The 72089-nt window shown below is 36.0% G+C and overlaps 2 protein-coding genes across 3 annotated transcripts; one reads left to right on the plus strand and one right to left on the minus strand.

Moving 5' to 3' along the window:
* The first annotated feature begins 6862 nt into the window (after positions 1 to 6862).
* On the plus strand, positions 6863 to 39025 carry LOC113232173 (fatty acyl-CoA reductase wat-like). The gene is made up of 11 exons (XM_026466810.1): positions 6863 to 7032; positions 15344 to 15434; positions 16393 to 16515; positions 19348 to 19472; positions 20951 to 21109; positions 24085 to 24194; positions 26305 to 26372; positions 28102 to 28285; positions 29666 to 29846; positions 34382 to 34608; positions 38898 to 39025. The coding sequence occupies exons 1-11, from the start codon at positions 6863 to 6865 to the stop codon at positions 39023 to 39025; spliced, it is 1566 nt and encodes a 521-aa protein (XP_026322595.1).
* A 4787-nt stretch (positions 39026 to 43812) lies between these two features.
* LOC113232229 (DNA-binding protein Ets97D-like) lies at positions 43813 to 64355 on the minus strand. 2 transcript variants are annotated; one of them, XM_026466885.1, is made up of 11 exons: positions 64157 to 64345; positions 61690 to 61785; positions 61302 to 61423; positions 56525 to 56675; positions 53120 to 53282; positions 52431 to 52556; positions 51567 to 51640; positions 49925 to 50016; positions 47184 to 47325; positions 44926 to 45079; positions 43813 to 44315 (listed from the first exon to the last, which is right to left on the minus strand). In XM_026466885.1, the coding sequence occupies exons 1-11, from the start codon at positions 64302 to 64304 to the stop codon at positions 44210 to 44212; spliced, it is 1374 nt and encodes a 457-aa protein (XP_026322670.1). In that variant the 5' UTR covers positions 64305 to 64345; the 3' UTR covers positions 43813 to 44209. The 2 variants fall into 2 exon arrangements, with proteins under 2 accessions (XP_026322670.1, XP_026322671.1); XM_026466886.1 differs by lacking the exons at positions 49925 to 50016; positions 51567 to 51640 and having other exon boundaries at positions 47184 to 47266; positions 52449 to 52556; positions 64157 to 64355.
* Between the last annotated feature and the right edge of the window lie 7734 nt (positions 64356 to 72089).

The raw sequence follows: 72089 nt of genomic DNA on the forward strand, positions 1-72089 counted from the left end.
GGCAAATTTTGTATATCAACCGGAATCTTGTTATAGAAGCGTATACATTGCCCCTTGATGATGATTTTTTGACTTTGTGAAGACGACTATCAAGAAAAGCTAGTTTATTTTTATTCCTCGTATTAATGTTATGTCTGTCACTATTTTTCATAAAGAAATTACTATTCCTTTTAACATAAATTACATTTTCATAAATGTACTGTGAGGCTAGTGTAAGAATGTTAATTTCCTTAAACTTATCTCATAAAAAATTGATCAAAGCGCGCGCTATTGGCTATCTAAATTAGATCTGATTGAGACAACCAATAGCGCGCGCTTATTCCAATTTTATCGCGCGTGTCGCGACTAACATGGGTAGCCATACTACGAGGGCAGTAGTGGTTAAAATTAAATAAACCAGGTTCCATTATGATTCTAATTAACCACCCTCAGAAGTTGAATATTTTCTTCAACTTCGAAAGGTATCGCTACAGAGGTACCCCATTACATACACACAAAAAATCGAATTGAAAACCTACTCCTTATATACGCTTTTCATACAAAACTGAGGATTTAGTGCATTGTTATTTCTTCGGTCGTAGCATGTTACACAATTCTCTTTTTAATGTTACAGAAGAATGGATCCAGCTTTACCTCTTGAGGTGACACACACACAATAAAACTCCTTTTTTCGGTCCAAAAGTCGGTAAAAAATAAACAAATATTCTTTATTCACTTATTGTACAGAAAAAACAAAAACACCTTTAGTAACAAGGAAAAGACAAAAAAAGGCTTATTTCTAACAGAAATATCTTCCTGCAGACCTAAATACAGGAGACAATAATTACAATAACGGGTGTACGTGCATAACAAAACAAAATTATGAAAATAAAAACAACAACTTGGACAAGTACATTTTTTGTACTATAATACAGAAAAATTCAAAGAAATATAAATATTATAGAGAAGGTGATCAGACGTGGAACTTCAAAAGAGATCTCTTCCAGCCAACCCAAGGCAGTGAGAACAAGAGTCATACGCGGGGAACAGTGTGCAAAGAACTTATTATTATATTCTTTAAGGGCCAATGACGTTAAAAATAACTCCACGTAATTCCACTGTCACTTAACCCATATAGCCTTCTACTTGATTCTCACTAAGAGACAGCATAAAATGCAAAAGTTCGCTAGCGCACGGACGTCGTTCTATTTTACTGTATTGGACGTTCTGATAATTTACACTACTTTGTTATCCGTGAAGTGAATAAGTGTAAGCCGATATCAAATAACGAAGGTAATATATTCTTTTAGTAAAGCTTTTTAGCCCATCCGTGGTAGTTCTGTGTATCGTTTAAGTTCTCGGTTTTCTCTCAGAGAAAAGTTTAAGGAGACCGGTGTCATGACTGTGGCGTCACGCATCAAGAAAGAATATAATATCCATAATATCGCACTAATATTACAATAGTGTTTTAACTCAAAAAAATGTGAAATTCAAGATTATGTCATTTCTGAACGTAAAATTTCCTTCTCTACATGTCATTAAAAACGTTTTGTTCAGGACAAAACAGTCATTACTCAAAAATATAAAATTACTTGTCACTTATTTTTAAATATACTTCTATTTGGCACGAAATTGTTCAGATATCTAATAAATTTTATCCTATACATAAATCATAATAATGTTTCACGGGAACCGAGTAATTAGTTTTTCAGCTATACTGAATAAATTCGCATTTTGAGTTAATACACTATTGTATTAGCAGTGCGATATATAACCTTAAAATGAAGCCCAAACTCATGGTACCATGATTTCAATTTAAGTAAGGTACAATCTTTTATGGGGAATTTATTTAAGATTATCATTTCTTAAGTTTAAAACTTACATTAAAAGTACTTTAATTGAAAGGTCATATTACAACATTTAAGAGTATGTGTTAGATAAAGAATTGTCCAAGTGCATTTAAGTTTATTTGAAAATAGCAATCCATAGCTCGTTCTTCTCAGGGATGTTAGCGTAATGAACGGGGAGTAGCTTAAAAAATAACGTTTTCAAGTGCAGGTTTTAACTTTGACAGCATTGACTTACAAATAAATGGACGACGGGTCTAATACAAAAACTACAAAAAAAATGTCCCAAGTCAACCTATTTAAACGTAGTGACATGTCAAGGAATATGAAAAAGCTAAAACGTTGAATTTAAATTGTAATGTCATCGCAGTACTGTCTAATTTTGCTTGCTTCGCTGTCAGTCGAAAAAACGAAGACTAGAGCGTAAATGACGCTCTGTATACTGTATCTGTATAAGTTCGGACACTTTTTAGCGCGGACCCGACGTCCATATAATTGTAAGTCAATATTTGACAGTAAAAGTTTTTACTGTAAAATTATATATTATAACTAAGTATGTTAGTACGGGGTTATTCAGATCTGAAAAAACTACAGGCTTTACTATGTGCGGCTGCCCCATGACAAAACCTAGTATTGGTTTTGGTCAAAATTTTACAGGAAAGCTCAAAAACATAAGTCGAGATCGCCCTTAAAGTTTAAAGTGAAAAAAGTATTCCTAATACAGATATCTTTTAATTATGTCTTACAGTATTGTAACCATGTTTTTATTGACGTGTAGAGAATATAATTTTACATTCAGTAACGATAATATCGCACTGCTATTACAATAGTGTTAAAACTCGAAATACGTGAAATTCAAGATTATACCATTGTTGAACGTAAAATTTGATTATTTACACGTCACAAAAACCGTCGTTTGAATATTGTAAAAAACAACCAAATATATCTACTTAACTCACGGTGAGACACGCTTTATGTGACCTAGTTCTGGCCAAAATTGTCCTTATTCGAAAATATGAAACTATTTTTTTTAAATATATATAATTGGCAAGTAGGAAATAACTTATACATAAATTTAGACAGATCTTTCTCGGGAAGCGAGTAATTAGTTTTTCGTCGATTCTGAGATATGTTATTCCCTTACTAACTTTAAATATTTATGTACATAAGTAAAGTTACTGTAGCAGCCACAAACAAAACACAATATATATAGATAGATAAAACGTTTATTGTCTTGCATCACACACACAACAATATAATAGAGTAAATTGATTAAGAGACACAGAAATCAAAATTAAAACGAAAAAAAGCATAAAAACATAATACTAACCTAATTATCAACAGCTGTGTGTGTGTGCTAAAGCAAGCCAAATAGGTCGTGGCTCAGTGCAAAATTTGCTCACGAGCAAGGCACTGATTTTCAGCCACCACCTTCGAGGGTAGCGCGTTGCGGTGCATCAAAAACAAAAACATTGTGAGGTGAATGTAGCGTGCATATGTTAGTATCACGTGAGAATTATGTGCATTATAAAATATAAAAAAAAAATAGTAACTGTAAAAAAGAATAAAATGAAAATTTGAAAAAATATTAATACAAATTCATAATTGGTATAATTAAAATAAAATAATAATAATAATCAGTACTTAATATCGATGAAAGCCATTGTAACATAAAATGATGATAATAAATGTCCAAGAAGCAAGGGGACTTCATTCTAGAAGCCTCCGCTATGTAAACCGTTTAGGAAAACCCAGTTTTTGCCTATCAAATATAAATTCCCTCAAATGTTTTATAAACGTAAACTTAGTTTTAAGGAGTCTAGTACTTGGTTTAGTTATTGCATTAGAAAATTTGGAATAAAATTTAATTTTGCTGACTAATTAAATTAATAATTGTAACTTTTTCATTGAAAAATAAACCGACTTCATAAGTTTGTTTATGGGCTTTCTTCGATTTCCTTGGGATCCTCTCATCAAATTCTGACTTCTTGGTGGTTACGGACTCCTTTGTACATTTTCTATTTTCTTTTCTCGTTGTCATTGTGACGGTGCTTGGTTGATTACATGTATTATATCATTGACTTACAGTTATATGGACGTCGGGTCCGCGCTAAAAAGTGTCCGCACTTGTAAGGCGCTAAAATCGTATACTGAGCGCCAAACTCAGCTTTAGTCTTCATTTGTTCGACTGACAGCGCGATACTGCGATGACATTACAATTTAAATTTCGAATAGGTTTACTTAATACAGTATCCACAGACAGAAGATTCTATACAGTATGTAAGCCAAATGTAGTTCATACTTCTTTTGCATATAGATTTTATCACTTTAGAAGTGGGAGATTGTACAATTCCATAAATAAAAAACTAAACATTGTAAAATTCTGTAAAAATGAATGTAAAAATAAAATTATAAAATGGCTCAAGCAACAAAATTATGAAAAAACTGAAAAACTTCTAGAAATTATAATATAACTTTTTATAAATTGAAAATAAACTAGAAAAAAATTTACTCATTTTAAACGTCCCGCGCGGTTGTTGGATCTCACAAAGACACACACTGAAACACACACACACACATACCATCCACACACACTTACACACACGCACACACACATTTATATTACATATTTTATACTCGTATATATTTATACATACTTTTAACTCAAAACACTCTCACTTACACACTTCCTCTACTATACACGCCTATAACATACATATTTTTTTCCAATTATATTTATTTTCCAAGTAGTTAGCTCATAAGTCCTAATGTCCGTGGTGGGGGGCCTGGAAGCTATATGACAGGTTTCGACCTAGTTTAGATTCCAGCTCCCTCACAAACTATAATTAAATTACATTAGTTTAGTTATTACTATTATTGTCATACCTATAGTTTGTGATGAGAAATAAACGTTTACTTTACTTTACTTTACTTTACTTTACTTGGGACATGTTTTTCGTGGTTTTTGTATTAGACCCGTCGTCCATTTATTTGTAAGTCAATGTATTATATCAAGTGAAAAGTCGATCGAGTCAATATTTTATTTGCGAATTTTCAAAATCGGTGCACAATTGATGGAGAAATTGGTGAATACACGGACATGCGTATGAAATTTGAGGATTTCCTTCGATTTTCATGGAATCCCCTCGTCAGACTCTGACTTGGTGACAATGGTACCACCACGAGAATGCACCCTTTCAAACAAAAAAGAATTTTCAAAATCGGTCCATAATTGACGGGCGGATGTTTTCAGTATCACTAGAGTTCCACTATCTAATTGCCGACTCAAATATCTAAGGCACTTTAACTACTTTAAAACTTATAAAGTGTACTTGCTTTGTTTTGAATTGGTTAATTGGTGTCTTGAACATTTATGGCTGGTCACGAACCAGACTAGGAGTGCTACTAGGTTTTTAAAATTAAGAAATCTCTGATAAATTGTAGAATTCTGATGCAACTACCACCGGCATTACAGCGGAAGCTTACTATTATGGAAGGGTTAAAAGTTAATTTTCTTTTTACACACTACTTATAGGGGTGCGTGTATATAAAAATTTGATTTTTTCTTACTAATCGAATTCAGAGCGCTTGCGCAGTACGTCCGATTCGTTCTTGGTTATAGAATCCAAAGAGTTCAGGGGTAATATTAGTAAATAAATATGGCTGTTTTTTTTAAATAAAATAAATGAATTGGACGTATCGAGATTTAAAGAAGAAGCAGAAGTCTTAGATTCTGCAAGCAACTGTTTCTTCAAACTTGTTGTTGATGATGATGTTATTAAAAAAACCACAACGTAAGCGACACCACTTGTTTCGTTGATTAATAATAAACTAAATGACAAAAAACTTGTTGTATAGTAATTTTAATCGCAATTATTACCTAGAAAGCCTCAAAAATCTTTTGATAGAGATAACAAAAATATTGTAAGCACCAAAAAAGGCTTAACATCCATTTTTTATAAAAATTTAGTTGTTACACAGTCGGTTACGAAATTCATTACTATCCGCTCACGCGATGCGCTCATCCAACCGCAAAATGGCGGCTATTTGGTTTCGCAAATTAGAAAAGGATTCAGTTTAAATACAAGTTTTTAAAAATAAAAATTATTATTCTGCATTGCTAAATAAATACCCTCCGTACTAGAACAAAAACATCTCAAATAAAATGCAGTAATACCCCGCAAATCCTGCACTTAAAAAGCGCTAATGAAATTTTTGGTGTACTTGGGTAAATATGATAATATTCCGTTTGAGTGGTTCTAATGTTTACCACGAAATTACTCCTTAAAGTATAGTTTATAAACATTTATATTCAGGGTATACTTAAAAAACGCAACTTACTGTATGTTTTCAATAAATAAACACCGACATCACCAGCCCAAACAATAACACACACGATTGTCGAGACGTATTTTTGAAGTTGTTTTTTTTTTAAATGACAGACCCAGACATTAAAAACTTTATGGTTTGCTAGAGTAGTTAACGAAGTAGCAATTAGTATTAGTTCTTTTACCTTTTATAACTTCGATATCCGATAAATCGGTATAAAATCATCACCGGCACCTCTAGGTGTGGTATGCTTCCAGACACGCATGAATCGCGTGAGCGGATAAATATTAAAATTCAATTTAGTATCACATTTATAAGTAAAAATATATGAAAAAATCTGTAAAATTTGTTAGTTTGTCACTCACAGTCAAGTTTAGTAAGTTAATATAATCAAGTAACGGGACGAACAAGTCGTGTACCTGATTGTGAGCTACACGCCCGTCCATGATCTTTTGAATCCTTGTCTATAACAGTCGCTGTGCCACTCAGAGTTTTAAACCTGGCCCTGCCACAGCGCCTGTCCTTACCCGTCAAAACCGGAACGCAGTAACTAACATTACTGCTTGGCGGTAGAAACACGTAAGGTGGCAGTACTTCCCTGGACAAACTCTTTCACAATAAGCTCTACTGAATTAATTTACTGTTACCATTGAACTTTGCAAGGCCTAGGAGGTAAAACAATTGGTTTTTTTTAATCTTACAGAAGAATGGATCCAGCTTTAGCTCTTGAGGTTGCAGCGTTGTCGAAGCAGCGTGCAATTATCGACGCCATCGAAAAAGGGGGCTCCGGAGTGCAGCAATTCTACAATGGCGCGGTGGTGTTCGTGACTGGCGGCTCCGGGTTTTTAGGGAAACAGCTTATTGAAAAATTACTTAGGTAAGTTAAAGAACGCTTTCCTACTTAATGCACAGGGCGAACTAGTCATTCGCCTCGTGGTATGCGACACGCATGTCCAAAGCAGCTCCTGTTCTACTCTTCTGAGGTGAACTGTGCCCGATGCCCAGAATTGACTGGTTGCAGTTCAGTCACAACGTCAATTTTAATTGAGACCTCTGTTTTAGAGGTGGTAGGTCATGCCATAGGCTACTACGCCTTTACTTTAAAATATGTATATTTATTAATATAATTATATAAAAATATTATACAACTTCACTCTGATCCCAAAGTAAGTAGCTAAAGAACTTATGTTACGGAAACAATATACCAGAGACAATATAGAAAAATTAGTATTCTACACTGACCCGGCCGGGAATCGAACCCGGGACCTCAAAGATAACATGAAAACCGGTATGCAAGCCACTCGACCACCGAGGCCGTCAAACACATTAAAAAGAATTAACAATAAAATTGATACTTACTGCTTCATGATATGAAAATATCTGTATTTGTTTCTTTTTCGAGGAAGGCAACTTAAAAACATTTTGATTGCAGTATTACTTACTTATAAAAATAAAATAACGTCAATTTAGTTTATTGCTTCATATAAAATTGGCAAAGATCTTAAATAACAAGGTCCTTATTATAATTATTATTGAAAGGGCAGAGGACACCTATTTAATAAAGAAAAACAATTCTCAAAAACTTCAAACAAAACTTAAACATCCTAGCTCTTAACTAATAACACTTAAGTAATATGGGGATATATATATTATATATTTAATCCATATCATTTATATTTTTAATCTTTTAATCTTACATACTAAATTTTATTTTATTTTTCTTAGTACCTACCAACCTGGTGATGACAAGCGCTTTTTTTCCACTCTTCCCTACCACACCATCACTGGTTGGGGTAAGTGGAATTTCTTTTCCACTTATCCCTATCAATAAAATTTGACGTGTACAGTTTCGACAAAAATATCTTAATAAATCATTGAAGATGATGGCTTAGTATATATAGCTTGTTCTGCAAAATATTGTCCTTTAAATTATTTGTTTTGGTTACAATTTTATGTTTTTAATTTTTTAATTTTATGTATTGATATTTAATTTTATTTTGTAATTGCATATGGATTTGTTGGGTCCGAAATTGGATTAATATTTATCTTCGAAAAATTCGTTCAGTCTCTGCATTTAAAAGTACTTTCCTTTCGAATGTACTACGTTTCAGTTTAAAGGCGCCCTTTAGTTTTACAACCGGAATTTCCTTATAGAACCCAAGGTTCCCAGACCTCTGGCATTTTGAAACGACATTCGATACGCATTGACGTCATTACGTCACAGTCGTTCATAAACATTGCATATGTGATTGTATGAACAACTATACACGCTGCTGAGCACGGGTTTTTCTTCTTATAATGAATAATTCAACAAAGCGTAAGAAAAAGAAACGGGTACTCAACTGTGGACTTTGGATTGTTGTAAGCGATAGAGAGCTATTTCAAATCTTATTTCTCAAAATTGATTCTTGTCAAAGTCAAAGTCAAAGATTATTTATTCCATAGGTAAAATAAATTTACACTTGAAAACGTCACATTTAAGCTACATTTAAGCTACTGCTCGTTCACTACGCTGACCTCCCCGAGAAGAACGAGCAAGAAACTCTAGGGATTGCTCTTTTCAAATAAACTTAAATGCTATGGAATACACTTTGAATCAAGTTTGTGTGGATTCTGGAGCCATGTCGTCTTTCCATACATCTTTATCTAACACGTAGTCTTCAATTTTGTAATATGATTTTTCGATCAAAATATTTTTAATGCAGTTTTTAAACTTAGGAAATGATAAACTTAATATATGCTCCGGAATCTTATTGTAAAAATGTATACAGTTCCCCATAAAAGAGTTGTTTACCTTGGTTAAACGAAATCGTGGTACCATGAGTTTGGACTTAGCTCTAAGGTTAATATTATGGATATCTTCTTTCTTATTGAAATTATGTAAATTTTTACGGGCATATAAAATATTTGAGTAAATGTACTGTGATGCCACAGTCATGATATCAGTCTCCTTAAACTTTTCTCTGAGAGATACCCGAGAGTCTAGACGGTACACACACATAAACACTTGGCCCTGTAGATATAAGGACTGTATTAACCCAATGCATCGCCTGCGGCACAGTGAAAATGATGTCCTGAAGATGATTGTCTCCAGATTTAATTGTCCTATCCACACGCATTAGATGAAGGTAGTCATAAAAATTGTATAATAATTTAATTTTATTCCTAGTCCCAAGAAATAGGAGACATCAAATTTCTCATAAGCATGACTTGTTTCATGTAACTGCCTCCGTGGCCGAATGGTTGTCATGCTAGACGACCTCGCAGAGGTCCCGGGTTCGATTCCCGGGCCGGGATAAATATTTGTATCGCCTATATTTTTTTCTCTCTCGTGAGTTTGGGTGTAATTTGTGGTCGTTGAGTGTGCAAAAACAAAATTCCAGTACGCATTCATAAGGCAAATTCCGCTGAGAATAATGTGTAAACTATAGGGGTTGTTCTTTTTCTTTGTATATATAGTACGTATTATTTTTATTAATTTCTGACGGATGCACTTTTGAAATATCGATGCCTTACTTTCTGGAACTCAACGTGAGTGCGAATGCCGATTATGCGAATGACGATAGTGCGAAGACGGTTGCGCGAAAGCTTAAATGCGCGACAGTTCATTTGCGCGATAACATGACAACGATGACGATAACACGAAGACAGATTTGACTCCCATGGCTGCAATTCTTTGCAAAGCAAAGCTTTCATAATAAACTATACATTGTATTAGACCCGTCGTCCATTTATTTGTAAGTCAATGAAACTATACATTTATTTTTGTAAAAGTTTATTAGGGTGTACTTGCAACAATTAACTTGCCTTCCAGCTGCCACAAATCTGTCTTCGTGCTATCGTCATTTGCGCAAATGAACTATTGCGCAACTGAGCATACGCGCAAATGAACTATCACGCATTTACTCTTTCGCGCAACCGTATTCGCACTATCGTCATTTGCGTAATCGGCATTCACATATCGTCATTCGCGTAGTACACCCATCTTATAAAGAGTGACTATTGTAACTTTAAGAATGGGTAAAAGCCAGGTTGTGAATATGAAGGAAATATGATATGAAATCAATTCAATTCAATTCAATTCATTTATTCATTCGTTATTACAGGTACATGATATAGATGGTAATAATAAGAATGAAACTATTTTTCCGGATTTAAATCGCGTATATTTGTTTTTTCAAACAAACCGACGTTTCGGGCCCTTTACAGGTCCCATGGTCACGGTTGACCGTCAGTATACGCGATTTAAATCCGGAAAAATAGTTTCATTCCTATGTATAACAATCGCGAAAACCTAAGAACTCGATATGGTAATAATAATTTTATGGAATCTCTGCAATAAGCCAAAGTGGCATACGAAGTCAATGAAATAAAAATGTAATGTCAAAATAAAAATAAAAGAAAAATGGATACAATGTCAAAAAACTTAATAACTAAATGGTACCCAACTGTCAGCCTTTACCTATTCTAAGAAACTGTCATTAAAATATTCTTCTATGCTATAGTAACACTTGTCAATTAATAATTGTTTTAATACATGCTTGAATTGCATTCCACTAAGATTTTTTATTGCGTCTGGAATTTTATTAAATATTTTGGGTGCCATGTCAACAACGCTATTTTTGTATAGGGCCGTTTTACATATATTTCTTCGGACAAATAAGTACGCTTGTGAACTTACTTTTTCTGGAAATTCACTTCGTCTTAACAAAAATAGATGCCTCAAAGATGTACAGACATGGGAAGGTTAATAATTTTAGGTCACGGAAAAATGATCGGCAACTGTCAGTGTATTTAATGTTGCATATGGCTCTGACACATCGCTTTTGGGCTCTAAATATAGTTTCTCTGTAGGTAGAGTTACCGCAGAAAATCACACCATACCTAAGGATAGATCCAACAAAGTCGTGGTAAGCCATTACCACAGTTCGGCGGTCCGCAGTTTTCGACAATTTGTAGAGTGCATAGCTAAGCGTGTATAGTTTTGCACAGACCTGTTGCGAGTGAGTTTTAAACGACATGTCCCTATCTACAGTAATACCTAAAAACTTTGTTACATTTACTTTTTCTATAACATTGTCACCACATTTAACTTTTAGGTCAGGTAGAGTCATTCTCTGATTAAAAAACATAATTTTAGTTTTATTTATGTTGACTTTTAAGTTGTTATTATTCATCCACGCAGCCAGATGGTCAAGAGTAGAGTTTATCTCGTTTAGATAATAATTGTGGTCACCGTTAGTGTTTTCAATAATCAGTCTGCAAATTTGTATATACAATCCATTTTTTGCATTCCAGTAACTTTGTGTTTTAAGATACGTGTTTGAGAAAGTAAGCCGACGAAATGATGCCATGTGATTTAGGTATGAATTTACATAAATCAAATACTAAATAAACAACACAAAGCCAGGAAGATTTAATACGCATATTTTGCCATATTTTAAAAAAATTTAAATCGTACAACAGGAGACTTGAGCATTTCAAAATAACGTCTCTCTCGAAGCGCAGAGAACTTTTAGATATGGTTTTCCTATATAAGATTGTTCGCTATAAGGTTGACTGTCCACAATTGCTTGGTAATTTAAATTTTAAGATTCCTGCCAGACTTCCGAGATCTCATGTAAGGCTTTTTCACCCGCCTCGTCGTAGAACGGTACTGGGTTGTAACTCCCCTGTAGCTCGCATGTCTAATCTATATAATGACTGTTCCAAACATGCCGATATATTTATTGACTCGCGGCTAGGTTTTAGAAACAATATTCTTACTTTTCTTGGTTCGACCAGATAACATGGTTGAGTATTTGTTGCGTTTTGTATTCTGCTTAAAAATATATATATCTTTTTAAGTTAGTTTCTTGGTCTTAGAATTGTTAAAACTGTTTTTGTTATTTTTTGTTTCCTCTTCTTTTTCCTTTTAATTTATACACACATGTTTATTTTTGCTTGAGGTGCTCGCCTATAAATGGTTACGCAATTAGATTAGTTTGTGAAATGTATTACTTACTCTTGATTTATTGTAGTAACTGTTGGTGTGCCTAATAAATAAATAAATAAATAAATAAAATACAATTATGGCGCTGATAGAGCTACAAAAAAACAATGTGAAGTATGAACAATATCTATAAGACTCATTACGTGTTTTTTGTAGCAGAAAACCGTATGGTGGCCTTGAATTACTCGCGAGATAGATGCAATATCATTGAGACTGGCGTAAACACATTGAAGGGTAATAACAACATAACATATTGTAATTTCCCTATAGTAGTTGCCCAGGTTGCTCTTATTGCGTAACAAATATACTTGTAATCAATATAAAAATTATTATAAGCTGGTGTCCAAACACTGATGCATCGAAAATAGTTATCTTGCGTCATCTGGTTTTACTCTTCAATAACGTGGATAAGAAAAAACTTTATAAAGTTGACTGAACTCACAGATAGTGCTAAGGCAAATAAGTAAAAAAAAACAAAGATCTGCAACAAGCACTATGAAAAATTCGTAGGTTCCGTTGTTTCGTTCCGTGGCTTAGCGTCAGGTTTGGCTAGAAGACACTGGTACAAATCCAGCCGGATAGAAGGATTTTTTTATTGGTGTTCGATCTTTCTATTAATAATTGTAACAAACTGTACTCTACCCATTCCATGTAGAATAAATGTCAACAAACAAAAACATATGATTTTTAGGGTTATCATTTCAGACTCTCTCACCGTTACCACAATTTCAAAATTTTCCTACGAAATTCGACTAGATTATGGATGATACTAAATCTTGAAGCCTTGTTTATAAGGAATATTGTTTAACAGAAGTTGCAAATCACGTAAAAATGATATAAAAATGACCAGTAATTAATTATTTGTAAAACTGTGTCATCCCTAGTAACTTTTTGATTTGAAGGTAGAGATTGCAAACATTCGAGTTCTGGTGGTAATTCAAGTACAGAATCGGAAATTGTTGCTGTATGATGTAATATGTAGTAAATTAATATCAATTATTATTATATAAAATGAAATATTAATAGGATACAAACACTTATCATACGTATCAATAGGTATTTTGTAAACTTTATAATAATTGGTTAGGTAACTATTACTTCTATATAACCCAATCACCTACTTACCTATTTAAATTCAAATTACGGGAGGTCGTGGGCAGAGCGAACCTTTATAATGAGCATTGAAACAAATGTTCTTTTCCTATGCCATCCTTGGTTGCCTATTAACGTTTTGTTATTAAAAATTCTACATCGAATTTGGCTAGAGTATAGTAGAGAAATTTCACAAAAATAATTGAATATCATGGTGAAAGATCGCGTGACATTGAATAAAAAAACCATTGACTTATAATTATATGCACTCGGTTTTCTTGTAATGATGCATGTAACGTCTTCATCATGTATCTATGATGGATACCCACCTTTAGGGTGGCAAACTAGGCGATGAATCCGGTTTCGCGCATTTTCCGGTAACCGATTTTAATAAAACCTGGCAAATAGATGTAATTCCTCGAACTTTTGAGACCGGTTTTTTTATGCAATCAATACCGGACTGCGTTTGGCATTACCCATACATCTCTATAACAAAATTCATTTAAAATTTTTTTCAGCGGTTTGGAAATAAAAAAGCAAGGGACAAAGTTAGCATTTATAAAATTAGTTTGGATTTGTTAAAAAAAGGGTATCGATGGATTTTTTAAAGTTTTTTTTATTGACTTACAATTATATGGACGTCGGGTCCGCGCTAAAAAGTGTCCGAACTTATAGGGCGTTAAAATCGTATACAGAGCGTCATTCACGCTTTAGTCTTCGTTTGTTCGACTGACAGTGAAGCAAGCAGAATTAGACAGTACTGCGATGACATTACAATTTAAATTCAACGTTTTAGCTTTTTCATATTCCTTTACATGTCACTACGTTTAAATAGGTTGACTTGGGACATTTTTTTCGTGGTTTTTGTATTAGACCCGTCGTCCATTTATTTGTAAGTCAATGATTGCATGTCATAAAATTGGCAATACGTACTGACTGACATCAATGTCATTTAATACCTTCTAGACGTGCGTACACAATAAATGATTTGTTTGATGGATTGATTGACCTAGGAGAATAACATAGGCCCATTTTTATCACAAAAATAAATCTTAAAGGTCGTGAAATTGGGGATGAAATTCATATGAAGCACCTTTTGCTTCTCAAGTAAGAGATCTGAAAGTTCATAGCTTTTGCAAAGAAAATTGTTTCAATGTGATCTGTAAAAAGTAAATGTTTCAGTGTTTTTGACCAACTACCCCTCATAGTATTGTAGGGGTAGATCACTTGACGTACTCCCTAGAGTTTCTTACTAATTCTTCTCAGGGGAATCTGCCTTACGAATGAGCAGTAGAGTTTAATCAGTATAATAATTTCAAGTGTAATTTGCTTACATATGAAATAAAGATTATTTGGCTTCATTGACTTACAAATAAATGGACGATGGGTCTAATACAAAAACCACGAAAAAAATGTCCCAAGTCAACCTATTTAAACGTAGTGACATGTAAAGGAATATGAAAAAGCTAAAACGTTGAATTTAAATTGTAATGTCATCGCAGTACTGTCTAATTTTGCTTGCTTCGCTGTCAGTCGAACAAACGAAGACTAAATCGTGAATTACGCTCTGTATACGATTTTAACGCCCTATAAGTTCGGACACTTTTTAGCGCGGACCCGACGTCCATATAATTGTAAGTCAATGTTTGGCTTTGACTCATTTTACGCAAACGAAGTCGTGGGCAACAGCTAGTAGAGAATAATTATTATTTGGGTTCGATTACATGTCTGAATATAGGAATATCATAATTTCTAGCAGCAGAAGTCCTTGTAAAAGAGTCATTCAGGGAAGTATTGCCACCTTTGTTTTGAAGAGTTCTGGTGAAATTACGAGCTCTTTGGACTTTTCATCTTAGTCCGTGGGGCACCTCAGATCTTTGCGATTTAAAGCTTTGAGTGGCACTGCATCTGTTTAAGGACAGGCGTGTCGCTTATCGTCAGGCGCACGACGTATTCGTCCAGTCACTTAGTTTAATTTTTTTTTTAATTATACCAAGGGTACGTGGGTACACTTCACGGTTCACGCGCCTAGTGTGTCGCAGTCCTTGCCCAGCAATAGACCTATATGAGTTGTAACTGATGACCATATATTTTGCATTTTCAGATCATGCGACGTGAAGAAAATCTTTGTCCTCCTACGGGAAAAGAAAGGGAAAACTATGGAGGCACGTCTAGAGGAATTCCTAGAAGATCCGGTTGGTATTAAACAACAAAAATACTTGAATGTAAAAAAGGCAGAGTGCAGAAAAACTTCGTTGATAAAATAATTTAAATCTAAGCGGGCGCCATTGACAATTTCGTAAATCTGAAACTAGCATAACACATTTAGTTGTTATTTTGATTGGTGTACAGACTTTGCTCTAGTATGTGTTAGGTTTTTATAGAAATTTTCAAGTTTGAGATCAGATATGTATTTGATTCATCGAGTATATAACCAGAAATAGATACGAAATATCCTTTAATTTGTTTGAAAACTATTCTGCCAATCATTACGGTGACAACAACGCTCCGATTGGCCAGTCCGAATTCGAAACAATTGACGGGTGTCGTCAATTGTTTCACTTCAAACCGACCAGTTTTACTTGAGTTTTGTTATAATGGACAGAAATTGAAAAATTACATATTTAATATTTAAAATTACCAATGAAATTCGATTCCGTTTGTTTTGTAATTAGGTGTTTTGGTGTTTTTCCCACACCACCGAATGGAACAGCCTACCATCGTACCTCCCGCTAAAGGAGTAGAGTCCATCCCCACATCTTAGATGCCTGGCATTATAAGTCCACGCGGGCATCTCGTTCGTTCCATCCTCGAACCTGCAAGATGTAAGATGATCTTCCTCCTGAAGTATTTCCTATGCGCTGTGACATGGGGTTCTTCAAAAAGCGTGTTTACGGGTCTCTCAAAGGCTGGCGACGCATAGGCAGCTCATCTGATGTTGCAAACGTCCATGGGCGACGATGACCACCTCCAATCAAGTGGCTCGTCTGCTCGTTTGCCTCTTTCTTTACACAAAAAAAACATAATTAGGTCTTGAAATCTTGTAACTATTACTTAGGCAACTTAGCACTTTAAGAAATGTCATTCAGCTCCCATTGTTTATAATAGGTACTTACTTATGTTTTCTAAGGAAGTGATTTTTTTTTATTTCAGGTATTCGAATTACTCTGTAAAAAGAAGCCGTCTTTCTCCAACAAGCTGCATGCCATAGCTGGAGACATTATGGAGTTGAAACTTGGCATATCTGAAGACGATTGGTCCATTATCACTAAAGAGGTTTGGCATATACTTAAACTTTTTCTTATAGTATCGATAACGTACACTTGTAATGCTTGCCATTGTGAAAGAAATTGCCAATTGGCGTATGGTACTCGCCAATTGCTCCTCAGGGTTAGACCTTTTAAAACAATATTACTTTAACCTTACATTGACTTTTCGTACTATGACGCGCTTAAAATAAACTTATTATAATGTTAAAACTATGATGTTTTATTGGCAGCTTGGTGACTATTCATTCACTTAGTTCGTACTAAGACGCGACTTTGACATTAAAGTAATATTGTTCTTAAGTCAAATTTAGCAATCTTAAAATAATTACATGGATGCAATGGAAACAATATTACTTTCAGTTTTATTGTCTTAATATTGATTTGTGATGAGTAAAAGTTAAGTTGAACTTATTTATTTACGTATATCTCTTCAATATTTTGTTTATATTTTATTTAATAGCACATAGGAAATAATTTCTCGTTAGTTAAAAATACGCGATATTTATTTCGCAAAATTATGACAGCGCCATCTATATGCTCCTTGGCGACAATAACAGTGGACACTAGACTATAATTCCGAATTTACAACGTGACTATCAAGACTCGGCTTGTATTATTTATTTGTCTTCACGACAATGCGGAAAAATAATTGAAAAGAACGTAATTTTAATATACTTCATTATTACGTACTTTTCTGTTTTGAGCAGTTACAATTTTCTGAATGTAAATAACATTATATTACGATAGGACTATTCGGAACATCAAAAACGAAAGAGATGGCATTATCCTATTTTTAGTAAGGAATAGACGATATTGGGAAATCAATCAAGCTATAATACAATACTTGGTTGATAGGTTTGTCATATGACGAATATTAATATTATAATAAGCTTACTATAAGCTTACATTGAAATAAGATTGTTTTTGACCTACTGTCGTACACCCCAAGAGATCCAACTTGAAATATGCTCTTCATCATCATTAACCCATTTATACATCTCACTGCTTGGAGTGAGTCTTCTCTCAAGCGAGAATTTAGGCCATTATCCGTCACGCTAACCCAATGCGGTGAAAGGGTTGTAACCCTAATTAGCCGTGAACAGGTTCACGGCAATGAAATGGGAAACTTACGGTCCACAAAATTTAAAAAAGACTGTAACAATACAAAGGTAAATGTGAAAAAACAGGTATAACAGTATAAAACACTCCCTACACGTTATTATTAAGGCACTTACCCCTAAATAAGCCGAGAAATTGAATTACAGAAATAGATACAGTAAGGGTGTAGACTTATAAATTACATGATTAGCTTATTAACAGCTCTGACTGTTGTGGCGGTCGAGCTGGGAGTGACCGTGGTACAAAAACAAGATGGAACAATTCAAATTTAAAATTTAAATACGTGTAAAATAAAAAATGATAGGATACAAGCGGAGAGAGGCGATACAAACAGGTGAGATGACGGTGAAAGGAGGTCACACCGTCACAGCGGGTTGTGGACTTCACGCGGTTTTCCGACGGTTGTGAACCTTCTTTGACCATCATGATGTTTTTTTTTTCATCGAAAAGCTAATAATAAAGTACAATAGTTATTTGTTCTGCAAGGCAGCAAAGTTGTTATTTGACGCGAGTGTTTGTTCTGAAACCTGAGCAAGCGAAGGTAGCTAAGATAGAACTACGAGCGAAGTGAGTGTCTCAAAAACAGATTCCAGAGCGTAGCGAGGGTTTCAAGACACGAGACGCAAAACAACTTTGCTGCCGAGCGAAACACACAAGTTTTCACCTCACTATAGCGAGGAAAATGGTAGATGAAAGAAAAACAGTTGAACTATAAAACATCAGATTTTTTAATGAAAAGAAGAAGTTTATCTTCGGATGCGTTCCGAATTTACACCTCATCAATTGTATTACTTTTATTTTGTGTCATTAAGTGATTATTGAAATTATTTTAGTTCTTCGACGAATTAAATAAATGTAATAAACACAATCAGTTAAGAAAGTCAATTTAATGTCTACAATAAGAATAAAATATACCAACGGATTTATATTACACAAACATGACAAATCGCGTAGTGGAACGTGTCATTAACTTTTTTTTGTCATCGAAAGAAAATGTTAGGTGTACCCTTAGACTATATTTTTTTCCATCCTCAAGTTAGAGTTTCAAAAACCTTTTCCACGCTAGATTTTCAATGAGAAAGATCCGTTTCCGAGCTTGTGAGGTGAAAATAAATTTCACACATAAATTCCAAGAAAATCAGAGGTACGAACAAAATATGCTCACTATTTTGGAATTATCATCCTTGGGGTAGGCGGAGATTATCAATCACCACTTTGCAAACAAACAAGTCGTGCGCCTGAAAGCAGTTGCTCTCAGACTTTTAAATCGCAAAGATCTGAGGGGCACTGCCACTGCGCACGTCTCCCTGAGATATAAGTCGACAAGTTCCATGTGCTTGTAATTTCACCAGCAACCTTACCTTCAAAACCGGAACACAGTAAGGCTGACATTACTGCTTGGCGGCAGAAATAGGTAAGGTGGCAGTCTTTCACAAGGAGCTCTAGGTACCCCTACTAAAACTACCTTTTTTGCTCATTACCAATTTTTGTTCAATCTATCCTCTGTGATCTTTTCTATTCTTCTCAACACAGCCCTTTCAAGAACATTCTTGATAGAATCTGAGAACATTCTTCGCGGCCGTCCTCTTTCAATATTGCATTTCACGTTGGCTCTAATATCTCTTGCCACTCAAAACTGAATCGCAAAGGTCTGAGGGGTACTGCCGCTGCACCCATCATTCTGACAAGTTCTATGATCATGGTAGAAGTATAATTTCAGATAAACGTGATTCTGCACATAGCAGCTACAACAAGGTTCGATGAGAGCCTGAAGGTGGCTACTATCACAAACGTACGAGGAACCAGAGAGGCTTTGAACCTTGGGAAGAGTTGCCAGAACCTTAAGTAAGCACAGTAATAATACGCACGCCTAGAGCATATAACCAGAAATAGAGACGAAATATCATTTAACATGTTTGAAAACTATTCTGCCAAATCATTACAGTGACAACTGCGCTCCGATTGGCCAGCCCGAATTCGAAACAATTGACGGGTGTCGTCAATTTTGAATGAAATGTGATTCCGTTTGTTTTGTAATTAGATGTTTTGCTATTTTTCCCACACCACCGAATGGAACAGCCCCCCATGGTTAGAGATATTATATTTGTTACAAAAACAGTACAGAGTGCTGAAAAAACCGACCTCAAAAGTCATTCATCCCCTAGTTGCCACCCTCATTGGTGGTATATTTTCTTCAAATTTAAATGGAACCAGAAAAGATGAAAGAATCATGAAAATCGGTTCACAATGCCGGAGTTATCGCGTAACATACATACTAAAAAAATCTAGTCGAATTGGAAATACATCTCTCTACCTTTACCTTTTATTGAACTCGGCTTTAATAAATACGAAATATTTTTGGAATATACGGATACGTACACACAGGTCAGTTGTTGGCGCTATACTATTTCAGCTTTCTAATTTGTGATTTCAGTGCCTACGAGAGTTGATATTTAAAAGTGATTTAAGACCCTTACTTCGTCTCTATTTCCGGTTATATACTCGATGTAAGCACGTAATAGGAAATATTGAAGTTTTTAATAATATTAGCCCTTTGTCACTTTATAATAACGTCGAAAATCAATTGAAAATAGAATTCTCTGTCAAGATAAAATTGTTTTCGCAAACAAATGGTTATTTATTTACACCTGTATTTATCACGAATTATCTATGTATGTTATCACCTGCGTCACAAGATGACATGTAAAACATTGTGCACGCACATGCACTCACAAAAATACACGCGACAATCTTTCTCATGCCCGCTTCCCACGGTCCGTGTATTCAAAAGCGCTGATGTGAACGGGCGAGCTCGCGTCACGGGCGAGTCCGGGTAGCCGCGGGTCGACACGTGTGTCGGCGCGTATTCGGGTATGTGTCGAGTGCTTGACCCACGGGTCACGGCGCTTTTAGAGGATTCGCTTTATGGGCGACCAGAACAAGTATACGAGAAAGTTCTATAGAGTGCACAAAACTGTCGCTCCGCGCGTCATCGTTTCAACCAAATTGTTTAAAGCAAATAGTTATTAATTTGCATTATTATTAATACATATTTAAAGATTATTACACCAAAAATAATAAACAATATTAGTTAGTAAAAAAAATCTACTCTACTTCTCCCCACCTTCGAAGACTCACCAAATTTCGTGGGTGTATTTTAACGGTTTAAGCGATTTGACGCTTCTCGCGCCGCGTCTTTGAAGTTACCTACCCGGGGCGGACCCGAACAGGCGGCCACGGGTGAGCACGGGCAACCCTCTGAATCACGAGCCTATTATCGTGTATATTTCGTAAATTACTCAACACTATTGTTAACTTTACAGATCGTTCGTTCACGTGTCAACAGCATACTCTCATGCGACTGTTAGTCGCGTCAGACGCGAAGTCGCAGACGACTTTTATGACGTCCCTGTGCCGCCAAATGTTTTGATCGAGATGGTTGAACACATCGATGAGGGCAGACTGAATGATGCTACTAACAAGTGCGTACCTATTTCATGCCACACTACAGAACTGTAAAAAATCTTTACTTTTTACTTATGTAGAACTATATTACACAGTATGACAATAATAATCTTCCATACAGTAGCGCAACGCCTTTGATGCGACCACCGCCCTTATAGGTACTTGCGCTATCATACGCAGATATACGTAAGAGACACGGTGACGTTTAGCAGCGATGCAAACGCGCGAATGCATCGAAACAAACGCGCGATTGCATCGCTACACTTGGGATTTACAGGTTATATTGATGCAATCACGCGTTTGTATCGATCCAATCGCGCGTTTGCATCAATACAGTCGCGCGTCGATGCAATCTCCTATAAATCGCAAGCGTAGCGGTGCAATTGCCGTGTGTAACCACTCTAAGGGTTGTCACAAAATGGAAAAAAATGTGATTATTTAATAATAATACGTAATACGTTATAATTAACGTAATCGTTTATTAACAATAATTTATTGCTTATAAATGCACTATCATTATTAAATGTTACTTACTAGTAATAAAGATTATAACAAGTGTTGTACTGCGAAATATTTACGTGACACTTTAGTTATAGATGTTTTTCAGTTATCTATTGTTAAATTTAAGTACGTAGTGTATTTGCATTCGGATGAAGAATTTAATCGTAAAGAAATGGGGAAACATGACATGGCTGTGATTTAAATTCTGCTTTATTTAGTAAGTTATGTAATTTATCTATAATATTGTTTTTAATATTGCCTCGTGTCCTAAGTAATAGGTACGAGATTTTAAGACCAAATTATGTAATGGTTGCATACAATACTTTTTGTACGAGTAAATTAACCTCTTACGACCCCCTCAGGGAACAACCCCACCGCGTACGTAGGACCCGTCGGCCAAGGGAAGTCCTCAACGACTCTGACGACCCTATCACTCTCGCCACTTTGAAGGCCAACCAGATCGCTAGTCAGTCCCGTCCCTCACGCACCAACCGTCCTCGCCGGCGAGGACGTCGAGCCCCTCATTTCAGCACGTACAGTGGTAGATTCTCTCCTACAGCACGTCCTTCTGGCGGAAGTCTCCAGTAGCGCCCTGAGCCGAGGTCCGTGCCCACTTGGGCGCCCTCAGGCCCGCTACTTAGCTTTAAGTTTATTTTAGGGGTTATGAGCCTTCAGCTCGCCCTTTTTCTCCGGTGGCGCAGTAAAGGCCATCAGCGGCCAACTGCAAAATATCCGTCAAAAAAAAAAAAGAAAAAAAAAGAGTAAATTAAAATAATGGAACACAACCAATGTTCAATGTATATTTTGTTAACAATCCATAAAAACAACTCAAACGAAGGCCAAACAAACACTGTAAAACAAAGACTAAAGAGATAGAATAGAAGAAGCCAAGTACCGCGAAGGCTTAGGTTTTGACCTAAAACGCCCGGTTGCAAGACCTTTAAGCCAATTCAACCAATTAGGAGGCGAGCGTTTGACAAGAGCGTCATATCGACGCCTAACTTTCTCAAGCTCGTATCTTATAATTATTCAGGATACGGGAAAACTTTCTATTTATTTGAAATTTCTTATCAAGTGTGTTAATTAAGATGCATTACTTTAAGAGGGAGCAGAGGAAAAATTCCTAATCTTCGATTTGGTTTTAGAGGGGTATATCCACTTTAAAGTTGAAAATAAAATATTGTATGAGTAACTACACGATATATTCAAGCATAGACACTAATCAGAAACATAAAACAATAAAGTTTCCTCGATAGATAAAAATCACGAAATGACCTCTAATTTTCACATTTTTTTGATTCATCCTCGAAATGCTGCAGGTTATTAGGACAAAAATTAGATAATTAATTGTATTTATGCATGATCGAGAACTGTCACCACGGATTTTTTTTAATCCCTTTAATTTTAGAGTTATTCCGCTAAAACGAATTTGGTACTTTTAATGCGCAAAATTCAACATCTCCTGTCGCATGTCACGCGAACTTCAAGCATATATTTGTTTCACAAATTTGGGCGGAGCCAACGTTAAAACCTTTTTGGCATGCTCCCTCTTAAGAATAGGTAGCCAGTATGTGAATATGAAGGAAATATGATATGAAATCATCCTGCAAATTTGTATATACAATCCATTTTTTGCATTTCAAAAACTTTGTGCTTTAAGATACGAGTTTGAGAAAGTAAGGCGACGATATTTGATATTTTAATTAGCAAAAGCACGACTTTCTTTTTTTGAAAATCATTATAATTCTGTGTACAGATTAGTAGAGTTATGTATAATTTTTCAGCTCAGCAGCGCGTACCGTAGACAATAGAATTTTGGTTCAGAACTACAAAGAGCGCTTTTGTGATACGGTTTATAAAATTATAAATGGCATATTGAAGTATACGCAGAAATTTTTTTATTAAACGCACACGGTAACCCTCAGCGCTCGATCTGGCAAACTAAGCTTGTTTGCAGGATGCGGCTCCCGCCGCTCGACTCCCCTCGAGTACTCCGCCATTGTTCTGAGCAAGTAGATTCGTTGCGAAATTGTATGATTTGTAAAACAGTGTTAATACCTTAGAATAATAACGTGTAGAATGATAGTTTCATATCAAATGAACTGTCACAAGTGAGGCAAAAATCAAATTCATGTAGGCTAGTTTTAGTAGTAGGTTAATTTTCGGTTTTAGTGAATATTTATATAAAAATACAAGTTGAAACGCGTTACTTCCTTGTGGAATGTGATGTTAGTATCTATTTTATGTTTGTCTGACGTATTTTTACACTCATTTACCGCACATTTCGTCATTTTTAGCTAAAATTCTTGATCTGTTCGCGGTGCAAGTTGACCTTGAGTACTGAAGCCCCGCCCGCTCGTGTAGGCCCATTGGGCGCGCTTCAATTTGCCTCACTTAGCGTGTGCGGACTAGGGTTCTATGCGTTATTATTCTAAGGTTAATACCTTGTGTGATATTACTTCATACAAATCCATTTGCATCCTATTAATAGGTTCATCGGAGACTGGCCGAATACCTACTGTTTCACAAAAGCCGTGGCTGAAGAGGCAGTGAGGACCATGAGCGACGGGTTACCCGTCTGCATTGTTAGACCTGCTATAGGTAAGAATAACCACTGAAGAACTCACATTATCTTCAATGTGAAGAACCACAATTAGATCTATTCTCCTGGTAGTATATTGTCTCCTAGTAAATGCTATCTAGGCATTGACTTACATTTATATGGACGTCGGGTGCACGCTAAAAAGTATCCGAACTTATAGAGCGTTAAAATCGTATACAGAGCGTCATTCACGCTTTAGTCTTCGTTTGTTCGACTGACAGCGAAGCAAGCAAAATTAGACAGTACTGCGATGACATTACAATTTAAATTCAACGTTTTAGCTTTTTCATATTCCTTTACATGTCACTACGTTTAAATAGGTTGACTTGGGACATTTCTTTCGTGGTTTTTGTATTAGACCCGTCGTCCATTTATTTATAAGTCAATGTATCTAGATATTTATTAGACTAGATTTTAGGAAGTGAGGTGTGGGAGGTCGACTCTCGCGTCCCGCAATCCGCGCGCTGAAAATTAATATCAATAAAATAAGAAGAGGCAGGCGTCCGATGGCGACTGACGGGCAGCGGGCAGCGCGACGTGTCGATAAACCGCTAGGCAATTTGCAAATGTTGGGATAAAAGTGAATGTAATAACTATAGGGCTTTAGTTGAAAAACAAAATTTAGTAGGTTCTCTGCAGTACTTAAAGAGAAAATATTCCCATATAAAATTATGTACAAAGTTAGATATTTTATTTAAACTATTTTTCCGGATTCAAATCGCGTGTATTTGTTTTTTCAAACAAACCGACGTTTCGGGCCCTTTACAGGTCCCATGGTCGTGGTTGACTGAGGTAGTACAGTCTTCAACCAGTTATGTCTAATATTATGCAAACCACCCTATTTTTCATTATACTGACAAAAATTATTAATTAAATACCTTTAGATAGATAGATAGATAGATAAACACTTTATTTACTGATATAACACAAATACAGATTAAGCATAAAAGAAAAAACAAAACATGATTGTCATAGCAGTGAAACGGCGCTGACTCAGCATATGCCAAAGTTTCCTAAGGCGCTGGTTTTCAGTCAGAACCAACGAGAGGGATTAAGTTATTTGAAAGCAAAAATATAACGACTACGAGTAAAGTTATACATTGACAATAATAATATACATAGTACAGTGTAAATAGTGCATTTAAAATAACCTGTTTGACATGTAAGTGCATGAGCAAATGTGAATATAATTACAGCTGCCAGGTGTAAGTTATGACTGTAAAGAGGATTTAATGTTGTGTAATGTAATTAGTATTATAATATAATTATACATATAATAAGAATAGATCAAAGCAACAACAAAATTCGATTCTAGACAGACTACGTTAAAGAATAAAAACAGACTACACAGATTTTTGAAGTGAGAGTAGGTGTTGCCAGTACAGTGCTTTGAATTTGGGTTTGGATGTCTCGTTGCGTATAGGTGGTGGAATATTATTCCAGCACTTTGAGGCCGAGTATTTGAAACTACCTCGAAAAGCTGCAGTTCTATGTTGTGGTACCATAAGAACACATGATCGGACAGATCGCTCTCTGTAGCGTACATTAACACTAGATGACCACTTTACGCTACATTACGTTTAATCTTTAATTACGTTTAATAAATTTAATGTTTCTTTGTAAAATTAAAAATAAGGTATTTAATTAATAACATTAGTAACTATAGTGAAAAAATAGGGTGGTTTGCATTAATATTAGACATAACTGGTTGATGACTGTACCACCTCAGTCAACCGTGACCATGGGACCTGTAAAGAGCCAGAAACGTCAGTTTGTTTGAAAAAACAAATACACGCGATTTAAATTCGGAAAAATAGTTCCATTTCCTATGTGTAACAATCGCGAAAACCTAAGAACTCGATAGATATTTTATTCTTAAATACTTCATTTTAGATTTTTACTTTAGCCTATTTTCAGGAGTTTATATGATCGGATAAAGCACATCCTATCGTGTACCGAAGTAGCACATTCTATATCTTTAGGTGTATCGTATATTATTTGTAAGATCGTTATTTATCAGTAAATACCTAAACCATTTGATTTTCCAAAACAGTTTTTCCCGTTTCTCCTCCGGTGGCTGGCCTTAAATGTGTTTATTTATTGTTTCAGTCGTCGGGGCATATCGAGAGCCTTCGCCTGGTTGGATTGACATGAGCTGCGCGTACGGCCCTAGTGGGGTAAGCTTCATCAAATCACTAAATAGCGACAACAACTATCTGGTCGCAAATTAGGGAATTCCCCATATCAAAGTAAATTTCGACGCTCTGGTAATGTAAAACGTATAAAGGCATGTTCCCATTGTGTCGTGACGAAAGATAGTCGTGCAGTTTAAAGTGTCGCGGCTTGTATATTTAAATGAAGTTGTTCACATATATCGATAACTGTCATTCACGACTTTTTGTCGTTACGACGACAATCTGTCGCGACAATGGGGAGAGTTAGAACCACAGTGGTCTGACGATAAATAAAACCTTACGACAGGTGGTCGCGACCACTATTGTCGTCACGTTTTATTTATCTACTCTCCCCTATCGTACCCCGCGCCCTCGTCTCCCTTTGCACTAGCTTTGGGTCGTAACCAGAAATGGGCAAGTGCCTGGGATTTTAACCCGGCGCTTTGTTAACGCCGGGTTTAAATCGGGATAAAATCCTTACAGTCATATTAGGCATTAGGCAAGCCCTGTATTGCGGGTGCCATGGACACAACATAAACAACCACAAATTACATTCAAACTCACGAGATAAATAAATATAGGCCATACAAATATTTCTCCCGCCTCGGGAATCGAACCCGGGACCTCTGCGTCCAGGATGGTAACCGTGCGGCTACAGAGGCAGTTAAAATTATACATATTATTACAAAATTTTCTCTCATCACTTTTCACTTCATCTACAAACGTTTGACATAATTCTAATGCCATACTTCTTTTTAATAACATTGGATGTACACAAAACTTTCTTTTCCTCGTTTGCTTCTTCTCATGCCTTTTTAGAAAGTAATACATTGTTATAATTTCATCTGTTCAACCTCATCCCCCCTTCCCCGTTCCTGCTCAGAAGCACGCGTGCTGGCCTTCGTAGTCACCGTTTCACTACCTGCCGCATTCCATCGCGTACTAAAAGGTTCGGTGGCTCCTTTCTCTGCCGCACGGTTGACAAATGGAACTCCCTTCCGGCACATGTCTTCCCTCCCTCTTATGATATGGGGTCCTTCAAACGAGGCGTGAAGAGGCATATTGTAGGCAGGCAGGGTGGAGGCGGCTAGTGCAGTGAGGATTCCATCGCTGCACTAGGTTCCTTCGCGTTTGGATACCACTTTCCACTTAACATCAGCTGGAGTGGAGTCATTTGCCTGTCATGTATAAAAAAAAAAAAATCTTCATCCATTTCACACGGGAGCGAACACATACTACTGGCTTCCAAAAGAACATAGAAGCGACTGCAGTGCATGAAACAACTTCGTCGTGCAAACGACAAGGCGGCTGCCGTGAAACGATAACTTGTCGTCACGACCTAGTGGGAACAGCTAAACACGACAGTCGTCCACCGATAAATCAAACGTTACGACATAATACGAACGCGCCCTTAAATGTAGTTGTTCACAGATAGAACATCATGAATAACTGTTGTTCACAACTTTTTTGACGTTACTACAACAGACTGTCTGACAATGACAATGGGAAGAGCTAGAACGACAGTCGTCTGACGGTAAATAAAACGTCACCAATAAAATGTGACGACAGATAATCGCATCTGTCGGCATCAGATTCCAATAAAACTTGGCAAATAGATGTAATTCCAATTTTAAAGTCCTTTTTTTTAAGTAATAAAGTCGGTTTTTCTTTTGAGAAAGTTTGAACGCTATGACGATCGTGAAGCGGACTGTATTTAAAATTTATTCCACAGCTGATTCTAGGCGTTGGCTTGGGCTTACTGCACACAAACTTTGCTGATCCGAAGATTCAGGTGGATCTGGTGCCAGCGGACCTGGTGAACAACGCTATTCTCGTAGCTGCGCATCAAACGGCGCACGCTAATGGAGAAAAGAAGATTTACACTGTTTGTAGTGCTAGGAACAGTATTACTTGGGGTAAATACCACCGGTGTTTGTTGTTAACCGACTTCAAAAAAAAGAGGAGGTTCCCACTTCGACTGTGTTTTTTTGTATGTATGTTACGCGATAACTAACATTTCACACTGCTATTACAATAGTGTTGTAACTCAAAATATGTGAAATTGAAGTTATACTATTGCTGAACGTAAAATTTGATTATAAATATAAAACTGCTGTTAAAATATTGTAAGAAACAATTAAAATAAATCTATTTAACTCAAAATGAGACAAACTTTTTGCGAACTAGTTCTGGATAAAACAGTCTTAATACATAAGTTTCTAAAAAATATTAAGGAAAAATTCCTAATCTTCGATTTAATTTTAGAGGGGTATATCCACTTTAAAGTTAAAAATAAAATGTTGTATGAGTAACTACACGATATATTCAAGCATAGACATTAATCAGAAACATAAAACAATAAAGTTTCCTCCATAGATAAAAATCACGAAATGACTTCTAATTTTCACATTTTTTCGATTCATCCTCGAAATGCTAGTTATTAATGGTTATTAGGACAAAAATTAGATAATTAATTATATTTATGCATGATCGAGAACTGTCACTACGGATTTTTTTAAACCCTTTAGTTTTAGAGTTATTCCGCTAAAACGAATTTGGTACTTTTCATGCGCAAAATTCAACATCTCCTGTCACATGTCACGCGAACTTCAGGCATATATTTGTTTCACAAATTTGGGCGGAGCCAACGTCAAAACTTTTTTGGCATGCTCCCTCTTAAGTTATTTTTTCCTTTTACTTGTCAAGTAGGGAATTGTTTAGATGTCTGTAATAAATACATAAATTTTAATAATATTTCGCTGGAAGTGAGCAATTCGTTTTTCATCGATTCTGAAAAAATAGACTTTTTGAGTTAATACACTATCGTATTGACAGTGCGATTTGTGGACCGATTTTGGTGATTCTTTTTTTGTTGGAAAGAGGATACCTCAGAAGCGGTCCCATTTAAATTTGAATAAATATTCCACCTCTAGGAATGGCAAACTAGGAGATGAACCCAGTTTCGCGCACTTTCCGGCAACCGACTTTAATAAAACGTGGCAAATAGATATCGTAGCAGTAGAGCTCTGCATTACTACGTTCTGGTTTTGAAGGGTAAGGGTGCTGGTGAAATTATAGGCACATGGGACTTTTCAAGCTATGTCTCAGGGCGATGTGCGCAGTGGCAGTGCCCCTTCGATCTTTGCGATTTAAAGCTCTGAGTGGCAACTGTTATAAATAAGAATAAGAAATAGGTTGGTGACAGTACTTCCCTGGACGATCACTTTTACAAGGAGTTCTACTGCTACATGAAATAATCCTTCTATAGCGGCTTCACGATCTATTTCTTTTTTCAGGTGCAATCGGCGATATCTACCGTAATGAAGCCCGCAGTCTTTCCTCTCCAAAAGCAGTATGGTACTGCTACGGCATAGACGTACCTAACAAATGGTTGTTCACTATAATGTTCTGGCTGTTGCATTACATACCAGCTTATGTGATTGACGGGGTCTGTTTATGCATTGGTCAGAATCGCAGGTAGGTGACTGTTTACAGCTCATGGTCAGCGCCCGAAGTCTGCTAATTTTTAATCACCCCAGCTGTGTGGATAGAGTGTCAATAATAATAATAATAATAATAATAATAATAATAATACTTTATTTCGGACAGTTATCCATAGTTTGTTAGTAAAGAACTTAGGAATAAGGTTAGTATGCTATTCAAATGCTAAAATTACAATAAAATAAGATAATGTGAAACAAATAAAAAATGAAAAACAAAATAATTATACAAATCAAATCCAAATAATCTCAGTACAGAGTACTAAAAAAACCGACCTCAAAAGTACGTGGAATTAAGTTTCATTGAAATATCCCCTAGTTCGCCACTATACAGGACTTGACCCTGGAGATAATAAAAATAGGTTCTCACTACGACACTACTCAAAGTATATCGAGAGAAAAACGTCTTGAATTGGAGAAATAGCAAAATCAACTAAATAATTGCTAAAAGTTATTGCTCCTAAATTTAAGTTAGGCGCTATTTATAAAAGTGAATCTTCATGCATGAACAGCCACCCTTTGAGATGGATGATTTTCTTCAAAATGAAATGGGACCACTATGGAAATACCCCCTTTACAACAAAAAAAGAATCATGAAAATCGGTTCACAAATACCGGAGTTATCGCGTAACATACCTACATACAAAAAAGAAAAAAAAAACAAAAAAAAACAGTCGAATTGAGAACCTCCTCCTTTTTTGAAGTCGGTTAAAAATAAACCACGAATACAACATTAAATATAAAATTACAAAATTGAAAATTATAAAATTGAAAATTATAAAATAATAATAATCCATTTATTTCAGACATATTCATCCATAATATTTGTTTTTAAAGAAAAATACTTAAGCTAGTGTTAGGTTTAAAATAATAAAATAAAACAAAATTATAGGTATTAAGATGGGATCATAACGTACCCAGCCAATGTTAGGACAACTGGCTGCGCATTGGCAACAGTGTGCAGGGCGCATCCACCGCCCCAGCATTGGGGACTCCCATCTTTCCACTAATGAGCTCAGGATGCTGTTCGTACTGAGACGCATGCGACGGCGTAGCGACGCACTACGCTTTTGCATGATAGCGTAGAAATCGGCTACATGACTGAGAAACCTCAGCAAACATGGTTGAAGCGTTAAAGAAAGGTGGAAGTCGGATCATCATTATTGTACTGGATGCGCAGTGCTCCGTATGTCCGCCGTGTGTAACTGACCCATAGGCTGCACGTGTAAAAATACTGACAATACCTATGCTTTAAAAAGCGTTATCATCTGTACATCGTGCAAACCTGCGAGCCAACATATTGCAACGGACAGCCAGCGCCCTGGCATTCCACATCGGCCTTATCGCAAAGGTCCTCGGTGACCTAATGACTGGATACTGTACGTTTGATATTTTGCTAAACGTTAAGAGTTAGTGGATTGTCATTGCCGAGTCTAGCCATTATAGTACTATCCAATTGCTATTGCATTTTTTTGATATTCCGCATTTCAATGGCGGGCAACGGCACGTCGTTTACATAGTCTGTAATTATTATTTAAATATATATGATTTGAAGACTAAATTGCTGATTAAATTATTCTTATTAATAATAAAGACCGATTTAAAGAAATTAAAAATACATTTTATTTTCCTTAAGAGCCAGTCAACCCTTTGATTGAACCAGTAGGTACAATCTTTTAAGTCTAATGATGGCAACTGAGTGGTCCATTAAAGTGACGGTGGTATAAAGAAGGCAACCGTCACATGTTTTTATTTTTCTGTTTTGTAGAGCAATGCTTAATAATGCTTAGTAAAAAGAAGCCTGTAGCGATATCTACAAGTACGTAGGGTGCACTATAAGTTTCCGGAACTGGTCACTTACATAAACAATATTTAAAAAGTAATTACAACATTTGAAAATGGGACTCTGGCTATAGAATACAGTTTGTTTCATCTGACTGTCACTTGTTTTTACATTGTGGTGTCATTTTAGAAATTGGTTGTCTACATCACCATGGATTTAACCCGTGAAAATTTTCGTAGTATGATTTTCTACGACTTTAAGTGCAATTTAACAGCTCAGCGGAGCTTCGCTCGACTTCGAAACTGCTTTTGGCGATGAAGCACCATGCAAGACGACTGTTTATAGCTGGTTTGCAGAATTCAACAGCGGTCGTGTGAATTTCAGTGACGAATTTCGTGATGGTCGCCCGTCCACTGCTGTGAACAGCAAAAACATCGATGCTATGCGCCGTATGATCAAAACTGACAGGCATGTGACATACCATGAGATTCGGGCATCTTTAGACATAGGCATGAGTCAAATTAAATCAATACTACACAAACATTTGGGTGTGAAAAAGCTGCGCTCTCGGTGGATCCCGCACAATTTGATAGAGGCTCAAACAACGGATCTTGTCACTTGGTGCAATGCCATGTGTAAGCATGGCATTTCATTTCAACGAAGGGGCGTCAAATTTGGTGTGGGACATAGTAACAGATGACGACACATGGATTTATAGTTACGATCCCAAAACAAAGCAGCAATCAAGCGTTTGGGTCTTTCGAAATGAGCCGAAACCAACCAAAGTGGCGCGCGTGCAAAATGCCTCTAAGCGGATAATTGCTTCTTTTTTTAACAAAACTGACAAGTGGCTACTGTTGCTTTGGAGAATCGTTGTACCATCAATAGTGATTGGTACACGACCATTTGTTTGTCGGAAGTTATTGAGAAATTCCGTAAAAATAACCGTAAACGCCGTATCATCTTGCACCACGATAAAGCCAGTTCTCACACGGACAGACAGACAAAATGAATTTTTGAAGGTGAACAACGTTGACCTTATGAGCCATCCCGCGTACAGTCCCTTCCTGGTAACTTGTGACTTTTATGAATTTCCAAAAATTAAGAACCAGTTACGCGGTCAACGATTTTCATCTCCTGAAGAGGCTGTCGAAGAGTATGAAAAATATGTTTTAGAGATTGTCACGGAGGAGTGGCATAAATGTTTTCAAAATTGGTTCATTCGTATGAAAAAGTGCATTAACGCTAACGGAGAATATTTTGAGAAACAATAAATTCAATTCTGACCATTTATAGTATTTTTTCTTATTCATTCCGGAAACTTATTGTGCGCCCCACGTACTTGAATTCAAGACCTTTTTAAACTTCGAATATTTTTCTGTTTACATTGTGTGATTTAAAATTTAGGCCTGTTCAAAATTAAGTGGTCCAATAGTAGCAACCTTACCCTAATATCTCTAACAATGGGGGGCTGTTCCATTCAGTGTTGCGGGAAAAACAGCAAAATATCTAATTACAAAACAAACGGAATCACATTTTATCGGTAATTAAAAAATATGTAATTTTGCAATTAAACGACGACACCCGTCAATTGTTTCGAATTCGGGCTGGCCAATCGGAGCGCAGTTGTCACTGTAATGATTTGGCAGAATAGTTTTCAAACAAATTAAATGACATTTCGTCTCTATATCTAATATATACTCGGATGGATGAAATGAATGAATCAATTCTATTCCACTGACACTTTGTTTAGACTCAACCGCCATTGCAACTAGATTTTAGCAGAATAACAAATATTGTTATAATTGCACATACCTAACCTCAGTGGAGTCACAATGGAGTTACAATTACTTCTGGTCTCAGGAAAATTAGCAGAATCGGGGCTCTGAATGGCCAGACTGAAATTATTCTAAATGTTTATTTTTCAAAATAATGGCTGCTTGTAATGAATCAAACACACACGGACGCATGCGCGCACACACACAGCCACACACGCACACATATACGTCTCACGGCTACGTAGCGTTGGGTAATTTTTTGAAAAATTTCAAACAGTAGAAAACGTAAAAAAATGGAAAAAAAAGACATTTCACCTCACTAGCTCGGAAGGTTTTTGAAATTCGAACTTGATGGGCTACGGTGCACCTAACATTTTCTTTCGATTAAAAAAAAAACATAAATAATACGTTCAACTACGCGATTTGCCGTACATTGTTTATGTAACATAAATCCGTTGGTATATTCTGTTCTTACTATTGTTGACATTAAATCAACAACGACAACTAATTTTGTTTATTAAAACAGATTTGTAATAGTTATCTACCATTTTCCTCGCTATAGTGACGTGAGAAGTTGTAAGTATGTTTCGCTCGGCAGCAAAGTTGTTTTGCGTCTCGTGCCTTGAAACCCTCGCTATGCTCTGGAATCTATTATTAAACCACTCGCTACCCTTTGCTTGCTCAGGTTTCAGTACGAGCACTCGCGTCAAAGAACAACATTGCAGCCTTGCATAACAAATAACTATTATCTTCGGGACTTAATCGTGTATAAAAACATATTTTAATTACCTCGACGTTTCGGACATATTGGAACGTCCAAGGTCTCGAAGGGGCTCAAGTATGACGATGACGTCCGATCGAAAAGCGAGTCGTGAATAATTGGCAACCCTGCAAATGTTATTTTTACCATCTTCAAAAAATGCGAACTAAAGTTAACATTTATTTTTACAGATTCGTAAAACTCTACACAAAAGCGTACAAGATGTTTGATTTTTTCTCATATTTTACAACACACGAATGGCGTTTCAAGGATGGGAACACACAAGAGATGATTCAAAGATCATCAGAGAGTGATCGCGCTATATTTAACTGCGATATAACCAGTTTACACTGGAAAGAATATATTTTGATATGGTCAATGGGCTTGCGAAAGTATATCGTAAAGGACGGTTTAACAGGTTAGTAAATGTATCGCTGTTTTTTAAAAATAATGTGGAGCAGGGTCTCTTACCTACCTAACTTAACAAATGCATTTTATAAAAATTGGTATACAATATCGTTACCTTGGATGAACAAATATTTTGTATGCCCGTAAAAAATATACACAATTTCATTAAGAATGAAGATATCTATAATATTAACCTTGGAACTAAGTCCAAACTCATGGTACCACGATTTCGTTTAACTAAGGTAAACCATTCGTTTATGGGGAACTGTATACGTTTTTACAATAAGATTCCGGAGCACATATTAAGATTATCATTTCCTAAGTTTAAAACTTACATTAAAAGTATTTTAATCGAAAAGTCATATTACAAAATTGCAAAGTATGTTTTAGATAAAAACGTATGGAAAGACAACACGAGTCTAGATTACACACAATTATGATTCAAAAGTGTATTCCGTAGCATTTAAGTTTATTTGAAAAGAGCAATCCCTAGAGTTTCTTGCTCGTTCTTGTCAAGGAGGTCAGTGTAGTGAACGTGCAGTAGCTTAAAAAATGACGTTTTCAAGTGTAAAAATTTTACATATGGCATAAATTATTACGACTTTGACTTTCACTAACAGGAAGTCAACTCGAAAACTTGGACTCTATATTTTAAAATGCAATCCTATTGAAAAAATTGAGCTCTTTCTAATGAATTAGGTATTCTAATAATTCGACGTGAAATGACGCGGGAGGCAGGACATCTCTGAACTTTTGGTGAAATTACAGGCACATGGGACTTGTCAACTTAGGTCTCAGGGTGACGGGCGCAGTGGCAGCGCCCCTCAGATCTTTGTGATATAAAACTCTGAGTGGCACTGCAACTGTTATGGACAGGCGTGTAGCTTACCATCAGGCGCACGACTTGTTCGTTTTGTCACTTGATTTTATCTAAAAAAAAAAAGAACTTTTTGCACATTTTGACCCCAAACATTGAGCAACACAGTCGTATTCAGTATTATACACGAAGCTGTAGTTGTCAAGACGTCGTCGTTCGTTGAACAGGATATTCTTACTTAAGTGTATTTTAAAAATATTTATTTCTAAAACAAAAACGATTATTCCAAGGTAATAACCTTTTTCGGGATATTTTTTTCATTGAATGGTAATCTATAGTATAGAGTAATTTTATGAGATACTACGTTCCTCAAAGTTTTATCGAATTGAATATTATTCCTTCTTTCGTTTAAGTATTAAGCAGGAATAGTTTAGTTAAAACCCTGAATCACAAATATTTCATGTTCAAAAGCATTGACTTACAATTATATGGACGTCGGGTCCGCGCTAAAAAGTGTCCGAACTTATAGGGTGTTAAAATCGTATACAGAGCGTCGTTCACGCTTTAGTCTTCGTTTGTTCGACTGACAGCGAAGCAAGCAGAATTAGACAGTACTGCGATGACATTACAATTTAAATCTAACGTTTTAGCTTTTTCATATTCCTTGACATGTCACTACGTTTAAATAGGTTGACTTGGGACATTTTTTTCGTGGTTTTTGTATTAGACCCGTCGTCCATTTATTTGTAAGTCAATGTTCAAAAGGGTAATATTATAGACCTCTGTGAACAATTTCAGGGTTTTGTCAAAACAATGAAACTGAGTAAGAATAAGAGGTATTTCAAAATACTGTTAAATGTTAATGCTTTAAATACATATAGGTGAGGACAGCCTCTGGTTACAAAGATGATTTATTACTGCCTGGTTATACAAATGAGGGAATACATATACTAATTGCTTACACGTATATAATATACGAGCCCTATACCCCACCTACGGTGGGGTCGAGCTCGGCCTGCGGCGCGTGGTTGCTTTCAGATTACGGGGTGTGCTTATGCTCTTCGGTGGCACAGTGATTAGTATACTATGGGCGCTTGATGAGGAGGTTCCAGAATCTTATTTAAGCCAATTTATGAAAAAAACATTTTTAAGTTGGTCCTGGTCAGGGTATTCCGGGAATTGCCTTCAGAATTATCGTTACTCTTGTGCTCATAGTATAGGAAATTACTAGTTTGAGACCAGAAATTTGAAGTGATTGTCTGGCATTTTTTTCCTAAATACTTCTCGTTTTGGCATAGCTTCCAATAAAAAAGAATCTAACAGAGAGACGGTCGAGATACAATAACGCTATAAGTTGTATAAAGATACTATTCCCACTCCATCGGGAAGTATGCCTTACATTTTGAACAATTGTGAACCTAGTCCCCGTATACTACCTACGTAAGGTGGCGTACGGACGGTTCGCCCTCGGCCTACAGCCTCGGCACTTATGACTTTAAACAAATTAACATAGCTCTTTAATGGCGGCCATATTGATAAATGGCAAAAAGTAAATGTTGACTGCAAATTATAATTAAACACCCGTAGAGGTCCCCACATGCCGATTTTCAGCTGAAATAGAGCAAATTACTATGTGCCGCCAAAAAGTTTGTATGGCAGCCATATTGAAAAATGGCGAAAAATAAATTTTGACCGCAAATTATTATTAAACACCCATAGACTCCCCCACATGCCGATTTTCAATCGAATTGGAGCAAATTTTCATCTCCGGCTAAAAACCACTTCTATGGCAGCCATATTGAAAAATGGCGAAAAACCAATTTTGATCACAAATTATTATCAAGCACTCCTAGAGACTGCCAATTTTCAGTCGAATCAGAGCAAATCTCTGTCGGCAGCTATTTTTAACGAAAAAACACATGGCAGCCATATTCAAAAATGGCGAAAAGAAATTTTTGAAATTATGATTAAGGACTCCTAAAGACCCTCGCATGCCAATTTTCAGCCGGATCGAAGCAAGTTTTTCTTCAGCCGCCATTTTGACATCGCCATCTTGAATTTTTTTAACCCAGGCAGTTGATCAGTGTTACCCTCTATGACATTCCTTCGAGGACCTCCTACTTATCTCTAATAGTTTCCGTGATAGGAGGCTTTGAAATTTGTATGGCGGCCATCTTGTTTATTTTAATTACTAACATTTTTTACTTCCCGCGGAAATTGACCAGGGTGTATCTCATAAAAATGCACAAAAATCCCCCCATGTATTATAGTTTTTGCAGGCCGTTGATCACTCGTTTACATTGTCCACATTCAGGTCTTCTCATATTTGATTCTTTGCCTTGTAGCCTATCCACGTACAACAGTATAAATATCTTTCTTCCACCATATCGGGAAGTATGCGTTCTATTTGTCTCAGTGAGTCTAAACTTGTAGCTTTATATATACATATAATGTAATGCTACATCACCCTTGGTGATTTGAAAAAAAAGAAACAAATTACATTTTTTTTACAGTTCGTTATATGATTTTATTATTATACCTGCCTAAATACTTGTTCGATTAAACACAACAATCTTTAAAAAAATGCATGAGCTTCGATATAAGATAATAATATACTTATGAAATAAAATGTTTCGTATGATTTTTATGTACAATATCTTCCTTACCGCTTTTCAATATTTCACAACCTAAAATCTTCTGTAACATATATAAATCTAACACTAAATAAGGTCCAAAATAAATGTTTTTCGTTTTATCTGTCATGGGTTTCTTTAAGAGTATATAAGAATCTTTATCGTAATATACAGGCTTAGCGTTGCTGTCATATTTCTGAGACGAGACGTTTTGAGACGAGTCCAGGACTACAAAAAGGTTAAGAAACCCTGATGTAGAGCATTTTGGGCACCTTGCCGCGGGGACACAATTTTAGTCGTATAATTTAATTCTAGTTTTACTTTCTAGTATTTTTATGCTTTTCTTGTACTTGTGTCAGTCCACCGTCCCGGTAGCCGCCTACATAATCGTAAAACTTTCTCGCTTCCTAATTGTAAGACGAATCTTGTTCAACACTGTCCACTTTATCGTATGTGCTCCTCAATGATGTCAGATTTGATTTTGACATATTCTTTGGTTCTGAGGCCTCAGCTAGGAACTCAATTAGAAATTGCCTTAAAAGCTAAGTGCACTATGTGTTTTTGTTATCCTGTTTTCTTCAGAGACAAGTGTATAATCACTGTAATTTAATTAATATTATTATTTAAGTATTTATTTTCTCAATTCGCATGTTGTGTTCACGTCTAGTAGGATACATTCTTCTTGTAACATAATATTAACCGAACACTTTTATCTAAAATTTGAATTGTATCCAGTTTTGTGAACCGGAAAAAAAAAACTAATTGTCTAATAAATAACCTCAGGCTAAGACGTTGGATAATTTATAACACAAACTACATTCTAAAAAAAACTGTTTTTTCACTTTACAGGTACAGACTACGCTGTGAAGAAACAACATTTCTTCTTCGTTTTAAATTTGATAGTTACAGCGTTATATGCATATTTCTGGTGGAGTTTATTTTCTTTTATTAACTCCGCTGTTAGATATGTCCTTTAAAGGGGTAATGGTTAAGTTTAAATTACATACATTGCTGTGCAACAGGATGGAAGCGCATTGTGTTAACGAAATCCTACGTAACATAAAAACATTATGTGTATAAATGCAATACGGTATATTGGTAGATGTGAGAATTCTTGTGTAACATACAAACTATAGCCGTCATAATGTAAGAGGCCCTATTTGGCTGCTAAGGAAGACGATAGTATGTAACTTAATCAACGAAACGGTATACAAACAATTATTAACTTAGATATTGGGTTTAAGAAAAAAATAATTTATTTTAGTGAAGCATTATTTTATTAATTTTAGAACATATTTCAAGTGTCATTTTCGCATGAATTTCTAAATAAAATGCAATTCTGAGTTAGTCCGAAACGTGTTAAAAATAGTTGCGTCCTCAATCTGCTTTTTTTAATAATAGTGTTGTAACCAGCCGAATTTCACCGAGACGATTCAATTTTCTTTAAAAAAAAATTCTCCCGGCCCGGGAATCGAACCTGGGACCTCTGCGTGACAGTCCGGCATGGTAACCGTTCGGCCACGGAGGCAGTTGTCAGATGTCCTTGTGAACTTTGTTGAATATAACTACACTATAATAACAACCACTGTTTGTCATTGTGATCATTTTTATAATATTTACCTAGGTACTTATTATTTACTTTAGTCTATATCGCTTAAATAAATATTAATTGTTCTGAACTGTAGAACTGAAAACCAATGACCTTAAAGATAATCTAAACGGTCACAGACTCATAAAAATGCGAATTGATGAGAATGAGAGTCATTTAATATGGTTACCGATATGTTTAGTTCACATCCCTATTTATGTTGCAATAACAAGTGTCCAAAGATGCCTCTTATTTTGCGAAGACTAGTGGTAGCTGCGGTAATTCTCGAAAATTCTTCGGAAGGCGCGTGACCTGTTTTTTGGCTCATATCTAATTTGTACGTCATATCATTGAAATAAAGTTGATTACGTAATGGTTAGAAAATTCGATTGCTTTCCCTTCCGCATCAGAGTAAATTAAGCTTTATGCGGGAAATGATCAAACGTCACTTTGACAGATCACGTGACTGGCGATGAGACCGTTTTGCTCATTGAATTACAAATAAATGGACGACGGGTCTAATACAAAAACCACGCAAAAAAATGTTCCAAGTCAACCTATTTAAACGTAGTGCCATGTAAAGGAATATGAAAAAGCTAAAACGTTGAATTTAAATTGTAATGTCATCGCAGTACTGTCTAATTCTGCTTGCTTCGCTGTCAGTTGAACAAACGAAGACTAAAGCGTGAATGACGCTCTGTATAGGATTTTAACGCCCTATAAGTTCGGACACTTTTTAGCGCGGACCCGACGTCCATATAATTGTAAGTCAATGCTTTTGCTAATGAAACTAGACACCATAGTGTAAATGTGATTTTGTCAAACAAATGCGTCAAACAAATTAGTAGGCGTATTTAAGGCCTATATTTAAGCTAATGTTATTTGGTGACGCCGATAAATTAAAAGTGTGATTTCTTGAGACTTTTTAGCGGAAATAACCTTAGACTTTTTAGCGGAAATAACCTTATACTTATTATTTCCTAGCATTCTCTAAGCATAAAAATGTAAGTAAAAGCATATGGAAACCAGGGTCGAAATTATCAAGATATTTATTTTCCTTGATAATTAGGTACCCGAGAAATTATCTTTGTCTCTTTAATTTTGGGTATCAATGACAAACAGCGAGAAAATTAAGTTGGTTACTTTTTTGACATTGACACGTATGTACATGTCTTGGATACAAACACATGTCAAAGCTGACACTGGCCCAAGCCTAGCGGCCGCCATTAAGGAAATAGAATAGAATACAAACACATGACACGACAATGCTAGCGGTAGAAAGAAAGAAATATTTTTTTATTCCATAAAGAAACAACATAGTACACATACATACATTTACCGTTTACGAAACATGATTATTTTCTTGTCTTAATTAATTTGATAAATATCAAGGTATTTTATCAAGATAATTATTGTGATAATTATCAATCATAATTATCATTTCAAACACTGATGAAATGGAAACTGCTTGTTCAAATAAATTCTTTCTGTTCTCCATACTGTATTAATAACATAGGAACTAGATTTAATTATATGCTTACAATGTAATAAAACAACTTTAAAACGTAATAAATGTTTATTTTGTACATAACATAAGCATCTTTATTTACATTTATTTTAATACAACTTTCAGTTCATATTTTTTTAATTACCTCTTTAGCAAAGGGTATTCAATTCACAGTACAGTCGATATCATAAGATAACTGACCTCACCGTAACCTTCTATTTAGTTCTGAGTAGTTATTTATTTCAAAATATACATTATAAATTTACAGTATGACTCAAAGCACTCACAATGCTAGTCCTAAGGACAAGTCAATACATAAAATTATAACAATAACAAAGAACAAAACAATGGAATAATATTTTCTCAAACGTGCTCGGAAATGTTTGCATTACCTACTTTCAAAACCGAACACGGAAAGTTTGCCATTTATGGACCATGCGACTTGTTCCCTGCAAAGTAAATATGAAAATCCATTACTGTCCTCTTCTCTAAACTTTTAAATCTACCTGCTAACTGCTCAGTGTTCATAATTGCGAGAATTAAAACTACCTACCTGTACAGCTTACTTAAAAAAAAGGTAATGGCGGTAATATTTAAACTAAAGTGTTTTGGTATTCCGTTGTTTTTTCGTCTTTTTGGAATTTTGTACGCGAAAATAAGTGCTAGTGAGAAGAGCGATAACAAAAATACAGTAATAGATAAACTCAAACACAATGTGCCTGGAAAAACAATAACATTTTCTTATAGCAATTGTATTGTATAAATTTTAATGTTAGTCAAAGTTTTTTTACCATTTATATTATAAATCGTCCTCTCTTTAGTCTTTTATTATTTCCTCGCATTGTTTGAGAAAAATACTATACATGCCTCTGCGGGAACGGGGATTGCTTGACTCGTATTAATACAAGGCCTCGCTGGCGCTCGTCCTCGTAACTCGTACTCATCCAGCAATCCCTTGCTTCCCGGCCTCTGCGATAATGTACTATAATCAATCATATTAAGTAACACTATGGTCATATCAGATAGTTATTTTAAAAAAATTCATAATCATATAATTTTTCGGTGAGCACATCGGCGTCACGGACCTTGTTCCGAAGAGTATTGAGCAAGGCGATCGACGTGTCAGTGTGAAGGTGTTAGAATCGAGAATTCGCGAGCTTTCTCGCGACTTCACCTTGGGGCTGTAGTATTTCGTCGAATTTTTTCTCGTATCTAGTTTGTACGCTACACAATTGACCATAGAGTCCATTACGCCATGTGCAATATAGTTACAAAAATTCGCTTCTATTCAGTTCCGCTGTAACGTAAATTGAGCCTTAAAAAAATAACGTTGAGTCGTGAAATAATTTTTTGTATGACTTCCTTTTTGCATCGTTAATGAATGAGGCAACTTTTTAAGTCAATTTGGTCTTTAATTACATTACATAAAATACAAATTGTAACCAAAAAAGCTGGAATTCCTTTACAGTTTTCTGTTGAATGCTTAAGTAGGCAATCAAAACCAAATAGTAGGCTAGGAGGTCAGTAAGTCGATTGTACTTCTCGACCGGCAAAGGCTACAAACGTAAAGTTATCGAAGGAAAGTTACGTGCCGTATCGACGAGCACTGTTTTCAGCATTTGTGCTTAAAGCTAGAAAGTTAGATCGTATCTTTTCGAGTTCTTAGATTTTCGCGATTGTTACACATAGGAAGTGAAACTACTTTTCCGGATTTAAATCGCGTATATTTGTTTTTTTTTCAAACAAACCGACGTTTCGGGCCCTTTACAGGTCCCATGGTCACGGTTTACTGAGGTGTCTGTTTGGGATTTTCCAGTATTTCCTCTAATGAAAAATCCCATACAGACATAAGACTGCAGTATTAATTAATATGTTTTAGTTTATTCTAATTTCTATTATTAATTAATAATAAATTGAACTTAAGAAAAATTTATTCAATAAAATAATTTGTGAAACTTAATATAGCGTAAATTAGATAGTTTTCTTTGTAAAATTAAAAATAAGGTATTTAATTAACAACTATTGTAACTATAGTGAACAAAATAGGGTGGTTTGCATCAATATTAGACATAACTGGTTGAAGACTGTACCACCTCAGTCAACCGTGACCATGGGACCTGTAAAGGGCCCGAAACGTCGGTTTGTTTGAAAAAAACAAATACACGTGATTTAAATCCGGAAAAATATTTGGATTTCCTATCAATGACTTACAAATAAATGGACGACGGGTCTAATACAAGAACCACGAAAAAAATGTCCCAAGTCAACCTATTTAAACGTAGTGACATGTAAAGGAAAATGAAAAGGCTAAAACGTTGAATTTAAATTGTAATGTCATCGCAGTACTGTCTAATTTTGCTTGCTTCGCTGTCAGTCGAACAAACAAGACTAAAGCGTGAATTACGCTCTGTATACGATTTTAACGCCCTATAAGTTCGGACACTTTTTAGCGCGGGCCCGACGTCCATATAATTGTAAGTCAATGTTTCCTATCGTATCTTTTTTTTACAGTCGTGCACCTGATGGTAAGCTACACGCCTGTCCATAACAGTTGCAGTGCCACTCAGAGCTTTAAATCGCAAAGATCTGAGGGGCACTGCCACTGCGCCCGTCACCCTGAGACATAAATTGACAAGTCCCATGTGTCTGTAATTTCACCAGCACCCTTCAAACGCGGAACACAGTAATACTGACATTACTGCTTGGCGGCAGAAATGGGTAACGTGGCAGTACTTCCTTGGACGAACTGTTTCACAAAGAGCTCTACTGCTATTTAAAATCTAGTATCACTTGAATGTCATCAAAACAGGATCATACTTCCTTTGAATACATTTCAAGACTCTGCCCAGCAGTGGGTTGCATAAGTTTAGTGCACACAGCCATAGATTAACTTAACATGTATAGACAAACTGCCACTTTAAAAAAATGCAAATTGGAACATTATGTATGTGAAGGCACAATGTATGCATGACCCACTGGACAGTTATTGTTATAATCCGCTATATAAACTACCGAACAGATTATACGGTCCACCTGCTTGATAGTGTCATATATCTATAATATTTATTAATTTTTTTTAGTGGCTAAATGTACTTCTTTGACTAACTCCGCGAGCTCGGCTGGACTGTACCCCAGCAGTTGTCGAAGGTCACATACAAACTTGTACACGAATCTGCAACGATAAAAAATATCAATAATATTATTTTGGGCACTCTGTATAAAAAGAGATCGCTGCTTTGTGGCGTAACTTAAAGAGTCCATGGATCGAAATTTAAATAAATATTAGTTTGCTAACCGTTAATTGATAATTTTATTGATCAAGTATTCATTAGGCCGATTGATCGAGTGTTCATTGGATCGAATGCTTAATCGATCGAGTGCTCATTAGATCGAATGCTTAATAAATAAATAACGCACACTAGGGGTGGTGGTCTGCCACGCAGTGTCACCAGGTTCAATTTCAGGGCCGGGAAAAATATTTCTATGGCCTACATTTATTTCTCACGTGAGTGTAATTGTGTAATTTGTGGTTGTCTATGACACTCATAATGCAAGGCTATGAGTGTGTGCGTTATTTGTTCATTATTTAATTAAGCATTCTATCTAATGAGCACTCGATCAATTAAGCATTCGATCTAATGAGCACTCGATCAATTAAGCATTCGATCTAATGAACCCTAGATCAATTGAGCATTCGATCTAATGAATACTCGTGTGCGTTAATTAAAAATTCCTTTCATTTTACATGGATTGTACTTTTGTATAACACCGTGGTTGCTTACCTCTTTCCTGAGACTTTGGCGATCATGTCCCCGTCGTAATAGTACCTCAGCGCCCTGGACAGCTTCTCATAGTTCATGGCCGGCTTGTGTTTCCTCGCGCCCCACAGGCGGGCCACTCTCTCTGGCTCCAGCAGCTTGAATTCGCCTTCTGTCCCTAAAGGATTATGCACAACCAACTTTAGCTGACCTCACAAAAAACATTCTCCGCAATCGCCGACATGCGCTTAATGGTAAGGGACATGTCTACCTATAATAATAATATCATTTATTACCTGCCAACAATTATAAAACATGCGACACGCCTGTCCTTAAGGAAATAATAAATAAACCTACATATCTTTGCCTTACTTTCTCAAATTCTTATCTTAAAGCACAAAGTTCACACACTGGCTTTAACCTGTCCTTAAAGTAATGTATCCAAATTAAGACCCTTGATAAGATATTTAAAATAATTAGTAAGGTTTGCCATCTCTTGAATAATCACTCTTTATTAAGACACGAGTTTCAGAAATTAAGGCATCGATATGTCATGTGATAAAAAGTACTTTTAAAGCATTGACTTACAATTATATGGACGTCGGATCCGCGCTAAAAAGTGTCCGAACTTATAGGGCGTTAAAATCGTATACAGAGCGTCATTCACGCTTTAGTCTTCGTTTGTTCGACTGACAGCGAAGCAAGCAAAATTAGACAGTACTGCGATGACATTACAATTTAAATTCAACGTTTTAGCTTTTTCATATTCCTTTACATGTCATTACGTTTAAATAGGTTGACTTGGGACATTTTTTTCGTGGTTTGTGTATTAGACCCGTCGTCCATTTATTTGTAAGTCAATGTTTTAAAGTGAATTCTTTTTTAATGCGCACACTCATTGTCGCGGGTGCCATGGACATACACATAGACAAGCACAAATTACACCCAAACTCACTAAATGTAGGCCGTATAAATATTTCTCCCGGCCCTGGAATCGAACCTGGGATGTCAGCGAACACTTAGAAACATTTCCTTCGACCCGGCCGGATTCGAACTGCCGTCTTCTAGCAAACCGTGCCAGAAACTAAGCCACGGAACGAAACCGAGGACCTCACGAATTTTTCTATGTGCTTGTTGTCGGACTTTTGTTTTTGGTTTTCAACGACTTTTTAGCCGCAGCGAAATCTAAGATAAAAAAATATAAATATTTTTCTGAGAGTTCGATCTTTAACTGAAACTATAGTCTGTCTTTTTTGAAGACGGAGTAAAATGACAGTTCATTGCGAACAGCTAGTGATTGCAGTCGATAAATATTCTATCGACCATCGATAGAGTATTTATTAGTCACGCTTTTGGAATGAACAGCCGAACTTGTTTCATTTGAATAATCTTCGACCCATTATTCGTCCAATTACTAAGCACAAGTTCATTTAAATAGTAAATTTTTGTAATTTCATACATACACTGTATTTATAACTGTGCCTATGAAAAACACAAAGAGTAGACATATTTTAAAGTTTTTCATTTTAATTCAATATAGATAATCAAATCCGCATGTTACTGATAAAATGTGTATGAATAAAAAATTATTTTGATACTAGTAGCTAGCTCTCAAAATAAGAATGAAGAAGGCAATACGGAAATTAGTAATGGTTACAGACATTTCTGGCATTCTTTCACAATCTATCGATAGCAACTACATGACTATTTAAAATTTTATGAAAACTGGCAACCGTACAAATGTCATTTTACTCCGTCTTCATAAAAGACAGACTATAGTGGAGTAATTTCTCAAATCATAATTGAATATCAATTCAATAAAAAATGAATTGTATTTTTTTATATAATTATTGTTCTGTTATCGAAAAATTCACCAATTGTTTAATACAATAAGTTTTACTTTTGTATTAACTGTTGTTATAATTATTAATACAAAGATCGAATACTCTGAAAAAATTCCTTCGATCCGGCCGGATTCGAACCGACGTCTTCATACCGTGCCAGACGCTATACCAACTAAGCCACGGAACGAACCAGCGGAACTCACGTGTTTTGCTGTTTGTTGTCGTGTTTTTGTAATTGGTTTTTCAACGACTTTTTAGCCGCAGCGCCATCTATGAGAAATCTTAAGTATTTCGTCACCCAGTTAGATACCTTCACAGCTGCCAGTCCTGGCTAGAGATGTCGCTATTCATTGTATTTAGTTTTTTTAGTCTATTTTGTTATAGTCTTTTTTAAAAATTATGTCGTACTTTGTTGACGATGGTGATGACTGTACTTACCATGCCACCTAATGGCATCGTAGTACTCAGCACTAGTAAGCAGCTCTAGTAGAAATTGCCATAATTGAATCTGTCCATTGTTGCCGCTCCGTGAAGACACAAGGGCAGTCAGGTCTTCGTCCAGGCTTTGGCTTATTATAGCCTGAAAAGCGAGATTTGAACCGTTATAAAGATATTTTAGTTTGATATTATTTGTAACATACTAACAACGTCTCTGGACTAATTACTAACATCATAAACATCAGCTAATATAGAAGATTTTAATGCCATAATGCGAAAGAAACCGGACTCGCTGCTCTGTAGACTACGGGGTAGTTGCAACCCCATCCTAAGGGTAATACCAGGGCGACATGATTCCCCGATCATAATACATTGTGTAGACAGATGCATCTCGCACACAAAAATAATGACTAAGAAGTAGTTGTAATTGTAATGTAATGGATTTCCCTATGACACGTAATTTCTATAAGTTTAATTGTAATTTTATTAAGTGCTAATTTTAGTATTTTGAATTTTTACTTTCGACTTAATTATGATTATTTCAGTGAATGTTATATTATACTATCAATTTTGAATTGACGGCAGCAAAATTAAAACAGCTATCTGAAAAAAGGCGGATAAAGCTAACTAAATTGAGTTTGAATAAAAGACATTGAAAAACACAAAATATAGACTTTTATCAAAAAGTATTTTTTTTTTGTAAATAACCGTGTACTCTTCTGCCTTCAAAGAATTGTTGCGAGAAAACACAAAATATTCGTATACAAAATCGAATATTCTGTACACAAGCTGGTGCGTCTTTAATGAACCTATTTATGAAATTCAGCCTCTGCATTTTATACAAAAATCGTATTAAATACGTCGACAACCTAAACTTATAAATTTGCCTGTTTGGGGATTGTAAAGGTCACATCAAATGTGACATATGAGTGTAGGCGATATGGCATTCACACTGCGTCGATAATGAACCGGCCATCTATATGAACATCGTCAGCTTACTGCATTGCATGTGTGATAGGTTTAGAAAATAATAACAGTAATTACTTTAAAACTTGAAAGGTTGTCGACAAAATATTACAATCGTATTTTGAATATTTTGACATCTCGATTTTGAAAATGTTAATGTACACTTCATATACAATACACCATACAGTCAGTTGTTACTAATATAGTATAAGATTGCTTACTAACAAACTATGGACTTATGGTGTCTGAAAATAAAAGATTTTTATTTTAATTTAATTTTATTTATAAACAACAACGACGCCTTACTTTCTTGAACTCGTATCTCATAAAAAGTGATTATTCAGTAGATGGCAAACTTACTATTTATTTTAAATTTCTTATCAAGGGTGTTAATTTGAATGCATTACTTTAAGATGAAGGAGATGTGATATCAACCTGCAAAATTTGTATATCGAATCAAATCAAATTCATTTATTTCAGACAGATACATGCCATATTCTTATAATAGTTACACAATTATCTATATAGTCTCATCAGGACCTACCAATAATCAAAAACAAAAATGACAAGCCCTCAAATTGAAGGTGAATGCAGTCTCATGCAATGAAGCATGCTCGGGCAGTCAACCCTACCAGCCACAACGCGAAGAACGTCATTTGCCAAAAAAGTTTTGACGTTGGCTCCGCCCAAATTTGTGAAACAATATGCCTGAAGTTCGCGTGACATGCGACAGGAGACAGGACAGGGAATAACTCTAAAACTAAAGGCATTAAAAAAAAATCCGTAGTGACAGTTGTCGATCATGCATAAATATGATTAATTATCTAATTTTTGTCCTAATAACCTGTAGCATTTCGAGGATAAATCGAAAAAATGTGAAAATTAGAGGTCATTTCGTGATTTTTATCTAACGAGGAAACTTTATTGTTTTATGTTTCTGATTAATGTCTATGCTTGAATATATCGTGTAGTTACTCATACAATATTTTATTTTTAACTTTAAAGTGGATATACCCCTCTAAAATCAAATCGAAGATTAGGAATTCTTCCTCTGCTCCCTCTTAAACAGAATTCTCATAACCTCAGAAGATTTTTTTATAACATCAAGTGACGGGACGAATAAATCGTGCGCCTGATGGTAAGCACACGCTTGTCCATGGCAGTTGCAGTGCCACTTAGAGCTTTAAATCGAAAGCTCTGAGGGGCACTGCCACTGCGCCCGTTACCGTGAGACTTAAGTTGACAAGTCCCACGTGCCTGAATTTCACCAATGCCTGTAACCTCGTGGAATTACATCTATATGCGAAGTTTTATTGCAAACGGTTACCGAGTAACATACATACGAAAAAAAACTTATTTATAGCCATTGACTTACAATTATATGGACGTCGGGTACGCGCTAAAAAGTGTCCGAACTTATAGGGCGTTAAAATCGTATACAGAGCGTCATTCACGCTTTAGTCTTCGTTTGTTCGACTGACAGCAAAGCAAGCAAAATTAGACAGTACTGCGATGATATTACAATTTAAATTCAACGTTTTAGCCTTTTCATATTCCTTTACATGTCACTACGTTTAAATAGGTTGACTTGGGACATTTTTTTCGTGGTTTTTGTATTAGACCCGTCGTCCATTTATTTGTAAGTCAATGTTTATAGCCTTATTTTGAAGTCAAAATACTATAAGAGCACACTAGATAATGATTTTATGTTTACTTCAAATTTCAAATATCACTGTACCCATCCCATGTGAAATGGACTATAGTCGTTTTGTTACCTGTTTAGGTTTCTTTCTAATGGCGGCGTGAGGTAAATCAAGAATATCTTTTGATGTCGTAGCCGCCGTCGCCTCTTCGTGTTGTACCACAGCTGGGAAAGAAACAAAATTAAATATTGGTCAATAATAATTATAATAAAGAAATAAATAAAGGGTTTTTCAACAATAACTTTGTTTTGCAAATCAAAATAAAACTTTGGTTTTGGAATTGTGAATGAAAAATGATATCTGATAAATGTCCACCACGAGCACAGTAACAGATGTCGATTCTTTCATTAAAGATTTTAATCACTTTTTGATAAAATGGTGCATCTATTTCGTTAATCACTTCACGAATTTTGAGTTTTAAAGCTGCAATCATTGACTTACAAATAAATGGACGACGGGTCTAATACAAAAACCACGAAAAAAATGTCCCAAGTCAACCTATTTAAACGTAATGACATGTAAAGGAATATGAAAAAGCTAAAACGTTGAATTTAAATTGTAATGTCATCGCAGTACTGTCTAATTTTGTCAGTCGAACAAACGAAGACTAAAGCGTGAATGACGCTCTGTATACGATTTTAACGCCCTATAAGTTCGGACACTTTTTAGCGCGGACCCGACGTCCATATGATTGTAAGTCAATGGCTGCAATCGATTCGATTGGCTCCATATAGACTCTGTCCTTAACATAACCCCATAAAAAATAATCCAGCGGTTTTAAATCACATGTTGGCCACTTAAAGGCTGAATTTCGTGTGCGATCGGGAAATTTGGTTTGCAATAAATTCATTGTTTCGGTCGCACCCTTAGGAGATGTGTCTGACCCAAACATATTGTTGTTCCAATTAATTTCATAAACATTTCAGTTTTTTTATCATCATGATAAATAAATTATCATTAATTATATTACCATGATAAATAAATTATCATTAATTATATTAACATGACAAATAAATTATCATTAATGATATTGTCATGATAATTATATTATCATTAATTATATTATTGGTTACGCACTAAATCCTCCTTGGTATATGGAGTAGAGGCCTGCTCGTTGGTGGGCCGTGTACAAAAATAATAATCCATCATTGATTCTAAATATTCTTCTTGTCAAGTTTTTTTAAAAATTAACCTATTATGTTCCACTGCTGGGCAAAGGTCTCCCTCAAAATCCTCCATTGCTCCCTGTCTTTGGCGATCTCCCACCATTCCTCACAATCCCATCAAGATCATCCCGCCAACGCCTTCTCGGCCGTCCATGCCGTCTCTTTCTATCGCCGGGCACCCGGTGATATTCGCTATATATCTATCATTCGTTCATCTACGCCGACAGGTATCTTCAGGTGACTGGATCCCGTGCTAGCCATTCGCATTTTTCGCATAGTATTTTTTTTTATAATATGAAGTGACAGGACGAACAAGTTGTGCACCTGATAGTAAGCAACACGCCTATCCATAACAGTTGCAGTGCCACTCAGAGCTTTAAATCGCAAAGATCTGAGGGGCACTGCCACTGCGCCCGACACTGAGACATAAGCTGAGGCTATTTACGCGCCCTACTAATTATAATGATAATCTACCATTATCGTTAATTAATTATCGTTATAATTATCACTTCGAACCCTGGCTTTTAATTAGTAAAATAAATGCTTACCAATAAACTTGCATTTTCGTAACAATTCAAAATGTGTCCAGAACAGGTCCCCTGGGTCAGATGGCACTTTATCTCTGAAAATTAAAAAAAATGTCCTTTTTAGTTTAACGGACAGTGGGACAGGGTGATATTTTTAGATCAACCCATTTATACGGCCCACTGCTGGGTACGTGTTTCCTCTCAGGCGAAGGTACAGGCCATAGTTACATTTATTCGTATAACCTTTAATAAGTACAAAGCCGAATTAAAAAGGCTACTTTATGCTACCCGAGTCGCCACTCACATGAACACATTTATTTATACATAATTTACTATATTTAATATACGTACTTCCATTAAATGCATCCATGTACTTTTGTAATAATAACTAAAGTTGTAAAAACAAAATTGTACCTAACTAGATGACAAGTAGAGTAACCAATAAATAGAAGCAACATTAATCTTAAACAGTTAATTTGTAAGTAGTTAAACTTTTAGTTTTTTTTTAAATACTCCTAACTTATTAATGAAACAACACACAAAATCCGAGCCACAATATTTACTGTTTTGACCACTTGTTTGTGTGTTTTGTAAGTTGTCCTAAATAAATAAACTAATAAAAAATTTTCATGGACAACTCACCCTTGACCAAAAAATTGACTATACCAAAATTGTTTTCACAAAAAAGACTTAATGGTTCTTAAGACAGTTTCCTTGTATCTTCTATGATTTCGGATTTCCTCAAATTGTTCCATTAAAAAACACTGTATAAATACCCGGCGAGAAACAGCAGTATTTTTCGCTACACACAGCGATAGCGAATATCGTTTACATCTGAACAGGCCTTTATGCACGCCAAAAAGCCATATACCGCAGTGTACTTACTTAAAATCGACGTTGTTGATGGCACATAGCTCTGAGCCGTTCATGTTCCAGTCCGAGAGTTTGACACCTGTCAAATTGAACTGACGGACTGCCCACTGGATCCATAATTTGACATGTTGTACGGACCTGCGGTAAAACACACCATTAATTTTAAAGTGTTGTGTTTCATATGTAATTCTTGTGTTGGCGGGGACCGGTGTGCAGCAGTGGTAGTTATAAGTATTATAACTCTGGTAAATATAGGACCAAGAGTTAGCTGCAAAATGTACTGTATATGAGGAACAATTCTATCGTTTCCCTCCATTTATATTATTGAATCACCGCTATTCGTAAGGAAAAACATTGACGAATTTAAATATTGCACCAGCGCTAGGCGCAACAAACAACTACAAAGTCCGCCCGTAAAAATGTTTTATTTAAATATTTAAAAACAGCACACACCCTAAAGCTATACAAATCTTTAATTATATACCTAACAGTATAAAAGAGGAAATAATAAATAATAAAATAAAATCGTATTTATTTGACATGTCAAATACATTATAAAAGAACCTGAAGTCGGTTAAATAGGATTGGATTCCTCGTACATATAGTCTTTTTTTATTATCTGAGGTCACCAGATACATTGAACCTTTCTCGCTCTCTCCGTCGCAACCTGAGAGACCTGTGAACGCCTGTTTACAACTCACCACTGCGCCGGGTCATCGGGTATCCTGGCTCTGGCGTGGTCCAGTTTGAACTGCGCGTCGACCACCCACTTGACGGCCGCAGCGTGCGGCCGCATTTCTCCTTCCAGACATGTCTCGACAAGTTCCCCTGGCTCAGTTGTCGTGGTGTCTTCTAGCTCTAAATCTGAAGAGCCATATACATGTTAGACTTGTGTCGATCGATCATTTTTGATAACCGGGTCGATTATGACCAGGGATTGGAATAGGTTGTTTTTTTTTTAAGGTTAGTTTTTTTACCTAAACCTTGGAGGAACATAGACAGAAAATGGAGACTGCCATGGAGACTGCCGTTCGACAATATTTTTTAGGTCCTGGACCTGTTCGAGATTCGGGAAATCACTTAAGTACCTTAGAATAATAACGCATAGAATGATAGTTTCATATCAAACGATCTGTCACAAGTGAGGCAAAAATCAAATTCATGTAGGCTGGTTTTAGTAGTAGGTTAATTTTCGGTTTTAGTGAATATTTATATAAAAATACAAGTTGAAACGCGTTACTTCCTTGTGGAATGTGATGTTAGTATCTATTTTATGTTTGTCTGACGTATTTTTACACTCATTTACCGCACAATTCGTCATTTTTAGCTAAAATTCTTGAGCTGTTCGCGGTGCAAGTTGACCTTGAGCACTGAAGGCCCGCCCGCTCGTGTAGGCCCTTTTGGCGCGCTTCAATTTGCCTCACTTAGCGTGTGCGGACTAGGTTTCTATGCGTTATTATTCTAAGTTAAGTACATTAAAAATTAACGTAATTGGGGACAGGCAGGCGGACTATATTTATCTTAACTTTGCGACGTAGTGGGTCGGATCAGCGATATTGCGGACATTGGATTTTTTTCTGTAGTATATTTTTTTATATAACATACGTTGCCCTGATCCCAAAGTAAATAGCAAAGGCATTTGTGTCATGGAAATCGGTAACAACGACGGTACCACAAACACCCGAACCTGACACAATATAGAAACTTAGTTTTCTACATTGACCCGGCCGGGCAAGGATCCCGGTACGCATAACTTTATCGCCGTACTTTATCTGACCTTCTATTTTTACATGATATACTAAATAATAAAATAAAGTGCTGCAATATCCTAAATCAAATAAATATTAACATACCATATAAATACCCCCGTCATAAAATAACCAAAATCTTTAAGATACCACGTTGCCGGACTAACCTAGCTTTGCACAGTCCATTATCTAGATTCTGCTCCACTTATAACCAAATTAATTCTCAAATTGATATAGACATCTTTTATTCTTCTCGTAATGTTTTCAAAAATCAAATTCTTGAATCGCTTCCCCAATAATTTTATAAGTAATTAGTAATTAAAGTAATAGTAAGTAGTACGTATGTGTATGTATGTATGTATGTATGTATATCTATATATATGTATAATTTCGTGTTATTGTTTCTGTTGCATAGATATTAAATGCTGTGTACATCTGTAATGGGTAGACATATAAGTACAAAACTAATGTGAAACTACACTATTACCTAAGAGTATATGTACTACTGTTGATGTACCTTAACTATAAAATAATAAAATAACTTTCTATATTGTCTCGGGTCTTTGTGGCATGATCGTTGTTTTTGATTTTCATGACACAAGCGCTTTAGTTACTTACTTTGGGATGAGAGCAACGTATGTGGTGTTGTCTAATACATACATACTTAAGCTCGCGCCCTTGTCCAACTCTATCCTGACACAACTATCGAACCGCACATACATCAACTACGTTTTTCATACAACGTCTTTCATTCTTGTCACTTGGGGTTCCAGCCTTTTTGAGGATATCACTGATCTGGTCAATGTAACGCCTAACCCTTCCATCCACATTCGCATCATAAATCTGTTCGGTAATTCTTCTCACATCCATCCGCTCTACATGCCCAAACCACCTCAACATTACTTTCTTTATTCCAGTCACCACATCCTCTTTCACGTATTATTGTATTCTTCACTCTATCACTCAACTTCAGTCCACAAATTTTCCTTAAAGATTTCATTTTCACTGCATTAATTATACTTTCATGCTTCTTCTCCCACACCCAATTCTCACTATCAAACGTCAGTGTAGGGACCAGCAAAGCATAGTGTACGGACATGTGTGCTTTTTGGGATACGATGTTGCTCCCCATCAGACCATTCATGGCTCCATTTACTGTTGTCTAATATTTATAATAATTTAATAGCTTTTTTGTGGTTACTTCGTAAAAGAAGTGTTTGGAATGGCTACCAGTGGCGAGGCGTCCACATAGCTCGATTACCACTGGCTTGCCTAAAATTGTCCACGTGCCTATTACCAGTGATAGCGCGATCGAAAACATTTATTCAGAATATTCACTATTAAACGCGTAACAACTTGTCCCGATACATCTCTATCAATCAGCGCGAGGTGGGCCGGTGGATCTGCGAGTTCTATTTCATTCATGAAATCTACGAGCTTCCATCAAAATATATCATACATCAACTGCCTCCGTGGTCGAGCGGTTACCATGCCGGACTGCCACGCAGAGGTCACAGGTTCGATTCCCGGGCCGGGAGAAATATTTGTATGGCCTACATTTATTTCTCTCATGCGTTTTGGTGTGATTTGTGGTTGTCTATGTGTGTCCAGGCACCCGCGATACAGGGTTTCCCTAGTGCGGGGCTATGTTGAGTGCGTGCGTTGTTATTATTATTATTATTATATATTATATCACACATTCTCAAAAATCCGCTTTATAACATCTAAAGAAACAGCGGCCGAGAAGCCGGAATACTTCGAGTTATTGTCGAATGGTGTTCCCTTAAATGTAAACCTTATTCCAACAAATTATAGTTTAATTTGTTTTAATGTCAGAATCGTTGCCAGATGTAAAACTTTGTTAAAATAATGTAACAAAATTATTATAATAGCAAATTATTACAATATATGGGTAATTTCTATTTTGTAAATCTTAACGATAAATAGGTTACATATGTACTTATCTATATTTAATTGGGTGTATCTTTTTAATAGAACTACATAAAGAACGTATGTAGAATTAACATAGCAACACTAAGGGTCGTATTCCAGAACTCTACTCAATGCTCAAGTCAGGATTTGAGCAGACTTGAGTATGATTTCAAGCACTGGAAATACGACCTTAATGGCAAGGACTTGAGTATGATTTTCAATGCTTTAAATCATACTCAAGTCCTGACTTGAGCATTGAGTAGAGTTCTAGAATACGACTCTTAGCATTCATTAGTTTGTTTACAAACTTTCGTATAGAGGCGGGCAACTTAAAATGTAAAATTACTTTAAAATTTACGGTTATTTTATGTGTAGAATAAGCTACTATGAGAAGTGGACCTTACAAAGCGAGATATAAATACTCACAGTTAGGATATAAAGTGTTGGCCAATTCTGTGTCTGGCTTAAGAACGTCTAGGATATTGATCTTTTTCTCAGCAGGTCGTAGCGCTATGTTCACTTGCACTACTCCGGAGCCACGGATGCATTGTTCCACAAGCGTTTTGTGGCTCTCCAACTGCAAAATTATTAATATTAGGTTAGATTTAAAAGGGCAGCACGAACAGTCCTTTCAATACCACTACTTAAGAGTCTATACTACATCAGATCGAATTTTACCCGTACTAATGCGGTTTATTTGGCTTGAATACACCGGCAGGGACACAGGCTTTATTTCAGAGTGTCTTCTTTTACAAACTAAATTGAAGCTATTTGAAAAATGTATATCGTATAACGTGTTCTATTTAGCTCAGTTGATATAAGAAAAATCATTGGTATATCGCACTGCTATTACAATAGTGTTGTAACTCAAAATATGTGAAATTGAATATTATATCATTACTGAACGTAAAATTTGATTCTCTACACGTCGAAAGAACCGTTGTTAGAATATTGTAAGAAATAATCAAAAGATATCCATTTAGCTCAAAATGAGACACACTTATGTGAGGTCTAGTTCTGGCCAAAATAATCCTTGTTCAAAAACATTATCTTTTCCATTTTAATTTTAAATATATTTGAGAAATTGTTTAAGTGTCTATACTAAACTACAACATACATACATTTTAATGATTTTTTTTTGCGGGACGTGAGTAATTCGTTTTTCATCGATTCTGAGGAAGTCCACTTTTTGAGTTAATACACTATTGTATTACCAGTGCCATATGTAAAGTACCTATTGAATACCGCTGTTTTCTTGTAAATTTTTTTTTATTTTTTATTGTGACTCGGCAAAATGACTGCACCGCGCCTGATGGAAAGTGCGAATACAGTCCAGAGCTGAGAGTAACGGATGGAAAACACAAATATCTTCACTCCGTCACTATCATTTTGCCGGTCTGGCCAAATGCTTCTTCACACTACGTTTGAAGGACCCGATGTTATAGAGGGGAGGGAATACATGCGCCGGGAGTTGGTTCCACAATTTGATGGTTCGGCATAAAAACGAATTGCCAAACTTTTTAGCGCGAGACGGTATTTTATTTTATTTCGAGGTAAATTTGTGTTGTCTTTTCTATAGTGAAAATTTTTAGAAATGTTTTCACACCGTATACTAATCAGTATATATCCTAAATTTTACTATATATATTTTTTTAAGTGATTGATTCAACCCTTTCACTGTTATGCAAATCAACCAACCCACTGGCGCAAGTTGCCTGTCTGACGCTTTCCTATAGAATATATTTCGGTGAGTGTGCCCGTGAGTTCCATCAGGTCATCTCGCCCGCCCCTTTTATCATCGGACGTCCAGGCGTGCGATATCATCCTTGCTTGGTCGATTTTTTTTATGAAATCAAGTAACGGGACAAACAAGTCGTCCATAATAGTTGCAGTATCCCTGAGTGCTTTCAATCACAAAGATCTGAGATGCCATTGCGCCAGTCATAAGTTGACAAGTCACACGTGCCTGTAATTTCACCAGCACCCTTAACCTTCATAACCGAAATGTAGTAAAGCTTATATTACTGCTTTGCGTCAGAATTAGGTAAGGTAGTATACGTCTTTGGACGTATTCTTTCACAAGGAACTCTACTGCAATTAAAATCGATTTATTATACGCATAGCCCAGAAATGGAATTCCCTGCCTGCGACTGTTTCCAAGCACATACAACCCGAGAATCTTTAACGTGCGACTGGCATGTCTGTATTTTTTTGAGATATCATAAAAAACCATAGCCCAGTTTTTGAATAACGAAATTGTTTAATGCTATTTCAGCTATGCATAGTTAGGATAAGCTCCGATAAGCCGAACACGTTAACTTATTTTAACTGCTTTTAAAACAGAATCTTTTGCTATTTATATCGGATATTTGACCATTTGTCACTTAGCCGAGTTTTGATTAGTAGACGGCAGATCTCCTGAGCGAGCTCGTTCCATCGTAGATCCTATCATAGCTCCAGGGCTAGGTAGTGGTCAAGAGGAAGTCAATTTACTTTAAAAAAAATGTAACCAAAGTCCTTGATCACTCGGGGTACTCTCGCTTATACTCGTTTCTCACATGGTGTAAAAGATCAATTTGAAATTAGTAGAGGCGGCATAGATTCAAGAACGCGCGATAAAAAAATTCAACCGCTATAAAGATCTGCGGTCTATCGCTCTCTCAAATGGGCTACGGAACGAGTCAGCAGACTTTACGAATTTCCCTATGTGCTTGCTGCAGAACAGCATAATAAAACTTCAATTAAAAACTCCCCGATACATTGCATAGTTGAGATCCCTACACTAACTGGGCAATGAGTTGGTGAACTTTGCCTGAAAAAAAAAAACCCCTTTACAAAAAAAGTGTACTCCAAAATCAATAAAGACACCACCTGCAAACTCGTCGAGGTTATTTTAATTCATTTAATTTCCTTTTTGCATAATGTTATAGAATAGAATAGAATAATTTATTTCATAATATCAATGTCACAATATCACAATTAAAAATACAATGTCAAGGGATGATATGATCGTCACTAACGCAAACAATAATAACAATATAATTTCTTCCTTTGTTTATTTATTAATTTATTATTTATTTCATTTTCCTACAAAAGTATATAAGGAATCTTATTATTATATATTCCGCCCTCGTAACGAAGAAAGGCACAACTGTACGTTATATACAGCAGTTGTGTCTTTTTTTCGAGGGCAGTGTTATTATTTTATATACACATTTCAATTATGTATGTATTAAAGTATTTATTTTTATATTTACTTTAGATGAAGAGTGTATCTATTTGAAACACTTTCATTACAAGATATTCTTTGGTTGCACCCCCTTTTTCAACTCTTAAATTTCAATCTTAAGGTTGCCTGGAAGAAATTGCTGCTCTTATGATGTTGATGAATGAAATTAGCTTACTCTGTGATACTTGCATTACTGTTCGGTATTGTTATCGTAATTTTTAATGTGCAATAAAGAATATTTCATTCATTCATACATTCACGTTACTTTTTCTGTAAACAGTTGAGGAGTTTGTGTAATCTGCAGACTGTCCTGGTTGCAGAATCGGATTAAGGTTCCCATATTATTGTAGTGTCATCGGATTTAAAGATAAAGACATGGGGCCCACAGTGTAAATTGTCCTAACCCATCGAGTATATAACCAGAAATGGAGACGAAATAAGGGCATACATCCCTGGCACCTCATCAGGCAAATAGGCCTTATATCACTTTTAAATATCACATATCAGAAATCACAAATTAGATAGCTGAGTAGTAGTGTACGTCTCCGTATATTCCAAAAATATTCTGTATTTATTGCGATAAAGATATATCTCTAACAATGGGGGGCTGTTCCATTCGGTGATGTGGGAAAAACAGCAAACATCTAATTACAAAACAAACGGAATCACATTTCATCGGTAATTAAATATTCAATATGTAATTTTTCAATTTTCCTCAATTATAGCATAGCTCAAGTTAAGAAACAATTGACGACACCCGTCAGTTGTTTCGAATTGGGGCAGACCAATCGGAGCGCAGTAGTCACCGTAATGATTGGGCAAACTAATTTTCAAACATATTAAATGACATTTCGTCTCTATTTCTGATTATATACTCGATGTCCTAACCGCATATTTCCACAGAACGAGGGAAATGCCGTATGCCATTAAACTCTAAAAGTGTTGAAGTAAGCCAATCTAGCGATTTCGACGTCTGAAAGTTTTCCTATTATTTTTTAATCGTGTTAACTATTTATATACCCCGTTGTAATTTAGCATCTAAAGTTATACTTAGAAGTACAACTGGAAATACAAGGTATTAATATACTAATGTAATTAAATTATTTATTGGTAACAATATTATATGTTACAAGTCAGTTAGCAATACCATTCAACATTTGGAAAACTGAACATTATAATTATGTGTCATAAAAAAATAAATAAATAAAATGTACAATATCAAGTACAATATCAAATAATCAAAGATAAATCATGATACGCATTGACTTACAATTATATGGACGTCGGTACCGCGCTAAAAAGTGTCCGAACTTATAGGGCGTTAAAATCGTATACAGAGCGTCATTCACGCTTTAGTCTTCGTTTGTTCGACTGACAGCGAAGCAAGGAAAATTAGACAGTACTGCGATGACATTATAATTTAAATTCAACGTTTTAGCTTTTTCATATTCCTTTACATGTCAATACGTTTAAATAGGTTGACTTGGGACATTTTTTCGGGGTTTTTGTATTAGACCCGTCGTCCACTTATTTGTAAGTCAATGATGATACGATTGAAATTACATTGTGACATTTGACTTTAAGAAATAAGGAATTCTAAGTTATAGAATTGTTCTTCTTGTAGCCATTTCTTTACTAACTAAACGGTGATGCTGCACCTTTGATGTCATACGGTATCTTGTTGTATGCTAGTGCTTCAATTACATAGACAGACTGTTCTGACTTGGTTAAATTGGACAGAATATTATAAGGTTAAAATGTGTGTTGCTGCGTAAAGCATACCTCGTTAATCCCATTATGCTGAAACTTTTCTAAGTTGTTATGGACAAAGGTAGCTATTTGCTGTATTAGTAGGCCAGGAACGGTCATAATTTAGTATTTTTTTATTACATAACATCATCAGGTACTCCCGCCATTGCTTTTGGAGTACGAATATAATAAACATAGTATAATAAACAATGAAATGATACTTACCAATTTAGCATCTTGAAGCCAGAATGTATAATCGGAGAGGTCTACGCCAAGTCTTCGTTCCAACATTGTGCGCAGCTTTGATAGCCTCGTGCGAATGTCCATTAGTTGGACTATCACTTCCTCTGAAATGGAATATAATATAACATTAAATGCCAAAATTTAAATTAAGCCTTATTGGTCAAGGCTACTACTATGAATTCTGTATTATTATTAGATTTTGTTGGCAGCATAGTAACTCCCTTCTATCTTCTTAAAAAGACCCATTTGATAATGGCTTTTGGTGGCAGATGGCAAAGAAATTACTTACGTGCTATATGTACTTATTAGCCTCGCTAAGTCCGCAGTTATTATTATAATCAACAGTGTAGTTATAAAGAATATTAATTACCTCCTGAGTCATTGCTCTGCATAGTGTCCTCATCATCAGCTGTGTCAAAGACGGCCAACGGTGTTTGGAGGATCTCGGAGTTGGATTGCATAAGACCTGAAATAGCAAAATAGAAAATGTATGTAACTTTATCGTTGAGTGTCATAAAGAGCCTAGATAGACACTTTATTGCTCACAGACAATAATAGTACAAAAACACTTTAGAAGTAATGTGGGCAAAGGCGGCCTTATTGCTAAGAGCCAGTTCCAGATAACCTTTGAGGTAGAGGAAAGCCAATGAGAGCGGGAGATGTAGTGTGCTAATGGTGAAATTTGAAACATATAAGAACTAACATTATGTTATTATCATATAATAAATAACTTTTTATATTACTTTCCAGATATAGCTGCTTTTGAAGAATACTGGCTCAAATCAGAATAGTAAGTACTTTTCTTGTTACACAGATTTATTAAGAATGTGCCAATTTTATTTTAACTATGACACTGAGCTTTTTTACGACTCGTTAGTTTTGTGCATCAGATATTATTAGTTTTTTTTAATTGCATCAGGTGCATTGCTACATCGAAAAGCTCATAAATTTCAAATTAAATTTTGAACACAAATTCTGAAATCTCAGAGGTGCAAATCTGGATTTGAACCCACACCCCTCTGCTTGAGAGGTGGTAAGTCAAAGCAGTGGGCTGCCATGGGTAGATTCTTCTGCATATCTTGCACGCGTGCATATCTTAATTAAAATATAAATTATAAAACACAATCTACAAAATAGAATCATTATCACTAAACGACACCTTGATAGTATTTAAAATATCAATTGCAAAATATATAACAAAATCCCACTTACATTTTTAGTTAGTTAAATAAAAAGTAAAGAAAGAAAGAAAGAAAGAAATGTAATTTATTCAGCACAATACACGTGGAGTACAATATTAATAATTAGTATTAAAAGTGTATTATTGCACTGAAAAGGACCCAACTCAGCTAATACTGCGGCTGGGCCACAGCGCTGGTTTTCAGTGGACCCTTTTCGAAAATGCCGATTAAAAGAAATAAAAATATATGAATAAAATAAAAACAAATGTGGACGCGAGTTAAATAAAAATTTAAACATGAAACAATATAATTAAATAGGAAAATTAACACAAATTTCAGCTAATGTCCCAACAAAGATTCACTCTGCTTTTTCTTTTTAAATTTGTATTTTGAGGCGCATTACACAAATAAAATTGTTCCATAAGTATTTACTGTTATTTCAATTACAAGTAATTCTAATGGTATTGATGTGTTTTCAAAGATAGATCAGGCAAAACGGAGATGGACTGGGCATCTGTTGCTTGGGCCGGAGAAATGGAGCAGGATATCACCAATTGGTAACCACATGATGGAAAATGTAATAGAGGGTGTCATCATCAAAGATGGAAGAATGAGCTGAAGCTATTATTGATTAGTAGTTGTAGTGCTCCTTGTGGAAGAGTTCGTCCAGGGAAGTACTGCCACCTTACCTATTTCTGCAGCGAAGCAGAAACGTCAGCATTACTGTGTTCCAGTCTTGAAGGGTAAGGGTGCTAGTGAAATTACAGGCACATGAGACTTGTCAACTTACGTCTCAGGGTAACGGGCCCAGTGGCAGTGCCCCAGATCATGGCGATTTAAAGTTCTCAGTGGCACTCCAAGTGTTATGGACAGGTGTGGAGCTTACCATCAGGTGCATGACTTCTTTACACTGTCTACAAAATTTTCTCATAATGACACATGGACTACTCTCACGGTTCATAGGCAGGCGAGGGAAGCACCCCCAGTGCTCAATGCCAGTCTATCTCGAAAATTAAATCAACTCAAAAGGCAACAGGGTTAATGGGTCCATACAATAAACACCTTTTCAATTTAGGTATCACAGACAGCCCTCTATGCAGAGTACGCATGGAGGGGGTGAAAATGGCAGCGCACATCCTACTACAGTGCTCGGGTGTGCCAACTACAAGGCGAAGTGCATTGGAATGCCGAGGTCGCTCCCTGAAGTCTTCAGCAAACCGAGGAGGTTGCCGAGATTTCTGGAGGAGCTTGGGTGGCACGAGTAGGATCCTGCACCCACCACACGCAAAATAGGCGCCTTGACGTCGAATTGTGTACACCAGCCCGTTACACCAAGTACCAAGTAGACACTATCGAGACTCAACTGTCATTCGAACTAGGTTTAAGCAGAATAACAAAATATTATCATAATTGCGATACAATCACAGTGGAGTCTCAATAGCAATACAATGATTAGTGGTTTCAAGAAATGCTTGAAACTTGAGCTATGCTTTAGAAAGACCAGGACTAGCAGGACTGCTAATGGGGGAAGTACTACAGTAATAAATTCATCCTTAATTTTTAAGCCAGGAAACATTTGAAGTTTCGACGACTGTTTTCCTGTATTGCGTTCAAAGTCAAAATTGGTTGTGTAAAGTTTACATGTTTAGAACTTACCTAAATCAGATTCTGTAACGTATTGAGGTATAATAGATAGAGCGTCCGACATTTCAACACCGTCTGTTCCCTCATCGAAGGCATTTTCACCAGTTTCCATCTTAATAGCTCTAACGTTTAGAATATCGTTCAAGTCCGACACCTCCATCTTGATTTTCACAATTCAAATACAATAATATCACTAATATTCCACTTGCACCGCGCGTAGAAGGTTTTCAGCAAAGTTTTTCCGCAATTTTCACTGAATTTAAGCTAAATTTTTGAATAAAGGAAAAGGAAATCGGAGCGATAGCTACTTCCGCGTGCGCCAAAAAATTCATAGACAATTTGATGTTTTCTTCATCATTGACAGTTCCTAGACAGTTCATTTCCTGTGGTCGGATACGCGCTACGATGACAATTTTTAGGCAAAGCGCTCTCTAGCGGGCAGTAGCAAATTTAACAAGCATTTAGAAACTATTTAGTTCTAATACTCGACGCAAGGTAGCTTTTACACAATGAAAAATTCAAACAATCGATAAAATTATAAATTATCTTTAATAGAATTGAAGGGGAAGGGTGCTGGCGAAATTACAGGCACATGGGACTCGTCAACTTATGTCCCAGGGTGACGGGAGCAGTGGATCAGTGGAAGTGCCCCTCACATCTTTGCGATAAAAGCCTGAGTGGCACTGCAACTGGTACGACGTATAGCTTACCATCAAATGCACATGACTTGTTCGTGCAACAGCTAGTACCTATAATATTACAGTCTACTATTTTCCTTATAGGGTCATGTAGGTCTCTTCTTTCCATTTATTAATTGGGTGTGTCGTATTCAATCAACAACACGTAAACATAAAAGTAAACTTTTTATTTAAGATATTCGAGAGAATGATTCACAGTGTGTAATAATGAGTCAAAGTCATTTAATAGCACGAAAATGATACTTATGTAAAAACAAAATGAAGGTTATTAGTGTGTCAGTTTTAGTAATACTTAATGGCACATTTGGTAAGTAAATACACAGGATTATTTTTATTTTAAATACAACAACCATACAGAACTACTAACAACATAAAGAACAGCTTTTGTTAGATGACTTATAACCAGTGATAGGAATTTATCGAGGAACAGGAAGTGGAGACTACCCTGTGACAACATTTTTTTTGTAACAGATCTATTCGGGATTGAAGAAATAACTTAAGCATATTATTAAAAATTAACGTTATTTGGGATAGGTAAACTATATTTACTTATACTTTGCGACGAATTGTTGCAACCACCAATTTTTCGGGTTATTCCCAAACCTTCCACTTGCTTATTATAAAATTGCTGCTCTGTACTAATAAGGCAAAAGTGTTAATAAAGATATTATTATCGAGTTCTTAGGTTTTCGCGATTGTTACACATAGGAATCTGCGTACTTGGATGACAAAAATCCGTGGTAGTAACCCGTTTAGCTCATGGAGGTAGTCTCGATCTCTGATGTATCAAATAAAAAAAAAAAAATTGTAAATGTTATTTACAAAGAGCAACCCCTAGAGTTTCTTGCTCATTCTTCTCAGGGGAATCTGCCTTACGTATGAGCGGTAGAGTTTAACCATATTGTGACGATTTCAAGTGTAATAATGCTTACCTATGAAATAAAGATTATTTTGAATTTGAATTTGAATTTGAAATGAAACTATTTTTCCGGATTTAACAGTCAACCGTGACCACGGGACCTGTAAAGGGCCCGAAGCGTCGGTTTGTTTGAAAAAACATATATACGCGATTTAAATCCGGAAAAATAGTTTCATTTCCTAAAGATATTATTATTATTATTATTATTATTATTACTTAATCCCGAAAGGATCCTGAACAAAAAAATGTCGGGTTAAGATATTGACTTACAAATAAATGGACGACGGGTCTAATACAAAAACCACGAAATAAATGTCCCAAGTCAACCTATTCGAAATTTAAATTGATGTCATCGCAGTATCGCGCTGTCAGTAGAACAAATGAAGACTAAAGCGGAGTGTCGCGCTCTGTATACGATTTTAGCGCCTTACAAGTGCGGACACTTTTTAGCGCGGACCCGACGTCCATATAATTGTAAGTCAATGGGTTAAGGTAATTTTCTTCAAAGTTTAGGTAAAAAAGTCTTGACTAGTCCGATCACTGTTTATAATTCTTCAGGGGATTCGCTCTGGGCCTTTTGAAGGTAAAAGTGTCGTTTTTATTTTGACTTTCAATTATTTTGTGAAATCCAGTTTAAAGTGGAATAGGATAGTGCTATTGTGCCTTAATCGAAGATTAAAACGCGAAATTATACGAATCTCGAACTAAAATACCCGTATCGGCCCGTTCTAAGGAATCCCAAATCAATCCTTTTATTAATAATAATAAATATAATTATTTATTAACTGCCTCTGTGGCGGAACGGTTACCATGCCGGACTGCCACGCAGAGCTCCCAGGTTCGATTCCCGGGCCGGGAGAAATATTTGTATGGCCTACATTTATTTCTCTCGTGAGTTTGGGTGTAATTTGTGGTTGTCTATGTGTGTGTCCATGGCACCCGCGACACAGGGTTTCCCTAGTGCGGGGCCATGTTGATTGTGAGCGTTATTATTATTATTAATCCAAGCACGCCGCCTCAAATTGCCTATCCTCTTTGTGGCGGCCTTATTTACAGAAACATAATTAAACGAAGACATGGCTCAAAGGACTTGTATCCAAGCTAAAATTATTAATGTACAAAATAAATCATCAGGTTTTTTTGTTAATGAATGACTTGTGAGTCTATTGTCTCAATTCTGCCAATGTCCATTCATCAGGCTTTACTTTCTTACAAAAATAAAGATATAGAAATAGATCGCAGCGAAGTGGTCCCTACCGCTACCCTGTGAGCGCTGAAGAGTCCGAGGGGGGTGGGTTATATATTAGGGGTTAAAGTATGAAATTGCCGTTTTATTGCAATAGGTTCTTTGAATTTTCATAGAATCTTCATGGTTTGAGGTTTTCGAATGAAACTTTTTTCAAATGGTTTCTGTGATTTTTTTTTTTAAATTTGAAACATTTGAATATCGACTTTCAATTGTTTTTGTTATTCAATTTAGACAAGAAAGATGGATACTGCGAAAATTCGAGTGATTTTTGAATACGAGTTCCGAAGCGGAACTAACGCGGCAGAAACAGCCCGCAATATCAATGCTGCGTTTGGAGAGGGGTCTACTAATGAACGCACCGTGCGATTTTGGTTTAAACGCTTTCGTGATGGAAATTTCGACTTAAAGAACGAGCCACGAGGAAGACCGCCCACACAGGTGAATAACGATGAATTAAGAGAGATAGTGGAAGCCGATCCTAGTCAAACTACCCAGGAATTAGCGGCATGGTTTAACGTTACCTTACCCACAATATTGACTCACTTGCGTCAAATCAATAAACTAAAAAAATACGAAAAATGGGTGCCTCATGATTTGACTGATCTACAGAAAGAAACGCGTGTTGAAACTTGTGTTGCCTTGTTGAACCGGTACAGAAATGAAGGAATATTGGATCGAATTGTAACATGTGATGAAAAGTGGATTCTTTATGATAACCGGAAAAGAAAAATGCAATGGCTGACCCCAGGTCAAATGCCAGTCCTAAAGCAAAACTTACCAATAAAAAGGTAATGGTAACTGTTTGGTGGTCTCAGCATGGTGTTATTCACTATAGTTTTCTCCGATCTGGTCAAGCAATAACGGCAGATGTCTATTGTGCCGAACTCCGAACCATGTTGACAAAACTAGCAGTAAAACAGCCCCGACTCATGAATCGATCTCCACCATTATTGCTCCACGACAACGCGAGACCTCACACAGCACGAGAAACCATTTTGACCCTTCAGGAACTGCAGTTAGAAACCATTCGTCATCCTCCGTATTCACCAGACCTTGCTCCAACGGACTACCATTTTTTTCGTGATTTGGACAATTATCTACGTGACAAGAAGTTTTCTTCCCAGGAGGCAGTACAAAATACTTTCACACAGTTTGTGCAGTCTAGATCGTCGGAGTTCTATCGCAAAGGCATTAATAACCTTCCCATTAGATGGCAGCAATGTATAGATAATAATGGCAACTATTATGATTAACTAAATTTGTTAAAAATTTAAAAAATAAACAATTTAGATTTTCAGTACAAATCGGCAATTTCATACTTTAACCCCTATTATCTACTACACTACTTAAACAAGAATATTTTTTTTCCTTGTGATGCTTTGTGTTGCGTTCATATAAAAAATACGCGTTTTCAATTATTTTTTGTGATAATTCTGTGCAAAACGCAGGAGCGCGGGTGGGGGTCGTCTGGGAAGACGCTTGCATGTTTTAACTTACTACCGTAGCACCTTATAACTGCCTCCGTGGCCGATTAGTTACCATGCTGAACTACCACGAAGTACTACAATATTTGTATAAGTGTGTGCGTAATAAAAAAACCTTACGACCAGGTAAAGACCTAAAAATTGTCAGATATTACAACAAATTTATTATGTTTTGTCAAAGTTATGGAACAAAAGTTATTGTTTATTAACTGACTCATAAGGAGGAGGTTCTCAATTCTACTGCATGTTTTTTGTATGTAAGTTACGCGGCATTTGTGAACCGATTTTGATGATTCTTTTTCTATTGGGAAGAGAGTACCTTTGTATTGGTCCCATTTAAATTTGAAGAAAATATTCCACCTCCAAGGGTGGCAAACTAGGGGATGAATCCGATTTCTTTCCAGTAATCGATTTCAATAAAACTTGTCAAATAGATGTAATTCCACGAGCTTTTGAGATTGGTTTTTTAGTACTCTGTTCTGAGATTATGATATCAGTCATACATATAGTGCTGCGAAGTTATTAGCCATTTTACAAATAACCCCAAAACGTACTAAGTAACGGGATGGACAATTTATGGGCCTGGTGGCGCTCAAAACTTTAAATCGCAAAGATCTGAGGGGCATTGCCACTGCGCCCGTCACACTGAGACATAAATTGACAAGTCCCATGTGCCTGTGATTTCACCAGCACCCTTAACCCTTCAAAACCGAAACTCATTGCTAGCGACTGACGGATGAGTATGTCATGTGTCGACGTTTCCGAGATCGGCTACCGAACACCCAAGTTGCGTCACACGTCACAGATAATAAGTGTATTGTGTTAGTCTATAAGGTATGTGTTTATGGGTCTTTTGTAAACTGAATATATTTGAATAAATAAATATCACACTACTGCTTGGCGGCAGTCTAGACGAACTCTTTCACGAGGACCTCTACTGCTACTTAACGTTCCCTGAATTATAAAAGGAGGCTAAATTTAATGACTGGGCAACCGTAGGCATTCATAAGAGTAGGCCTCGTTTGTATGAGCTATACGTTATGGAAACTTATAATACTAATTCCAGTTTTATAGAATACGTTAAAAACTATTCAAAAATATTTAATAAAGTATCTGTAGCTGCTAAGGTTAAGTTTCACAGCGATAAAATTAGACAATCGAAAAACAAAACTAAAACTACTTGGAGTATAATAAACAAAGAGTCAGGCAGGGTTAAACAACATGATAGAGACAGTTCTAGAACTAGATGGCAAACTTATGAAATCTAAAGGTGAGGTAGCCCAAGCTTCTGAACCGTTCTTTTCAGATATCGCCGTAAACACTACAGAATCATTAAATTCCTCTTCTCTTGCTATTCATCTCCTAAAGAAAAATTTTAATGTTTGTGGCAGTGTATTTAATTTTCATCATGTTAATCCACAAGATATCATCAAAGCTTTTAAATCTATACAAGTTAAAAAAACGAAAGATCTCTGGGGCATATCGACTAAAGTTATAGACTCAATAATATACCTAAACTCCCCACATGTAGCTAATGCATAATATACATAATACAACTTGCTTGTAAACAGTGTTTTTATTTTGCTCCTGCTTCAAAATTAATTTACACCGATTTAAACTATACTGTTCAAGTTGAAATTTATATTCAGAGATTCTTTATAAAATAGTGTAATTATTGAAAGTGTTTATTGGTAAAAAAGTGACATTCAGTGGTAATTGAGTTATTTATAGGCGGAATAGCCAAGTTTGAACGCGGGGTCAATAAGCTGCTTGGCAAGTACGCGTAAGCGACGCGATCTTCACGGCGCTTACGACGTTTTGGCCGCGGGCCTTGCTGGACGGCCGCTACAAGTTAAAGCGAAATGAAGGCGTCTTCAAGTAAGTCTCCACAAATGGATAAAAAATGCGCGGGTTGTCACAATGCATTACCGAAGCGCGAATTCTTGGTTTGTTCTGTTTGTAGACTAAATTACGATATTGAATGCGCAGGCGTATCCGAAAAGCGCTTTAATCTTATGGAGTCGTCACATAAAACTGCTTGGAGGTGTCCAGAGTGTTGCAGTAAGCAACCAAAACTTGGCAATATCAACACGCCCATACGTTCGCATGTTGTCTGTGAGACTGATTCCTTGAAAGATAACATATCAAATGTTACCATACGTACCAAGCAAAATAAGTTACCTTCACAGCAGGGTTGTCAAAACTACGTGACCGAAGACAGGCTACGCGAAATATTAAAACAGGAATTTTCTTCAGCTATGAATGAGACTATTAAGCATTTAGTAACAACCGAACTTAGGAGCATTAATGAGAAGATCTCTAGTTTTCAGGAAGCTGTAAATTTTTTTAATACCCAATTTGAAGATGTGAAGGTCACGTTGGAGAAGACTACTGCAACAATTGCTGATCTGACGAAGGATAATGAGAAGCTTAAATCTTCCGTAAATGATCTCACAACGCGATTGAACACTGTTGAACTGCACATGAGAGAGGCTAACTTGGAAATCAACGGAGTTCCTGAGCACAGATCCGAAAATCTATACAAAACTATTGTCCAGCTTACAAAGGCAGTTGATAATCCTCTTCAGGTGGATGATATCCTACACGTTACCAGAGTAGCCAAGTTATCCAAAGACAATGATAGATCCAGAGCTATAGTAGCTAAATTAAGAAGTCCTCGTACCCGTGATATAGTCTTGGCAGCTGTCAAAAAATTCAATAAAGAAAATCCTCAAGAAAAGCTAAGTTCCCACCACTTAGGCATTGGGGGAGCAAAGTCGCCGATCTACGTGTCAGAACACCTTACACCTGCAAATAAATACTTGCATGCTGCGACTCGGAAAAAAGCAAAGGAGCTGGCTTATAAATTTGTGTGGGTTCGTAACGGCCGGATTTTTATCCGGAGAGACGAGAATCACCAAGCCCTTTTAATAAGAAGTCTGGATTCTCTCCATAATCTTAAATAGGTTTAGTCTCTTAATTAAGCAAGTTTTGGAACCATCGTATTAAAAATGCTTGACATTTATTACCAAAACGTCCAGGGCCTTAGAACTAAAACTAATGATTTGTACAAAAATGTTGTTACTTGTAATTATAAGATTATCGCTTTTACCGAAACATGGCTAAATTGTAATATATTAAATAACGAATTGTTCGACAGTAGATATACAGGGTGTAACAGAAAGGTGTGGTCATATTTGAAGGTCGGATTCAGTTAATGGTATGAAACTAGTTAGCAAAGTTGTTTTAGTACACACTACGTTATTTGTGGAAATTTCGCCATGAACAGTTTCGATCAGCTGATGTCATTTAACGAAAATAAATAGTCACATCACATCTCTATTGAGTATCATAATACAACCAAATTACGTAACTTGAAAAAATTGTGAAATTCAGGCATATTATTGTAAATGATAAAGTACTTAATGCCATATTCTTATTACTATGTTATAATTTACTAAATTTATTATTATTTTATTCATGTAATATGCGTGTGAACATTTAATGAAAAATAAATATTATCGATTACTTTGCCAAAATACACTACTTCATAATAAAACTATTATTTAAAACTTAGTACATAATAACGTAATAT

Source organism: Hyposmocoma kahamanoa, unplaced genomic scaffold (assembly GCF_003589595.1).
Source record: "Hyposmocoma kahamanoa isolate Upper Pololo Valley unplaced genomic scaffold, ASM358959v1 67, whole genome shotgun sequence".
Lineage (NCBI taxonomy): Eukaryota > Metazoa > Arthropoda > Insecta > Lepidoptera > Cosmopterigidae > Hyposmocoma > Hyposmocoma kahamanoa.

Bases quoted from the DNA above. Each gene is read 5' to 3' on its own strand.
- LOC113232229 (XM_026466885.1), bottom strand. From the start codon at position 64,304: ATGGAGGTGTCGGACTTGAACGATATTCTAAACGTTAGAGCTATTAAG. The intron at 61,424-61,689 runs GTAATTAATATT...ATTCCATTTCAG, and splicing joins GCAGAGCAATGACTCAGGAG to AGGAAGTGATAGTCCAACTA. The intron at 52,557-53,119 runs GTGAGTTGTAAA...GTTTTACCGCAG, and splicing joins CCCGATGACCCGGCGCAGTG to GTCCGTACAACATGTCAAAT.
- LOC113232173 (XM_026466810.1), top strand. From the start codon at position 6,863: ATGGATCCAGCTTTAGCTCTTGAGGTTGCAGCGTTGTCGAAGCAGCGT. The intron at 15,435-16,392 runs GTTGGTATTAAA...TTTTTATTTCAG, and splicing joins AGGAATTCCTAGAAGATCCG to GTATTCGAATTACTCTGTAA. The intron at 28,286-29,665 runs GTAAATACCACC...TTCTTTTTTCAG, and splicing joins TAGGAACAGTATTACTTGGG to GTGCAATCGGCGATATCTAC.